Source organism: Ranitomeya variabilis, chromosome 1 (genome assembly GCF_051348905.1).
Source record: "Ranitomeya variabilis isolate aRanVar5 chromosome 1, aRanVar5.hap1, whole genome shotgun sequence".
NCBI classification, from domain to species: domain Eukaryota; kingdom Metazoa; phylum Chordata; class Amphibia; order Anura; family Dendrobatidae; genus Ranitomeya; species Ranitomeya variabilis.
In genome coordinates, this window is record NC_135232.1 from 657,885,916 (window position 1) to 657,958,004 (window position 72,089).

At 43.0% G+C, this 72,089-nt stretch overlaps 1 protein-coding gene across 1 annotated transcript; it reads right to left on the reverse strand.

The window, feature by feature from the left end:
• Window positions 1-1,041: 1,041 nt before the first annotated feature.
• CFL2 (cofilin 2) lies at window positions 1,042-47,987 on the reverse strand. The gene is made up of 4 exons (XM_077262756.1): window positions 47,766-47,987; window positions 23,241-23,548; window positions 6,481-6,557; window positions 1,042-3,046 (listed from the first exon to the last, which is right to left on the reverse strand). The coding sequence occupies exons 1-4, from the start codon at window positions 47,766-47,768 to the stop codon at window positions 2,931-2,933; spliced, it is 504 nt and encodes a 167-aa protein (XP_077118871.1). The 5' UTR covers window positions 47,769-47,987; the 3' UTR covers window positions 1,042-2,930.
• Between the last annotated feature and the right edge of the window lie 24,102 nt (window positions 47,988-72,089).

Here is a 72,089-nt window from a genome sequence, read left to right on the forward strand (position 1 = left end):
TGCAATCACGCAGAAAGTCTATGAAGCACAATTATTCTTGAGGATACTTGACACAAATAAGTCCTTGTTTTAGTCCAAACATAGATAGATATGCTTATAAGGCAGTTCAAGCAATGTCTTATCTCAACCAGGAAGGCCTGGATGATAATCTCAGGTTTAAGCAGAGCAGCAACAGCTTACATGTCCAGCAAATGCAGATGGAAGTAAACACGAGCAGCAGATGAAGGAGGATTACTGGAAACTGGTGTATGCAGCGGGAACTCAGAGCCGAGTAGTAGGATAACCACACAGGTTCACAGGAGCAGGTATATAGCCAGGGAGTCATCAGAGTCAGGAGCTGGATGCAAGGCAGAATACTCTAGCACAGACTGAAGGATGGGGTGGAGTTTTATAGCAGGAAGACACAGTGCACATGAGACCAAAGACGCCATCTTGGAAAAAGGCAGTAATGCACAAAAGGTAATAAAAATCTTCAGAGTCCTGACAGCCTCTCTCTCTGCCAAACCAGATCTCAACTTTGCACTGATGAGGGGCAGTACCTCGAAACACAGTGTCTGCAAATTAAAATCTGGTTTGGCTCTTATCCTAAGTCATGTGATAAGGCTCATTAAAGGGTCGACATTGACTGTTAGGATTGCTACTTCCAATAAGTGGCACTAGAGTTCTAGTCCTCTTCCTCTCTGAAGAGACAATTTGTGAATATATACACACATATTCAGTAGTCATATTGCTTCGTGTATTCTATATACCTTTATGAAAATGGCAAAAAAAAACACACCAAAACTGTTGGATATTCCATCTGCTAATAGATTTGTGTAGCTGCTTAACAAGAGAACCAAATGTCTGGGATATGATGTGTGGTTATCGATTGTTTTGCATCTCTTCCAGTGAAAGACTGATCTTTTGGGCGAGAGTTACTGTCAGTGGCCATCTATTATTTATCCATATCCATAGAGCTGACAACAGGACTGCTCAAACTTCTGCCACCCCTGATATGTCACCAGTACCTACAGGTATTAAAGTATAAACCTGTAACAAGGCTTCTGTGTAATAATCAAACATTTTTTTTATTGTTCTTTGGCACAATATTCCACAAAACATTGCTTTGGTTTAATGACCAATGTCTGCAATTGAAACTTTTATAAACCATTTTTGGCATTGCACCTAATAACACTGAATCCTAGAGGAAAATGCATGTTGTACAGAAGTATAAAGGCACACGTTTGGTCTAATACAGATACCAATAATACACTGTCTGGAAACCATATTTGGGAGTATTCAGTATGAAATCTATCATGTTACCACTGTGCATTGTTTTTACATGTGATACATTTATAGATCTATTGTGTATTGTTCGTTAACTACTGACTTGTTGCCTGGAACTGTATTAATACAAAAGTCAGTTATTTAACTGTTTTTATGGCTTTTTTTATCCCAGAAGTGCATTTGATAAATTCTTAAAGCAATATAGTTAAAATGTACTGTATATTAATGTTCAGTGTCAAACTAGTGAATGTCCCTTTAATCACCATTATAGGTCCAATGTATTTTGCTATACGCTATTTGTATCTTTGTAACAGCTGGAGTTCCATTTTTGTGATTCAGTGCTCTAAACTAGGTAACTGATTTGACTTTAAAGATTTATTCTCAACTTAAATTGGTAAAATTGCAAAGTGCTTGTAAAAAAACAAAATAACTTTGCATTTTATTTCTTATTAAAAATTCTCTCCATTCTCAAAAATGGAGTTTTTAGTTCTATAGCTTACCATTCTCTTCCTACGTTACCATCCACCTCTGCAGTCTCTATTGCAAAGAGTGCAGAGCTTGCAATTGCTGCTTTGAAGTTGTATAATTGCTTGGAGTCTGACCACTAGAACGTTCACTTATCAGGAAAATTGGGGTCCAAAAGTCTCATGTGTGAATGCAGCATTAGTGAGCATGTCCAACCACTGCTCTATGTACCTATGTATATGAGTAGTGGACCCACATGCTCACTACTGCTACTACAGGCCCTCTGTTCTCAAGATTAATGGGAGGTGCCAACAGCCACACCTTTAGCAATCATCCATTTTTCATCAATCCTGTGGATAGGTGATTTAGGGCTCATACTCCCTTGCGCGAAACTCGGATGAGTCTCGCGCGGCAATACCCGGCACTGCACCTGGCACAGAGGAGCGGAGCATGCGGCTGCATGTATTGCTATGCGGCCGCATGCTCCGATCTGAGTGCCTGCAGCAGCACTGGCTATTCACATGCGAGACTCATCCGAGTTTCGCGCAAGTGAGTATGAGCCCTAATATTGTATATAGGACAACCTCTTTGAGCTCTAAAGCTTTTCCTAAAGGTGGCTGGTGGTAGTTGGAATTTAATCTTTTAATCCAGAGACAAAAGTTAGACCTAAACATAATATGGTCTTTAAAAAAAACATAGCATTCATTTTAAGGAAGTGAAACCTATTTTGAAATCATGCATATTAGGGCTCATTCAGAGATCCGCGCAAATTGATCCGAGATCGGACCACAATTCACGGAGTACCCACAGTCAGAAAAGGAAAGCCACGGCCAGTCCAGCCAGGACTGATTAGAAGGACGTCTGAATGAGCCCTTAGGTTTACTTTACACTTGCATCTTACAGCTCACTTTAGGAAATAAAAAAGATGCCAAATTAATGTATAGTATTATCCTTTACCAGGATCAATTCTCAGGCTGTGTGATCAAACCTTTGTTTGTTTTTTGTAATGTAACCCATTGTATTTTTGTTAGTTCTTAACTTCATTTCTCAAGCACCAAAACGGTTTATTCAGTTCATAGAGGTAAAAAGAAATGGAAAAAAAAAATCAATAAATTAAAAAAAAAAAAAAAAAACTTCCTATGGTCATAACAGAAATTGCTACTTAAATACTGTAAGCTTCCAAAATACAGGAATTGCTTTCATTTTAATGGAACACCTTCCAATGAAGTAACCACATTTCCTCCTAGTTTATCTGCCAGGGTAGATCGGTCTTTAATGTCATCCATGCCATTCACTTGCCATTCATGCTTGATACCTAAAATAGAAAACACGTAGGAGATAAAAATGTGCACACTTCAAAAAATGTAGAAAACTTTTAACATTTTCTAGCGAAAACTGTGTTTAAAGAGGATATGTTACATCTCCTGATGTACCTTTTAGCAAATAATTTTACTTATAATGATAAAAATATAGAGCATTGTCTCTGCATTGTGCTGTCCTATGTTATTTCAAAATTGTATCAATAAATTGACCAAAATGTGTTACTGGTTGGGGATGTGGTATCCATGATGGCTCAATGTGTGCTGACTGAGCCTGACTGTGTGGGGACAGCACTTTCCAAGCAAGCGCTCCTTGTAAGTAAACGGACAGTAAACGGACAGACACCTCTGATAAATTTGCACTATTGTCAGTAACCCTGGCAATGAGCAGTAAACTATGGGCTTAAAAATCCCTCCACTCTTGAGACCGGACAGGATTTTTACGGTTAACTGAAATGTTGCTTGTTCTTACAATCACTTTGCAATTTACCAAGATGAGACAACCTTTCAAAAGGGAATCTGTCAGCAGATTTTTTTCTATTTAATCTGAGAGCAGCACAATATAGGGGCAGAGATTCTGATTCCAGGAGATGTGTCACTTGCTTTCAATACAATCAGTGTATTATCAGCAGTAGATTATCACTGCAGGACTACGTTTTGTGTGCCAGGCAGTCCAGCCAATCTTTGTAACCCTACCCCACTACTGATTGGCTACTCACTGACATTGTACACAGGAAGTTGCCAATCAGTGGTGTGGGCGGGGTTATACACTGCTCAGCATTCTGAGCACTGTTACATTTACAGCAAAGAAATAGGGATTGTATCAAAACTGCACCAAGCAGTCCAGCAAGCGATACATCGCTGGAATCAGGCTCTCTGCTCCTACATCATGCTACTCTTAAATTCCATAGCAAAATCCTGGGGAGAAATTCTCTTTACGTATAAGAAAATACAGCAACACTTATTATAAAATTAGGCTAGAATGTAAAGTTTGTCACGAAGAATGTTTCATATAGAGAAACTGTAACAAAAACTAGAGTCAGACCCTTTTTGCAATTTTTTACTTTAAGAAAGTGAAGGAGTTTAATTTTTAAAAAGTCGGCTGTTAGACTATGTACACGCTATGTGTTTTTGGTGCACTTTTACGTTGTTTATCTATGCGGAAATGGGCCAAAAACATTATGGAATCCTTATGCAAGCTAATACAATGTGAATCCTGAAGTGCTGTGCACATGATCAGTAGTTTTCCTAGAGTATTTGCAGTGCGTTTTTTCTGCAGCATGTCAATTATTTGTGCGGATTGTTAGCGTTTTTACTTATTGACTTCAGTTGAGTGAGTCAAATCCGCATCAAAAACGCAGGTATAAATATGTTTGTGGATTTGGTGAGTTCTTGTTTGCGTTTTTACAGGCTTCCTATGCTGTTTCCCACGCTGTCATCTATGTGGTGCTACTGACCGGCGGTAAGGTTACCGCCTGTAAGACCGTCAATCAGAGCGCTGCAGGGTCACGTTGTCAGATGTCAGCGTGACCCTGCAGAGATATTGTGACCCATGGTAAAAAGCTTACCTCATGTCAGCAGGCGTGGGCTGATGAGAGACTACTCCTCCTATCAGGCTACTTCTGCTATCACTGATAACAGTGATAGCAGGAGCCGCTGATGGGAGAAGTAGTCTCTCGGCAGCTGGCAACTATGCTCAAAATTTAAAAAATAAAAAAAGTGAAATAAATATATGTTCAAATAAAAATAAGAAACATGTTATACTCACCTAATACCAAATCCCCGATGCTTTTGTTTCCTATAAAAAAACAAAATTAATAAACCACCATTTACTATCCTGCCGCCTTAGTCCACGTAATCCAGAGTGTCACACTGCTATCACATGCGTAGAACAGTCACATCAGGATACACTGAAAGAGCATCACCACTCCCGCAGTGTATAGCGCTGAGCTGCCGTGAGTGAGGTCACACGAGTTCATCAGCTGATGAGCTCCAGTGATCTCACAGCACCACTGCAACGTGAGAACTTGCTCACGCAGTGGTGGTTCCTTAATGGAGATCACTGGACCTGGTGAACTCTCTCACTGCAGCTCAGTGTTATACACTGCGGGAGCTATTACCGCCTGTATCAGTGTGTAGCTGGCTGTTTTTGGATCATCAGAATCATCGTGGGACTTTATGGATTATCTTCTCTGCGGACAGGTGAGGAATATTGTGGTTTATTATTTTATTTTTGTTACAGGAGACGTTAGCTTCAGTGGATTAGGCATTTGGTGAGCATGGTTTAATTTAGATTCAATAAATGAGTCTGTCATTATTTCAAATAAAGGACTTTATTCTGCTTGTGTATTTTTTATAATATCACTATGAGATTAATGGGGGCATGTTATACGATGCCTCTCTATTACTAATATGTGGGCTTAATAATAATAATAATAATAATAATAATATTTCTATAACACCGACATATTCCTCTGCACTTTACATTTTCGAGGGGACTTGTACAGACAATAAAATACATTACAGCTTAACAATAATCACATTAATCCACAGATTCCAAGAGGAATGAGGTCCCTGCTCGGAAGCTTACAATCTATGAGGAAATTTGGGGAGATACGAAAGGTGGATGGTAACTATTGCTTTCATTGTTCTGACCAGCCATAATGTAAGAAATTGGGTGTTCATGTAATGCTGTATGAACCGGTTATCAGCCAGAATATGTAAAAGTACAGACACAGAGAGATATTAAATGCATAAAGCGTGTGAGAACATGATACAAAGAACCTGTGGAATCTATGGGGTATTGTCAAAAGGAAGATGAGAGACACCAGACCCAACAATGCAAATGAGCTAAAGACTGCTATCAAAAGCAACCTGGGCTTCCATAACACCTCAGCAGTGCTACAGGCTGATCACCTCCATGCCATACCGCATTGATGCAGTAATTGATGCCAAAGGAGCCCCGACCAAGTGTTGAGTGAATTTGCTGAATATACATTTCAGTACGCCAACAATTCGAATTTTAAAATAATTTTTTTAAGCTGGTGTTATAAAGTATTCTAATTTAATGAGATAATGACTTTTGGGTTTTCATTGGCTATATAAGCTATTATCATCAACATTAACAGAAATAAACACTTGAAATAGATCGCTCTGTTTGTAATGACTCTGCATAATATTTGAGTTTCACTTTTTGTATTGAAGAACTGAAATAAATTAACTTTTTTATGATATTCTAATTTTGTGAGATGCATCTGTAATTCACTGCTGTTTAACCACTTAAATGCCAATATCAGTGACATTTAAGTTGTATAATTTTGGTGTGGCATTAATTTGGAGCTCTTTTTCCACTTGCAATGTGATTGCCTACTTTAAGTACTATGTTGTTGCTAAATTAACACCCATATATAGGAAATACTATAATTCATACCTGTGAATTTCTTCTTAATTGCATCTTTTGAACTGGCATATATCATCTTGCTTTTTAGAGGTGCATTGTCAGGTGCCCTAGGAAACAATATAAAAAGATAAATCCTTGACTTTATTACATAGAAACACTAGGTTGGGCAACACATTTATTCAAATACTTGTTTTCTTACATAAAACATATGGCTTTATGCTGGCATTCTAAGAGATACTTTCATGTTAATGGGACTTCTAAGTTAACAGAGCAATACTGAAACCCATAAGGAGCTGGCAGTAAAATATACCACATGCTGCAGGGCTTTATAACTTTTTGGCGTTATTTCATGAGTTACCATTTATTCATGCAGCTGTCGAGTGAGCTCTCAAAATTGGTTCCAGTCCAACACTAGCTCGCAAAATTCTGTATATTGTGTCAAACTAATTATTGGATTTAAAGGGAATCTGTTACACTGAACAGTGTGGAATAGATTGCTATATAGGTTTTAGAGGAAAGATTCAGTAAAAGGCAAAATTCATAAGTCCCTATATCAAATCACAAGAACGTACCATGATGCACGTGCTGCCTGTGGGTCTCCTGTCCATACTTGGATTGTGACATTCCGAAATCTGAATTTGATCTAAAAGATATTTTATTCATTGAAATCCCTGCTCATTCCAGGCTTAAAAGCCAAAGGATGGGGGATTCTTATCAGTGATTGACAGCTATCTATATGCATTCTTATATAAGGGAGGCTGTCAATCACTGAATAGGACCACCTCCTTGACTCCTAAGCCCAGAATGGCCAGTGATCCTGCTGAAAAAAAATGTTATACTGAAACTTTTGACACAAACCTATATATCTGCTCCACATCTCCTGCTTTATAACAAGCAGCTCATAGATTGCCCTACATTTCAACACTAAGTGAGGAAAAGCTGGAAAAACAATTGTGCAATAGGGTCTTATCCGGTGTACAAGTGGGATCAAGGTGCTGGGAACTGCTCACCTGATGGAGTTGTGAGAAACACAGCAACTCAAACAGCTGGAAAATATCGGCTGCTGCAGATGCAAATGCATCACAGGAGAAGAAACAATGGAGAGATGGGGGTCACTGCGCTGCCTAAGATACCAGTGGGTGAAACCAGGAGACCAAGGATATTTATGTGCGGTTTACTGCAAACGCATATTAAAGTTAACAAACTTTTTCATCATGACAAACCTCATCAGGTGGTTTGTTCTTGGTCTCCTGGTTTCATCTACTAGTATCAGTGGCAGCGCAGTGAACCCCATCTCTCCATTTTTTCTTCTTACATTTCCAAGCTGACAGATTCCCTTTAACAACTCTACTTGGGGTGGTGATTACCAGGGCAGCGCTCTACAATCTTGATAATAGAGGAGGTTCCTGAGAATGGAACTTTATACTCTAAACTTTACACATTCTGATAGGACATCTGGTATTTAGTTATCCATTTACTATATGTTTTCCTTGCCCAATTTCAGCCTTTCTAGGACCGGCTGTACTCTAGCTGGCCTGCAAAACTGGGGAACCTCCACTGTGTAAGCCCGTATTATTACTAAATCACATATACTAAAAGTTTACAAATTTTCTTGTAATTACTAACATAAATAAACAATTATCCCACATAGAACAATATGATATCTTACCAAAGTGCATATTTACTATTTTAGCTAAAAGTATTCTCAACCTTTTTTATGTAACTATGGTTCATATTATGCTACATATAATCTAACTTTCACTTGTAAAGCGCCATGGAATAAATAGCTCTAAAATAATAAATAATAATAATTGATGATATACTATATGTTGAAATTCAGTTACCAAGCATAGATCTTGTAGAGTGAAGGACTATGCTCGTCAGCTGTTTCATACTTCCATAACCAGGGCAGTATGCAATAGTGACAACCGGCATCATTGCGGTAAACTATGTTTTACTCTGTAATGCTGTAGCATTTCATTGAAGAAAAGTTTGAGACATAAGGGAAAATGTCTGTAATGTCCACACGGTGCAAGGAATTTAAGAGAGTAAGCTTTAACTGTAGTTTATTCATCTCCTCTTTTCCTCCAGTACACAGCATAACATTAGCATAACATTTTCTCCTCAGGCTAGAACTCAAACTGAAAATAAACTCCCGCCCTCACTTTCTAAGAGACAGATCTAATCATTATACATTACATCATCCCTATATATATATATATATATATATATATATATATATATATATATATTGTGAGGCAGTGACCCCTGGTACAGCTAGGGGGCGCTGTATGTGCTCTGCAGAATGTTCATGGAAGCATAGTGAGGCCATGAGGGCGTACTACAGACACAGGTGTGGCTGTAATTAGAATAGTGAAGCAGTGACTGATTAAAAAGCCCTGTAGTAGTGGGGGAGGTGTGTCAGTGTGTTATTGGAAGCAGACAGGGCAGTTGTCTGCAGAGCTCTCTCTGTGTGGAGCAGCACAGAGGCTAAAGAAACCAGAGAGACTGACACCCTGCGTCTTGGGCTGTCTTACATGTACCCGGCTGCACTCCAGAGGATAAAGAGTGCAGTGCGCTGAGTGAGTACAGAGACTTGTTACCGACGTGCGGTCACCCAGGAAAACTGGACAGAGGGAAGTTCGGCCTGTGTATTGACTGCGTCATATAGCCATGCATTATTAATGGACTGTATGAAGAAGCCGTATACTATATTGACTGTGTGAAGTAACACAATAAAAGAACGTTTTGTTTGGACTTGTTTGGGTCACTGCCGTTTCACTGTGTATGGTCATACCGCTGCATCACATATGGTGGAAAGAATGCGAGGCCAGTGAACTAAGGCATACCCCCAGAGAGTGCTGCAGATTGTTGTGCGAGTCTGCTGGAAAAATGGAGGAACTTTTGGAGCAGGTTGTGCTCAGTCAGCAAAGGCTTCAACAGGAGACACTGCAGATGGAGCTAGCGGAGCTTCAATGATATAAAGTGGAGACCTCTAATGTGAGGGGTGAACAGCAGAGTCCTGAAGAGACCCCAAAGGTAAGGGGCGATCATGGGGTGTACCAGTGGTCCTATGTAGAGACTCGGTCTGCCAGGTCTCAAGCAACTAAACTAAATAGCAAAGCCACTAAATACTCAAGGTCTACAAAAATTCAATTTTCAACAGCAGAAAAAAAAGGCCCAGACTGTTTGTATCACCACTACGGGCACAGCTGGCGGCGAACCAGAATTGTGACAGGTACTTGTGAATGGGTGCCGAACAGAGGCTCTCCTGGACACGGGGAGTAAAGTGACTCTGGTCCATCGTTCCCTTGTTGCTGGGGACAACACCAACGGACAGAAAGTGGAGGTGATGGGTATCCATGGGGAAATCCGGGAGTACCCGACCACGGAGGTCCATGTTTCTACACCATGTGGAGACATTAGACATGTGGTGGGAGTAGCAAAGACCCTTCCCTATGGGACTGTGTTGGGAAGAGATTTTCCCCTGTTTTGGTCCCTGTGGGAGACCAGGGTAAACCCTCCCATGGAAAAAGTTATACCGGGTGCAGAACCCAAAGATATTGAAATACCTGCCATAGGGGTCACCAACCTAGGGACAGAGTGTAATCCCAATAGGCTCCCCCTAGAGGTAGCGGCAGGAGAAGCTAAAGATGTTGTTTCGGGCGTAGAACCCGAAGATCCTAAGATGTATGCCACAGGGGTCGCCAATTTAGGATTAGAGTGTAATCCCGATAGGCTCCCTCTAAAGGTTGTGGCAGTAGAGGTTGCGGGGACCCCATTGAACCCTGAGCTGGAGGTGTTCCCTGGTAAGGTTGGGACAGCTCAGATCCAGGGTCCCTTTCGGAGACGCAGATATAAAAGACGCAGGTATGAGAAGAGCCGAGAGTGTATGATCGCAGAGGCGACTGGGGACGTGCGCACGAGGAACCCTCTGGCACCGGTCAAGTATGGGACCGGGGGTCAGAGTAAATTAGATAGAGCGCTCGCTAGACAGCAGTGTCGGGAGGCTCCGGTTCGGGTGCGGCATAGTACAGATATATGCTCAGAGTTGCCAGCACGGTCCATGGCGTTTCAGCGTGATATAGTCACTGAGGCATGGGTAAGGGTACAGAGGAAGCGGTACGGGGGCCCGAAAGCAGATACTTAGGTGACAGGATGACCCGTGGGGTTAGTGAACCTGAAGTAAACAAAGAAAAGACCACCCAAAACTGGCCCAAATCTGCGGGTAATCAGAAAAGAGGGTTTGGCTTCTTCGATAGAGATCGGGGTGGGTGGTCCCGTAATTAAATATGGAGGAGAAACGCAAAGGGGAGGGATGCGTGCGTTGATCGATGGTTCCAGTCCCTACTTTGGTTTCTTAATGTAGTGACCGGGGATGTCAGGGGGGCATACCGATGCCCTGTCTTTCGCCCTTACGGGGTAACAAATGTTCAACCCCACAGGTATGAACAGAGGGGGAGGTTATGTGAGGCAGTGACCCCTGGTACAGCTAGGGGGCGCTGTATGTGCTCTGCAGAATGTGCATGGAAGCGTAGTGAGGCCATGAGGGCGTACTACAGACACAGGTGTGGCTGTAATTAGAATAGTGAAGCAGTGACTGATTAAAAAGCCCTGTAGTAGTGGGGGAGGTGTGTCAGTGTGTTATTGGAAGCAGACAGGGCAGTTGTCTGCAGAGCTCTCTCTGTGTGGAGCAGCACAGAGGCTAAAGGAACCAAAGAGACTGACACCCTGCATCTTGGGCTGTCTTACGTGTACCCGGCTGCACTCCAGAGGATAAAGAGTGCAGTGCGCTGAGTGAGTACAGAGACTTGTTACTGGCGTGCGGTCACCCAGGGAAACTGGACAGAGGGAAGTTCGGCCTGTGTATTGACTGCGTCATATAGCCATGCGTTATTAATGGACTGTATGAAGAAGCCATATACTATATTGACTGTGTGAAGTAACACAATAAAAGAACCTTTTGTTTGGACTTGTTTGGGTCACTGCCGTTTCACTGTGTATGGTCATACCGCTGCATCACAATATATTGACAACCTAAAACAAATATTAACAATGCAACAACACAAAAATGTCCAAGTGAAACCATATGTCTGTATTGTCTTATTCCTTTTTTTTTTTTTATTTATATCTCTTCAATAAGTCTCGATGGAGCCCTTCTTTCCCGTGTAGGGTAATGTCTGGGTTCATTGGGGGTGTACATTGCTGATGGATCAGCCACCTCCTGTTGGTCCTCTCCACTGTCGGGTATCAAATCTTCCACTGGTGGGATTTCATTACCATTGTTCTGCGGTATGATTTTAAAATGTGAGGAATTTCAAGTGATGGAGTGTCCGTCTCGCTCAGCCGTGACCATATTGCCTTTTCTCTCTGTAATAGTATATTTTTGTAAAACAAGAGGGGATTATAGGGAGAAAAATGGGAAGAGCAGACTTCTGAGTGTAGTAGTTAGTTTCCAAAGGTGTGTACTCAGTGTGAATCCACTCACCTTTTTAGTGTCTTGATATACTGTGTATAGATCCAATCCATGGATCACTCCATTCCTCTTTCCACTCAGTTTGCTGCAAAGATCTGGGAACTGATGAGCGCACTGAACAGTGCTTTCATAGGCGATAACTTTGTGAATGTTTTTCCCAGCAATATGCGCTCCTGAAGGATGATGATGGAACTCGATATTCTGATTCAAAGATGATTTTTATTTCAAACTAAAATACAACCGGTTTCGACTCTAAGAAGTCGAAACCGGTTGTATTTTAGTTTGAAATAAAAATCATCTTTGAATCAGAATATCGAGTTCCATCATCATCCTTCAGGAGCGCATATTGCTGGGAAAAACATTCACAAAGTTATCGCCTATAATATTATATTTTGCAGGACTATGTACAGCTAAGGTTTTGTTGGTTGACTTTTGACGCACAACAATGATATCGCCTCTTTTGATGGCATATGGCTGTGCCCCTCACCTTCTGTCTGCATAATGTTTCATGGCTTGCTTGTTAAAGAAATCCGTTGTTCGCACTGAAGAGTCATTTGGTAAGAGTTGATGATGGAGTAATTAATTGACAAGTGGAGCAATGTCTAATCTTCTCTTCCACCAATTTATCCATATTTGGGAACCACACTTTTTCTCTGAGTAACTTTTTTGTGCCAACAATTCCTAGATGACCTTCCTGTGCTATCTGTATGACTAGGTTGCGCAAGGCCTTAGGTACAGCCAGTTTGGTACCGTGAAGGATGAGTTGGTCTTCAGTGACTGATAATACCTCACGTACATTTGAAAATAGTTTTAACTCCTTCAAATCAATCCCATCATCAGGAAATTTTTTCTTTTGAATTTCATGCCACCTTCTATTTTGAATAATTTGTATTAAGGCACAGAGTGTCTTGTCACTTGTTGTATTCACAAACTGATCAACAGAAAGTGCTTTTGGCACGGCGTGAGCTGTAACAAAGTGGATATATTCTTCAATGGAGGAATGCACAGGTAAATCATCATTCGTAGGATGTCATGAGAGGTAATCAGCCAGATTGCTGTATTTTCCAGGTTTGTGAACAATTTTGTAATTATAGTCCTGTAGACGTAGACCCCATCGTTCAATCCGTGCCGGCATTTTAGCTCTGGGATTTCCAAAAATTGTAAGGAGGGCTTGATGATCTGTGACAATAGTGAAGGGAGCTCCATAGAGAAAGAAGTGAAAGTGTTCACATCCCCAGACTACTGCCAAGCTTTCTTTTTCAGGTTGTGAATACTTTCTTTCAGTGCTTGTTAAGCTTTTACTTGCATATGAAATGATGTGGGGACTTTGATTGTCATCCTTGTATTGTGCTAAAATAGCACCCAGTCCCACGAAACTGGCATCCACAATCAGTTTGGTTCGAAGAGCTGGATCAAAATAGGCCATGGTGGTTGTTGAGCAGAGTTCGTCTTTAATTGTTTCAAAAGAGGCCTGACAGTCTTGGGACCATTGAAAAACACAATTTTGTTTCGTAAGTTCCCTTAATGGAGTGCTGATTGTCGAAAAATTTTGAATGTATCTAGCACAGTAGCTTGCCATTCCAAGAAAAGAGCACACTTCACTGGCATTCTGTGGAATTGAAGCTGCTCTGATGGATTCCACCTTCTTGGGATCAGGTCGTACTCCTTCCACCGAGAAAATGTGAACATAGAACTCCAATGAATTTTTATCAAATTCACATTTTTCTTTGTTTAGAGTGAGTCCAGCAGAGAGCAGACATTCAAAAATAGCATATAGAGCACGATTATGTTCAGCTTGAGTTTTCCCAAAAAACAGTATGTCATCACTGTAAGTAAAGGTATTTGGAATGTGTTGAATGACGCTCCTTATCATATCTTGAAAAATTTCCGCTGCTGAGCAGACGCCAAACGTCAATCTTTTGTATCTTCTGAGACCCACATGGGTGGAAAATGTTGTTAAGTATCTGGATTCTGGGCTTAATTCTAATTGATGCTAGCCCTTATTGAGGTCGAGCTTTGAAAAAACATTTGATCCATTTAATAAATGAATAATGTCATCAATTGTGGGTGAGATATGTCTTTCCCTCTGAATAGCAGTGTTGGGCATGCGCATGTCAACACAGTCTCACCTGCTCTGGATTCTTTGGTTTTGGAACTACCACAAGTGGAGAGACCCACGGAGTGGGACCAGAAACAGTTTCAATGACATCATCATCCATGAGTAATTGGAGTTCCTTTTCTACCTTCTTTCTCAGGTGAAATGGAATACGCCTGTGAGCCTGGGCTACTGGACGAACAGTGTCATCCACATGAAGATGCACTTGAGAGTCCTTTAATTTCCCCAGTCCACTAACTAAGGAGGGAAAACTGTTCACCATGGCTTGTACATCCAGGTCCGCAGGGTCGGTTATGGTATGAACAATCTTAATGAGTCCTAGCTTCAAGGCAGTGTGATAGCTGAGAAGACAGCCTCCTGATCCTTGTAATGTGTGAAAAGTGGTTTTCTGCCTATTTTCTTTATAGCTAAGTTCAGCATCAAATTGTTCCATTGTAACTAGAGGTGTTTTAGATCCGTATGGAAAGATTTTAGCATGCACTTGCTGTAAGACTGGCTGTTTTCAATTGTTCATAAGCATTGCTGTCTATGATATCCACCGAAGCTCCTGTATCTATTGTAAAGGTGATAGTGAGTGTAATACATGGAGACTGCACTGAGCCAGTGACAGAAGTCGTGAATACATAGTTCTCAGCCACAGACATTTCTTCTATATCTTGATTTACCATTTTTATATTTGCAGGCTTTGTCATTGGCAGAGGAGAATTATTGGGCGCTGATTTGCAGACAACTGCAAAATGGTTCCCTTTTCCACATTTACTGCAAGTTTGTCCTATAGCTGGACATTTATTCATGTGAGGGAAATCTTGTCCACATCTATAACGTTTCTTCTGTTTCGGGGCTTGCTTGCCTTGTGCACTTTTATGTTTGAGATTATGCACATGTAAATTATCCCCATTCTCCATTGCAGTTGCCTGATGATCTGCTATGTCTATAGCATGGGCCATCTTGAGTAAATCATGCAGAGAGAGATCCTGCTGCAGAGCTTTACGCCTTATGTTATTAGACGAGCAGGTGACAATTACTTGAGTTAGGATTTCATCATCTACGTCAGTAAATGCACACCCATGTGCTAGTTCTTTTAGCCAGGTGACATAGGTGTCTATGGATTCTTCTGGAAGCTGCTTAGCAATCCTGAACTTGTATCTTTCATATCTGATGTTTTGTTTAGGGTTAAAGTAGTCAGTGAGAGCTTTGGAGCAGTTGCTGTACGTGTCTGTCTCCGCTGCCGGTAATGTGCTGTATATGTCATAGACTCCTGTGCCCGCACAATGCAGGAACACGGCTCTTTTTCTGTTCTCCTCTTTTATATCTATTGCTTCTAGAAAATTCTCAAATCGATTTAACCATTTTCTCCAGTTATAAGAAAGATTAGTAACATCGGTCATATCAAACTGTGGGAACGTATGCAAGTATTCAGCCATGATGGAGTCTCTCAGTGGCGCTGGCGTATGAAAAGCAGGGGTCAGTACTAACAGCAGCAGGTGACTGAATCCCATCCTCGTCCCCAGTTGTAATGTCCACACGGTGCAAGGAATTTAAGAGAGTAAGCTTTAACTGTAGTTTATTGGTCTCCTTTTTCCTCCAGCACACAGCATTGCAGTAGCATAAAATTTTCTTCTCAAGCTAGAACTGAAACTGAAAATAAACTCCTGCCCTCACTTTCTTAAAGAGACAGACCTAATCATTATACATTACAGTGTCCATTTTTCGGATCCCACCCTTCCAAAGTTTTGATCCTCATGAACTGCATCTAAGAACAAATTTTTCACATGCAATATACACTGTGTTCCAAATTATTATGCAAATTGGATTTAAGTGTCATAAAGATTTAATTGTTTTGTTTTTCAAATAAACTCGTGGATTATATTGTGTCTCAGGACTCAATGAATCACTGAAATCAATCTTAACCCCTTCACCCCCAAGGGTGGTTTGCACATTAATGACCGGGCCAATTTTTACAATTCTGACCACTGTCCCTTTATGAGGTTATAACTCTGGAACGCTTCAACGGATCCCGGTGATTCTGACATTGTTTTCTCGTGACATATTGTACTTCATGATAGTGGTAAAATTTCTTTGATATTACCTGCGTTTATTTGCAGAAAAAATGGAAATTTGGCGAAAATTTTGAAAATTTTGCAATTTTCCAACTTTGAATTTTTATGCCCTTAAATCACAGAGATATGTCATGCAAAATACTTAATAAGTAACATTTCCCACATGTCTACTTTACATCAGCACAATTTTGGAACCAAAATTTTTTTTTGTTAGGGAGTTATAAGGGTTAAAAGTTGACCAGCAATTTCTCATTTTTACAACACCATTTTTTTTTAGGGACCACATCTCATTTGAAGTCATTTTGAGGGGTCTATATGATAGAAAATACCCATGTGTGACACCATTCTAAAAACTGCACCCCTCAAGGTGCTCAAAACCATATTCAAGAAGTTTATTAACCCTTCTGGTGCTTCACAGGAATTTTTGGAATGTTTAAATAAAAATGAACATTTAACTTTTTTTCACAAAAAATTTACTTCAGCTCCAATTTGTTTTATTTTACCAAGGGTAACAGGAGAAAATGGACCCCAAAAGTTGTTGTACAATTTGTCCTGAGTACGCCGATACCCCATATGTGGGGGTAAACCACTGTTTGGGCGCATGACAGAGCTCGGAAGCGAAGGAGCGCCATTTGACTTTTCAATGCAAAATTGACTGGAATTGAGATGGGACGCCATGTTGCGTTTGGGGAGCCCCTGATGTGCCTAAACATTGAAACCCCCCACAAGTGATACCATTTTGGAAAGTAGACCCCCTAAGGAACTTATCTAGAGGTGTGGTGAGCACTTTGACCCACCAAGTACTTCACAGAAGTTTATAATGCAGAACCGTAAAAATAAAAAATCATATTTTTCACAAAAATTATTTTTCGCCCCCAATTTTTTATTTTCCCAAGGGTAAGAAGAAATTGGACCCCAAAAGTTGTTGTACAATTTGTCCTGAGTACACTGATACCCCATATGTGGCGATAAACCACTGTTTGGGCGCATGGGAGAGCTCGGAAGGGAAGTAGCACCGTTTGACTTTTCAATGCAAAATTGACAGGAATTGAGATGGGACGCCATGTTGCGTTTGGAGAGCCACTGATGTGCCTAAACATTGAAACCCCCCACAAGTGACACCATTTTGGAAAGTAGACCCCCTAAGGAACTTATCTAGATGTGTTTTGAGCGCTTTGACCCACCAAGGGCTTCACAGAAGTTAATAATGCAGAGCCGTAAAAATAAAACAAAAATTTTTTCCCACAAAAATTATTTTTTTAGCCCCCAGTTTTGTATTTTCCCGAGGGTAGCAGGAGAAATTGGACCCCAAAATCTGTTGTCCAAGTTGTCCTGAGTGCGATGATATACCATATGTGGGGAGAACCACTGTTTGGGAGCATGGGAGGGCTCGGAAAGGAAGGAGCGCCATTTGGAATGCAGACTTAGATGGAATGGTCTGCAGGCGTCACATTGCGTTTGCAGAGCCCCTAATGTACCTAAACAGTAGAAACCCCCCACAAGTGACACCATGTTGGAAAGTAGACCCCCTAAGGAACTTATCTAGATGTGTGGTGAGCGCTTTGACCCACCAAGGGCTTCACAGAAGTTTATAATGCAGAGCCGTAAAAATAAAACAAAAATTTTTTCCCACAAAAATTATTTTTCAGCCCCCAGTTTTGTATTTTCCCGAGGGTAACAGGAGAAATTGGACCCCAAAAGTTGTTGTCCAATTTGTCCTGAGTGCGCTGATACCCCATATGTGGGGGGAAACCACCGTTTGGACGCATGGAAGGGCTCGGAAGTGAAGGAGCGCCATTTGGAATGCAGACTTAGATGGAATGGTCTGCAGGCGTCACATTGCGTTTGCAGAGCCCCTAATGTACCTAAACAGTAGAAGCCCCGCACAAGTGACCCCATTTTGGAAACTAGACCCCCCAAGGAACTTATCTAGATGTGTTGTAAGAACTTTGAACCCCCAAGTGTTTCACTACAGTTTATAACGCAGAGCCGTGAAAATAAAAAATCTTTTTTTTTCCCACAAAAATTATTTTTTAGCCCCCAGTTTTGTATTTTCCTAGGGGTAACAGGAGAAATTGGACCCCAAAGGTTGTTGTTCTATTTGTCCTGAGTACGCTGATACCCCATATGTTGGGGTAAACCCCTGTTTGGGCACACGGGAGAGCTCGGAAGGGAAGGAGCACTGTTTTACTTTTTCAACGCAGAATTGGCTGGAATTGAGATCGGACGCCATGTCGCGTTTGGAGAGCCCCTGATGTGCCGAAACAGTGGAAACCCCCCAATTATAACTGAAACCCTAATCCAAACACACCCCTAACCCTAATCCCAACAGTAACCCTAACCACACCTCTAACCCTGACACACCCCTAACCCTAATCCCAACCCTATTCCCAACCGTAAATGTAATCTAAACCCTAACCGTAACTTTAGCCCCAACCCTAACCCTAACTTTAGCCCCAACCCTAACTGTAGCCTTAACCCTAGCCCCAACCCTAGCCCTAACCCTAGCCCTAATGGGAAAATGGAAATAAATACATTTTTTTTATTTTTCCCTAACTAAGGGGGTGATGAAGGGGGGTTTGATTTACTTTCATAGTGGGTTTTTTAGCGGATTTTTATGATTGGCAGCCGTCACACACTGAAAGACGCTTTTTATTGCAAAAAATATTTTTTGCGTTACCACATTTTGAGAGCTATAAATTTTCCATATTTTGGTCCACAGAGTCATGTGAGGTCTTGTTTTTTGCGGGACGAGTTGACGTTTTTATTGGTAACATTTTTGGGCACGTCACATTTTTTGATCGCTTTTTATTCCGATTTTTGTGAGGCAGAATGACCAAAAACCAGCTATTCATGAATTTCTTTTGGGGGAGGCGTTTATACCGTTCCGCGTTTGGTAAAATTGATAAAGCAGTTTTATTCTTCGGGTCAGTACGATTACAGCGATATCTCATTTATATTATTTTTTTTATGTTTTGGCGCTTTTATACGATAAAAACTATTTTATGGAAAAAATAATTATTTTTGCATCGCTTTATTCTCAGGACTATAACTTTTTTATTTTTCTGCTGATGATGCTGTATGGTGGCTCGTTATTTGCGGGACAAGATGACGCTTTCAGCGGTACCATGGTTATTTATATCTGTCTTTTTGATCGCGTGTTATTCCACTTTTTGTTCGGCGGTATGATAATAAAGCGTTGTTTTTTGCCTCGTTTTTTTTTTTTTCTTACGGTGTTTACTGAAGGGGTTAACTAGTGGGCCAGTTTTATAGGTCGGGTCGTTACGGACGCGGCAATACTAAATATGTGTACTTTTATTGTTTTTTTTTTTATTTAGGTAAAGAAATGTATTTATGGGAATAATATAAATTTTTTTTTTTTCATTATTTTGGAATATTTTTTTTTATTTTTTACACATTTGGAAAAATTTTTTTTTTACTTTTTTACTTTGCCCCAGGGGGGGACAATACAGATCGGTGATCTGCCAGTTTGCATAGCACTCTTGACAGATCACCGATCTGAGAGAAGTGCAGGCTGCTTCACAGTGCCTGCTCTGAGCAGGCTTCTGTGAAGCCACCTCCCTCCCTGCAGGACCCGGATCCGCGGCCATCTTGGATCCAGGTCTGGAGCAGGCAGGGAGGGAGGTAAGACCCTCGCAGCAACGCGATCACATCGCGTTGCTGCGGGGGGCTCAGGGAAGCCCGCAGGGAGCCCTCTCCCTGCGCGATGCTTCCCTGCATCGCCGGCACATCGCGATCATGTTTGATCGCGGTGTGCCGGGGGTTAATGTGCCGGGGGCGGTCCGTGACCGCTCCTGGCACATAGTGCCGGATGTCAGCTGCGATAGTCAGCTGACACTCGGCCGCGCTCCCCCCGTGAGCGCGGCCGATTGGCTATGATGTACTATCCCGTCAAGGGTCAGATAGGCCCAGGTCACCTCGACGGGATAGTACGTCAAAGGTCACAGAGGGGTTAAACACATGTGATAATTAGTTTTCCAGGTGATTCTAATTAAAGGAAAACTACTCAAAAATGATGTTCCACATTATTATGCAGGTCACAGGTTTCAAGCAATATGGGAAATAAAAAGGATCTCTTTGCTGCTGAAAAGTGTTAAATAGTGCAATGCCTTGGACAAGGTATGAAAAAATTAGATATTTCATGAAAACTTAAGAGTGATCATCATACTCTGATGAGATTTGTGACTGAAACAGAGCACAGACAGAGTTCATGCAAATAAAGGCATAATGAGGAAGTTTTCTGCCAGACAAATTCATTGGATTAAGAGAGCAGCTGCCAAAATACCATTACAAAGAAGCAAACAGTTATTTGAAGCTGCTGGTGCGTCTGGAGTCCCTCGAACCTCAAGGTGTAGGATCCTTCAAAGGCTTGCTTTGGTGCATAAACCTACTATTTGGCCACTCCTAAACAGTGTTCACAAGCAGAAACGGTTGCAGTGGGCCCATACATACATGAAGACTAATTTCCAAACAGTCTTGTTTACTGATGAGTGTCGAGCAACCCTGGATGGTCCAGATGGATGGAGTAGTGGATGGTTGGTGGATGGCCACCATGTCCCAACAAGGCTGCGACGTCAGCAAGGAGGTGGAGGAGTCATGTTTTGGGCTTGAATCATGGGGAACCAGCTGGTAGGGCCCTTTAAGGTTCCTGAAGGTGTGAAAATGACCTCAGCAAAGTAAATACAGTTTGACTGACAACTTTCTTCCATGGTCTAAAAAGCAGAAACGTGCCTTCAGGAGCAAAATCATCTTCATGCATGACAATGAATACCTCTGAGTAATTGGCTGCTATGGGCATAAAAGGAGATAAACTCATGGTGTGGCCACCATCTTCCCCTGACCTCAACCCTATAGAGAACCTTTGGAGTATCATCAAACAAAAGCTCTATGAGGGTGGGAGGCAGTTCACATCAAAACAGCAGCTCTGGGAGGCTATTCTGACTTCATGCAAAGAAATACAAGCAGAAACTCTCCATAAACTCACAAGTTCAATGGATGCAAGAATTGTGAAGGTGATATCAATGAAGGGCTCCTATGTTAACATGTAACTTGGCCTGTTAGGATGTTTTGGAGTTAAATAGCTTTTTTGTTCAGTGAATGTGACCCCCTAATGCTGCAAATTCCACAAATGAGCATTTTCAGTTCTTTAAAACATATCAAATGTTTAGAAATTCTACTGTGCGTAATAATTTGGAACAGTGCATCTTGAGTTTTTATTCATTTTGGAGATTATACTGTTATCATTGGGAGGTTTCTTCAATAAAATTCGACGTATACTCTAACGGGTGATGACTTATTAGACTGACTGTCATTTGCACCGACCATTTAGGAAAGTCTGAGAAAAATGTAATTTGCATAATAATTTGGAACATAGTGTATAGAATTTTTAAATGATATTTTAGCCCCTTAATGACCACCAATATGTCTTTTTACTGACCTGATATATAAGCGAATAGCATCCCCATACAGGTGACAATCCAGCAGCTGTTGGCTGTACACTATAGCTGACAACTTGCTGTATCAGTCATGATCAGTGTTGGCACTGTCCATATTTGTTTAGCCCCTTAAATGCTGCTGTCAATAGTGACAACATCAGTGGGGGCTTCGTCTTTATACCTATCGGCACCTCAATATCAGGATTGTGTGGTTCTGATGTTTGTCATGTCAATTCACCACCAAATAGCGGCCTCAGAGTCTCCCGGCTATAGCAGCCTGTTCAGAAGTTAGGGACGGTCATGTTTTAAACATACACTTTTTCATTCCTGTCGTAATTTTGCATTAATTGCTGAAAATTAACTGAAGGGTTAATAAACTACCTGACAGCAGTTTTCAATATGTCAAGGGGTGCTGTTTTTAAAATGTTTTCACTTTTGGGGATTTCCCAATACATGGGACCCCTAAAGTCACTTCAAACATGGATAGGTCCCTAAAAAAATACATTTTGTAAATTTGATTGAAAAAAAATGAAAAATTACTGGTACATTTTTAACCTCCTAAAATGCTAACAAAATAAAAGAACATTTTACAAATGGTGCTGATGTAAAGCAGACATGAGAGAAATGTTGTTAATGTTTTGCTGTGGTATGACTATCTGGATTAAAGGGATAATCATTCAAAGTTTGAAAATGGCTAATTTTTTTAACATTTTTCTCATATTTCTGATATTTTTTGTAAATAAACACAAAATATATCAACCAAAATTTACCATTATCATAAAGTATAATGTGTCACGAAAAGCAATCTCAAAATCACTGGAATTTGTTGAAGCGTTCCAGAGTTATTACCACATAAAGTGACACTGGTCAGATTTCATTTGGCCCTGTCACTAAGGGGTTAGTTATGAGATGTTGCTTTTTGTGAACAAGAAGTATAAAAAAAACCATTGAACTGGTTTGTACTGATTACCATCAGGATCGTTTAGAGAATTTTCCTATTTAGACATCTTTTCTATCGAGGTTCCTTGTTCCTGCCTCCCTATTAGCTAGTCCTCAGAGATTAAATTGACTATTTTGCAGCAGTATAAAATACTCCTTTTGAAATTTTTACTGACTAGTGGTGAAAAATGATGTAATTTACAAAAAACTCTATGGAATAGTAAATGGCTGGAAAAATATTTGATATAAAAAGACATGAGATAAGGTAGACTTTATTCTGATGGCCATAGTGCTGTCAGATATTAGTAGTCTGCTGACCTAACCTAACAGCATCGTATTGATTAGGGCCTCCATCGGTCTGGGACTGCTGTTAGTTGGGGTCATTTGACCTGTGGTCGAGCTGGAACTTGTGAACGTAAATCAGAATGTTCCCCTGACTGGTTCATTGACTTCAATTAGCTAAGCAGAGTTCGAAACATGCAACTTTGCAGTTGGGTCCATCCTTTTAGCCAGACACAATGGTATGCAGTGCAATTTTGTCTAGCTAAAAAGATGGACACCACTGACAATGAGCTCAGTGGATGTCAAAGTTGCATGTTTTGGACTTCGCTTGGGAGAAGGAGACAAAGACGCGTTCTGAACCGTGAGCTAAATCTAAAAGATCTCAAATTAAAATAGGGTTGTTAAAAGGATGTACCCCAGTATCTGCTCTGTTGTTTACCACACCATTTTAAGGAATGTACCAGAAGATGAAGACAAGATCCTCTTTCTTGGACTCCTTGGTCTCATAAGTAGCATCATACAGTCCATATCGACAGTCATCAAGAGGCAGAAGGTTGACAAAGGTCCTGTATGGGTCCTCAACTGTACTTCCAATATCTCCCACCAATATTTGCTTGGCCTCCTCCACAATTATTTCACGTTTATCGGGGCTCAGGCAAAACAGTACAGCCTTCTTCCTTTTCTTTATCTCTTCAGAAGACTGAGCTTTTCTCACTTTCATCTCATTGAAAACTTTGATAACTTCATCATTTACTGTGACACCAGATGCCTGTTTAGAAACAAATACAAAATTAAAGTTCCTCTTTTCCCAAATACAATTTTCAAATACCCAGGTTTTATTGTTTGCATAATGCTCCAGAATTGAAGACAATTAAAAGAATAGACATTTTTGGTTATGTACCTGGTTGCCTATTAGAATACTCATTTTGTACATTTTGCCCTTTGCTGTTCAGGTTTGTGAATCCTTTGTCATGTCCCTGCCTATTATGAGCCGTATTGGCTACAAAGGGAAGTCATTTTTACACTTAGAGATATTGTTATGGGAAGTAAGGCCCTGGACAACATTTTTTGGGCCATGAAAATCTAGAACACAGATACATATGGCCTTACTGCCAAAGAATTCCTAACAAAATATAACATTACAGTGCCCTGATTGTTAGGGTATGTGCACACGTTGCGGATTCCATTGCGGATTTTTCTGCGTGGATTCTACCCTGCGTTTTACCTGCGGATTTACTGTGGATTTTGTGCAGATTTTGTGCGGAATTCGCCTGCGTTTTTACACCTGCGAATTCCTATAATGGAATCAGGGTCTCAGCCCCTACATTATACTGCTCTCTGATTACATAGCAAAAACCTGCTGAACGATTCCCTTTAAAAAGAATAACATTTATTTGCTATGATACTTTAGCGAAATAGAACATCTTTTTTATAAGCCTGTTTGTCCTACACGTTTCCTAGTTGTGCATTTGTGGGGCCTTTTTCTGTCGCCCACTTGTTTTATACTTTGACAGTTTAGTTCTAGTTTTATGTTAGTTTCTATACACATCTCCTTAATCTCCTGAACCTCCTGTCAATCAGCTGACAACAAGTGTTATAATATTTCATGTTTGTCTTTGGCTGACATACTGGCGTACAATCCATGCGCTCTGCCTTGACAATCATTGCCAAATGAAAAGCCAAACATGCTTCTAGCACATGGACAAGGTTAGAGCAGCTCATATGACATGTCCATTTGTTACTTTACAGTAGGTGAAGTAAAATGCTAAAACATCAATCCTATACAGCATGTAAGATGGATGTATGCTTCATACAGAAATGAATGGTCACATTCATATTATGTTAGCTTGTTACATGAGCCCCATCATGGAATGATGATTATAGAGAAGTAGCCACATGTGAGAAGCTACAAGTAAAACTAGTGTAGCCGGATCCAACCTTAGTTTGCTGCATTATTTTCTCAGACTTTTGTTACCTCTGTTGCAGAAAGTTGTGTCATAGTCCAATTTATCTAAATGGAACTTGCAGAAATCAATGTGCTTGACAGAAAACAACCCAAATCAGAAATTCTTGCTGGGAAATTTTCTGCATTAGAATCTACCCTATCAGAAATCAAAGCTGATGTCTTTCTGCCACCCAGATTGTCTCCTGATCGCTGTGAAACCTTTCCTGGTTCATCCCTTTCACTATGCAGCAATTTGCTTCAGTAAACTATACAGGGTAGCCAGCAATCCCTTAATTTCAGGACAGTCTGTATTTTTTTTTGCGGTGTCCATGTAAAGCGTTGCCTTTTTTTTTCAGTTAGAAGAGCTTTTACAGATTACGCCACATTCACAGTTGTATTCAGACATTCCATTTTGTTGTGTTTTGAGAAACTAATGACCAAAACGGATCCATTGATCATTACTCCGGCGTTTGTCTGGGTTCTGTTATTTGTTTGTTTTTAGAACAGGAGTAAAAGTGCAGATTGCAAAACTTCTTTTCCCATTCTAAATAAATGGGCATATAATGGAACCCAGATGGACCATCATGTAACGTATTTATGACATCTAGCAATAGAATTGCTCTGCTCTTATAATGGAACAACGGAATTAGAGACACTGAAGTGAACAGAGCTGATGTGAAATTATTTGTCATTGTCTGCACATACTAGAATTACTGGGCTCTGGAAAAGCTAGCTCACAACCCCTGTGAGATTAGTCATGTTGGTACATAATGGTTATCAATCAAATACTGTAAGTATTAAAAACTAGATGACATGAGGAACACCTTATAGTGTCTGATATTTTAATTTTAGAGAAGATGATTCTTTGACTTTTTTGAGAACACAATTTGTGCCGCAATTTTAGTTGCCTTTACATCAGTTAACCGTTATCTACTATATAATTGTCTAAGGGTCACTTCCGTCTTTCTGTCTGTCTTTCTGTCTGTCACGGAAATCCCAAGTCGCTGATTGGTCGCGGCAAAACGGCCACGACCAATCAGCGACGAGCACAGTCCGGCGGCGAAATGGCCGCTCCCTACTCCCCTGCAGTCAGTGCCCGCTCCATACTCCACTCAAGTCAGCGCTCACACAGGGTTAATGTCAGCGTTAACGGACCACGCTATGCCGCGGTGTAACGCACTCCGTTAACTCTGCTATTAACCCTGTGTGACCAACTTTTTACTATTGTTGCTGCCTATGCAGCATTAATAGTAAAAAGATCTAATGTTAAAAATAAAAAATACAAAATAAATCATTATATTCTCACCTTCCGGCGCCTTTCCCGCTCCTCGCGACGCTCTGGTAACCGGTCCATGCATTGCGGTCTTGCGACATGATGACATAGCGGTCTCACGAGACTGCTACGTCATCATCTCGCGAGACCGCAATGCACTCTTGGCAACGGAGCGTCGCGAGGAGCATCGGTAAGCGCCTGGACTGGATCCGGGGGGCCGATGGAGGGTGAGTATATAACTATTTTTTATTTTAATTCTTTTTTTAACAGGGATATGGTGCCCACATTGCTATATACTACGTGGGCTGTGTAAAAAACGACGTGGGCTGTGTTATATACTACATCTCTGTGCTATATACTATGTGGGCTGTGCTATATACTACATGGCTGTGGTATATATTACGTGGCTGGGCAATATACTACATCGCTGTGCTCTATACTATGTGGCCTGTGATATATACTGCATGGACAGTGTTATATACTACGTCTCTGTGATATATACTACGTGGCTGTGTAATATACTATGTCTCTGTGCTATAAACTACGTGCCTGTGCTATATACTACGTGGCTGTGCAATATATTATGTGGCTTAGCAATATACTACGTGGCTGTGCAATATATTACGTTGCTGGGCAATATACTACGTGGCTGTGCAATATATTATGTGGCTGGGCAATATACTACGTGTCTGTGCTATATACTACGTGTCTGTGCTATATACTACGTGGCTGGGCAATATACTACGTGGCTGGGCAATATACTACGTGTCTGTGCTATTTACTATGTTGGCTGTGCTATATACTACGTGGCTGGGCAATATACTACGTGACTGTGTTATATACTACGTGGCTGTGCTATATACTACCTGGCTGTGCTATATACTACGTGGGCTGTGTCATATACTACATGGGCTGTGTTATACACTACTTGGCTGTGCTATATTTCTCTGCTGTATCTGTGCATCATGAATCGTGGTATGTGCTAAAGAGGGGGGCCCACTGAGACTCTTCCACCCGGGGTCCTGAAAAACCTGGAGCCGGCCCTGGCTTCACTGATTGTTCGCGGCCGGGCGTGACCAATCAGCGACAGGCGAGGTCCGGCCGCGAATTGGCACGGAATTTGATCCACGATTCGCTAATTGGTCGCGGCCGGCTGAATCCTGTGTATAAATTGCATTATTCTGAAAACTTCATAAATAAACTACATACATATTCTAGAATACCCGATGCGTTAGAATCGGGCTATCATCCAGTCTATCAATAATTGTCTGGAAAACCATATTATAATTCATTTTACTTTATCAGATTTTCTCAGATTTATAGATGATATATCTGGAGCGATATTCTCGGACGTGTGAATTATTTCATTTTCTATATCTGGAGGAATTAATCCTATTAGTCATAGGACAGTTATACTGGGATTAATATTAGAGATGTTTTCCAAGGTTTGAAGAGATTGTCCAGTTTAAAAAAATAAAGCAAAACAAAACTGAACAACCTCTTTTAAAAACTCCAGAGAAAAAAAAAAAGTACACCATTATCGAAAGCTAAGATTTAATAGTATTTGTTTTAATGTTCAGAATTCCCTTCTATTATTCAGAGTAGAGAACAATTGTCTCATGTACAGTATTACACAGTGTACTACTTCCTCTTCCCTGCAAAACCAAAGAAATGACCCGGAGCACAAGTTTGTAAATGTGTAATGTGTAAGAGCACGCTCACATAGTGGCCATTTCACAGACAAAATCCAAGAAGAAAACAAAGGAGCATATACCTTGAAATAAATAAATAGTATTAATACATGTAAATAGATCGCTATCTTGATAAAAAAAAATGTAAAAGCCATCTCACCACAACAAGGTGCACCCAACCGGGACGCTCCTATCCTGTCACTAGTATTAAAAATTAGAACGATTGTCTCTTACTTTGGAGGACCAATCATGTCTAACATTACACAGTGTGCTACTTCATTTCCCCTGTGGTGACAATGGAAGGCAATAAAACACTTGATTCCTGGTTTCCCCACTGATTACAACAGATTGCTGGAGGCCCAAAAGAGAGACCCTTCTAACTAGCAAGGATTGTCTAAAGGAGAGATCCCTGTAATGTTGCAAGACAAATTTTATTTTTAATATCACTATTTAGGGTGTATTTGGTAAATTGAAAAACATTTACATTTCTACATTTCTTTGGGGAGATAGGGAAGAAACAAATAGGGAACATCTCAATATATACTGTATATGTGATACATACAACTTTCTATAACTTTATATTCTATTTTTGGGAGACAGTGACCAAAACTGCATGTCTGGAATTGTAAGTTGTTCATCATGCATGATAAATTAAGTGTAAATTTACAGTTAGGCTGGTTTCTGGTGCAGCTATACCAATAATTTATACTTTTGAATTTTTAGAGTAAGTTCACACTGGGCGATTTTGCTGCGGTTTTTTTTTTTTTTTTGCAGCAAAACCTGATTTCTTGTCAGGAAAGAAGCTGCGGCAAAAATGCATGTTTTGGTGCATTTTTGTTGCTGTTTTTGTGCGTTTTTTTTAATGCATTTCTAGAACTAACTTGTGCATTTTTGTGCATGCTAATAAAGTTAAATGCCCCCAAAGAAAAAAAAATTACTTCTTGTGGAACCATACCTCTAGATCCTTTGAAAAAACGGCAATAAATATGAAGTGTACAGTAAAATCACAGCAGGAGCCGACAGCATAGAAGAGATGGATTACATACAGTATATGCATATGCAGCGCCCCAGAGTCCTGGTCATTGCAGTACTGTTGCTCCGCCACTAAGGGGAGTGATGGTACGTCTGATGGCACTTAAAGGGAACCTACCACCCCGTTTTTTAAAAATTAGATAAAAATAGTGTGAAATAGGGGCAGAGCTGGGCTTTACATTAGGGCCTTTTCGGTGCCTTTACACCCCCGTTAGGCTGCCCAAATACCTTTGTGAAGTGGCCGTTTTCTGCTGTCACTCAAGTGGGTCAGGTCGGATGGGCGTGGTCACAGCGCTGTTTCTCCCCCAGGATCCTGCTCATCATTACGTTGGTGGCGTAGTGGTGTGCGCATGTTCAAAGAAGATCCACTGCCCAGGAGATGAATAACGGCGCGGTCTTCGCTATTCAGCCGTTTACCGGTGGGCGCGGCCATCTTTCCTGTGGCCGCGCCTGCGCAGATGGAGCGCTCTGCTGCCCGGGACTTCAGGAAAATGGCCGCGGGATTCCGCACGTGCGCAGATGGAGATCGCGGCGGCCATTTTCCTGAAGTCCCGGGCAGCAGAGCGCTCCATCTGCGCAGGCGCGGCCACAGGAAAGATGGCCGCGCCCACCGGTAAACGGCTGAATAGCGAAGACCGCGCCGTTATTCATCTCCTGGGCAGTGGATCTTCTTTGGACATGCGCACACCACTACGCCACCAACGTAATGATGAGCAGGATCCTGGGGGACAAACAGCGCTGTGACCACGCCCATCCGACCTGACCCACTTGAGTGACAGCAGAAAACGGCCACTTCACAAAGGTATTTGGACAGCCTAACGGGGGTGTAAAGGCACCGAAAAGGCACTAATGTAAAGCCCAGCTCTGCCCCTATTTCACACTATTTTTATCTAATTTTTAAAAAACGGGGTGATAGGTTCCCTTTAAGGAGTTCACCTGACCAGGTATCACAGTCACACTTTACACTTCACATTCCGGCCACCAGGGGGAGCAAAGGGTTCTATGCATTAGGCCACTCCTCACAATCTGGTAAAACTGGGGGCTGGATAGGAAGTTAGTCAGAAGCTGACTGGGTTGGAACCAGGCAACATCCTGTGGCAGAGGGTGTTGCGGGGGAAGATTCAGGGGGGTCTCTGTCAGGGGTGGGATCCTGACAGTGGCCTAGCGAACAGAACAGAACGTTACGAAGCCGCGCCTGCACTCGAATGCGGTGCCATCCTAAGAAAGGAAAAGAAGCGAGGTTTATCGTGGAGAAGTGAGAAACGAGATCGCAGCAAAAAGGAGATAAAGCCAGTAGGAGTCGTGCCATAAGATCGAGGCAACATCCTACTGAGGCGCGTAGCCGGTGGCCGGAACGCCGAGGAAGTATTAGGCTCCAAGCTATACTTCAAACAGCGGCAGGACAGTTAATTTTAGGTTGGCTGTCTCACCTAAATCACCTAAGCAGACATAGGGGGCAATTATGGGAGAGGGGCGACGCTAGGGTCCCGGAAGAACTCCAGGCCTACCCGTCATACGGGTGCATCCTATCCATATCATCTGGGGGACGGAGAAAGAACATCAGAATAGATACGAGTTGTGAGAAAGAAGAACATCAGAAACAGACACAACAGTTGTGAGGACTATCCCGTGGTGCTCAGCAGGGAGGTACTACAACACACAGGCGCTAGAAGGTAGGCACTGATTTCCACCTGCAAAGGGAACTCTGGATGTGCCTTCGGACCGGCCGGTCTCAGCCAGCCCTGTTAGCAGTACTCTGGATTGAGGATCCTGGAGCCTTCAGTAAAGAGGTAAAGAGACTGCAACCCTGTGTCCTCGTTATTCATCGTGACCTGCACCACGCACCATCATCACATCTTTCATTGGACACCCCTTAGCAGGGTCACGGACCGGGTCTAGCCACCGTGACAACCCCAGGACCGAGACAGAGAGGACCGGTACTGAGTACCCCGCGGCCCTGCGTCTGGGGGCGCTCCAACTATAGAATAGATAGTTACAGTATATAGTTGTCAAGGACATATACAATTAGTACAGCATGTGTGCAGCTAACTGTACATGTATTTAGTTATTAAAGATTAATTTTTCTGAAAAAAATGGTGTGGTCTCCCGCGTAATTTTCGTAAGCAGCAGAGGGAAAGCCGATGGCTGGGGGCAGATGTGTATATCCTGGGAAGGGGGTAATACCCATGGAGCTTCCCAGACTATTAATATCAGCTTACAGCTGTAGACTTAGCCCTTACTAGACATTAAAATGGGGGACCCTAAAAATAAATTACGTAGGTTCTCCTTATAATTAATAACTAGCCAAAGCTATGCAGACAACTGTGAGCTGATATTAATAGCCTAGGAAGGGGCAATGGATAGTGGCACCCCCCAGGCTAAAAACATCAGCTCTCAGCAGCCCCAGAAAAGGCACATCTCTAAGATGTGCCAATTCTGGAACTTAGCCTCGCTCTTCCCACTTACGGTGGTGGCAAGTGGGGTGCTAGTTGGGGGGGGGGGGTTGATGTCACCTTTGTATTGTCAAGAGACATCAAGCCCCGAGGTTAGTAATGGAGAGGCATCAATAAGACGCCCCCATTACTAACCCCTTAGTCACATTATAAGAAAACACAGACACCCAGAAAAAAGGCCTTTAATTGAAAGAATGACACAGATTTCTTTAATAATCTGAATTAAACCATACTTTCGACCTTGCCTAATTCCACCAAGCCCTCGTTCTCCTGTAATAAACCAAAAATTAAAAACAGCAATATCCCTCGCCTATCGGTCGTTCTGTCCCACGCCATAATCCATGTCTGGGGGTGAAATCGTTTTCAACCTGGACAGTGCCAAGGTGTGACCATCCAGGCTGAGAACCACTGGGGAATGAGCTGCTGGGAGCGCAGCGTCAGTGACCGGCGGTGACATCATCGAGGTTACATCCAGTCACTGACTCTCCATTCCCAGATGCGGTGACCTCGGTGAAATCCCCGCTAGCACCGTGAGAAAGACACATGGTGCAGAGACGAGTTCACTGGAGAATTTCACTGCAATGAATTTGAACTGTGGATGAACTCACCTGTACACTGTTCTAGCAGTGATCTCACTGAGGTCACTGCAGTTCATCCCGTCTGGCCATGTTTTGTGAGATTGTGAGTGCAAACCTCCTTCCATCAGCAAGAGCATTGCAGATGAAATGTGGATGGGTCTTTCAGCATGATAATGATCCCAAGCACACCGCCAGGGCAACGAAGGAGTGGCTTCGTAAGAAGCATATGAAGGTCCTGGAGTGGCCTAGCCAGTCTCCAGATCTCAACCCCATAGAAAACCTTTGGAGGGAGTTGAAAGTCCATGTTGCCCAGCGACAGGCCCAAAACATTACTGCTCTAGAGGAGATCTGCATGGAGGAATGGGCCAACATACCACCAACAGTGTGTGCCAACCTTGTGAAGACTTACAGAAAACGTTTGACCTCTGTCATTGTCAACAAAAGATATATAACACAATATTGAGATGAACTTTTGTTATTGACCAAATACTTATTTTCCACCATAATTTGCAAAATAAATCTTGCCAAATCAGACAAGGTGATTTTCTGGATTTGTTTTCTCATTTTGACTCTCATAGTTGTGGTCTACCTATGATGTTAATTACAGGCCTCTCTCATCTTTTTAAGTAGGAGAAGTTGTACTTGGTGGCTGACTAAATACTTTTTTTTCCCACTGTATATGTCTTCCACCTTTGTATATATGACTCCCACCCTGGTATATATGTCTTCCACCCTGGTATATTTGTCCTCCATTCTTCCACTGTTCTATCACACATCAAAAAATAAACGATTATACCCTCCTTGCCCCCGATCCAACGGCACTCAGTGTTCTCTTCCTTAGCTGGCAGCCGACTTCAGTGTGCAAACGACATCACTGCCATGCGGCCTTAGTCATGGGCTAGCCGACATCAGCTGCTGGCCTCTGATTGGTCGGAAGCTTGTATCGCAGAGCAGGGAGCCGAAGGGTTTCTGTGTCGCAATGCATCTCAGCTAAATGTGCATCATTGAACACACATTCAGCTGAAATAGGCACCGGCGGGCCCACCTCCTGCGCTGGACAAGTCGCACCCTCTGAGACCACGACCGTTACACCCCTGGCTCCTGCATAAGATTATGCTGTGGAATACAGTAACCTAGGGAAGCTGCACAGACAACAATCATGACCAATGGAGTGTGTGTGGGTGGAGAGACAGGGGTGTTCATCGAAGTTCCCATCATATGTTTGCAGATATGTGCACGTGTTAGTTTGAGCTGCTAAAGAGCAAGTACTATACATTGGTCCCTTAATATTCTGATTTACAGATTAAGATGTGAGACACTGCATCCGGAAAGTTTTTCATATGCATTTTTTGCAGCCTTCTCTTATTTTTTTTTATGTATTTTTTTCTTCTCTAGAAATGAAATCTTGTAATGTCTCACAGCGGCCTAAAGATTCTGAGAAGTTAAAGCCTTAAGAAGTTATTTATGGAGAGTCTTTCAGACTCCCTAAAGCCTCAGATTATTTGTTTTGTAAATCCAATTGCAATTATGATTTAATCATGCACAAACCATACAAACAAGGCCTAAGAAAAAGATGTAAGATCACAACATGGTGTAGCTAGATACTAAGGTTGCATTCACATGCAGCATCATGCTGTGACTTCTATCCACAGTAGCCTTGCAGTCTTTCCACTCGTTCTTTGCACAATCTCTTAAAGGGAACGTGTCACCAGGTTTTCCCAATATAAAATACAAGTTACCACCTTTAAGGTCTCATACACTACACACAACTTATTAGAATGCTGTATAAGTCCTCAGTCCTCTCTGCACAGTGCAAAAATATTGCTTCTAATATCCCCTGCATGGCGCGGTTCAGTGAGATTGGAGTTACTGGTCTTGCTCTTCACACTCCTGCCTTGCTTCATGTGGAGGACACGTCCTATTTCATCTACAAAGTGCACTCCCCCACAGGCATAGTTCGCTCTGCCCTTAGCTAAGGATGGCGCAAAGTAGCGCGTGCAGCAGGAATGATGAGAGTGCCGATGACCAGGAGGTAAAGCCTGCACATGTACGTCGGCGCTGTTTGACCTTTCCTGACACATGCGTATTACAGTAATTTGTTCTGTCCTCAGTTGATGGTAGAGCAAACTACGCCTGTGCAGGAGCGTTAGAACAATGTGTGGATGACTTGGGACACATCAACCTCATGGAACGGGGCAGGAGGATGGTGCTTTTGACAAAAGAGGAAGCGCCGAAGCAAGACCAGTAATGCCCATCTGACCGCACCACATGTGGGTATAATAAAAGTTATATTTTGTACTATGCAGACGGGTTGGGGACTTACTAAATGCTGTAAAAGAGGACTTAAAGGATCCCGTCATGTACAATTATGGTATTGACCTGCAAATATGGGGTTAATCTGCAGGTTAACAGCACCGTGTGGCCACTGCACTGAGAGCCCCGTTGCCGAGAGGAAATTAACTTTATTCCCACCGGCAGGCTCGCTCTTTCAGTCACAAGGGTGGTGCTGGTATGGTTTCAGTCACAGCTCTGTGCATAGAGAGCGGCAGCTGTAACCATGACACCGAGATTGACTGACAGTCAGACCTAATGATGAGCAAGCTTACAGCCAGTCAGTGCTGGGGGCGCAGTTACAGCCGCTGCTTTCTATGCACAGAGCAGTGGTGTCAGAATGCTATTAACCTGCAGATTAACCCCATATCATTCCTTTATCGGTGCTGGTCGTTAGTGTTGAGCGATACCGTCCGATACTTGAAAGTATCGGTATCGGAAAGTATCGGCCGATACCGGCAAAGTATCGGATCCAATCCGATACCGATACCCGATACCAATACAAGTCAATGGGACTCAAGTATCGGATGGTATCCCTGATGGTTCCCAGGGTCTGAAGGAGAGGAAACTCTCCTTCAGGCCCTGGGATCCATATTAATGTGTAAAAGAAAGAATTAAAATAAGCTGTCACCAGGTTTTCCAAATATAAAGTACGACCAGTAGTATTGAGCATTCCGATACCGCAAGTATCGGGTATCGGCCGATACTTGCGGGTATCGGAATTCCGATACCGAGATCCGATACTTTTGTGGTATCGGGTATCTGTATCGAAACAACATTAATGTAAAAATGTGTAAAAGAGAGAATTAAAATAAAAAATATTGCTATACTCACCTCTCCGACGCAGCCTGGACCTCACCGAGGGAACCGGCAGCGTTCTTTGCTTAAAATTCGCGCGTTTACTTCCTTACGTGAAGTCCCGGCTTGTGATTGGTCGCGTGCCGCCCATGTGGCCGCGACGCGACCAATCACAGCAAGCCGTGACGTAATTTCAGGTCCTTCAGGATTTTAAAATTACGTTCTGGCTTGTGATTGGTCGCGTCGCGGTCACATGGGCGGGACTTCACGTAAGGAAGTAAACGCGCGAATTTTAAGCAAACAACGCTGCCAGTTCCCTCGGTGAGGTCCAGGCTGCGTCGGAGAGGTGAGTATAGCAATATTTTTTATTTTAATTCTCTCTTTTACACATTTTTACATTAATGTTGTTTCGATACAGATACCCGATACCACAAAAGTATCGGATCTCGGTATCGGAATTCCGATACCCGCAAGTATCGGCCGATACCCGATACTTGCGGTATCGGAATGCTCAACACTACTGGTCGTACTTTATATTTGGAAAACCTGGTGACAGCTTATGGTTAATCTTGCAGGGAATCATCTGTTCCACCTTCAAAACTGGGAGGCCATGACGATCAGTCGGTCAGTCATGTAGCAACACAGCAAACAAAGAACTTGGCACTCGTAGAAAATAATCTATTATGATGGTTTATCCATTACCACAACAGAACGGTGTACGAGTCCCGATGGTAGAAAAAAAGACAACTTTATTGGAATTATAACAAATGAGACAGGACAAACAATCACAGTAAAGGGTTAAAACCGGCTCATGGGCCGTGACTGCATATAGGGGGAACAGAGCGGCACCTGCAATACCAATGGCAGAAGTAAAACCCACATGTAGTCCATCAACCAACTTATTCACATGCGCATAGTATAGTCCAGTAGTGGAGATATAAGAAGGAAGTATAGATGGATCGACATGGGAGATGTGACATACCAATATGATGTGAGTATCACGCCGGCACCTCGATGTCCCCCTCCTCCCAGGGGGATGTGATACTCACATCATATTGGTATGTCACATCTCCCATGTCGATCCATCTATACTTCCTTCTTATATCTCCACTACTGGACTATACTATGCGCATATGAATAAGTTGGTTGATGGACTACATGTGGGTTTTACTTCTGCCATTGGTATTGCAGGTGCCGCTCTGTTCCCCCTATATGCAGTCACGGCCCATGAGCCGGTTTTAACCCTTTACTGTGATTGTTTGACCTGTCTCATTTGTTATAATTCAATAAAGTTGTCTTTTTTTCTACCATTGGGACTCGTACACCGTTCTGTTGTGGTAATGTATTAACTTGGTGTGTCCTGCACACTTCTTTCCATTTTTGGCTTCTGCATACGTTATTATGCTTTTTCATCTTTTTAGAAGCCATTTATGCTTTCTATATTTCCTTATGATGGTTTATCGTAAAGTGGAATCTCCCAGAATATGCATAATGTTTCAGTCACACTGACCTTCATCAGATGTACATAATACTGTTGGGGAAATTAGATGCCAATAAGAAATAAAACGCAGCAAGTAAAGAGGTACACTGCTTCATGTGCTGCGTCAGAATACTCGGCAGTATGTGGCACTGTTATTTGTCCCTGGATTTATTTCCTGTTGGTATTAGCATTTAGACAGTGCATAGAACAAGTATGTGACCACAGGCTCTACTTGCACATAGTTTTCACTTCTACTGTATCGATGCCTTACCACTGGTAACATGACAGTATTTCTAATTGATCTAAGCTCTGCAGCTGACAATTTTATCCGGTGCAAGTACTGTCCCTGTTAGTTACTGTGTGCAGTATGGCTGGTGCGCACAGATTTTGTCTAAGGGTATGTGCAGACGTTCAGTATTAGACAGCGCTTTGGACGCAGCACATGTCCTCTCTGTCCAAAGCGCTGCCGGCTTTTGAACGCGGGTGATTCCACATGTGTTCACTTAACCGTGCGGAATCACAGCGCCCAATACATTGTACAGCTGATATTTATCTTGCGGAGACTCGCATCTCCCCAAGATAAATAGACATGTTGCAGTCTGGAAAGACGCGCCGCATGTCCATCTCCGCGGATGAGCAGCTGGCTTTTGTGCACGCATAGTGGGCATAGGATTTCTTGAAATTCCATCCACTATACTGTAACATCTGGACGCTACGGGTTGGACGCTGCGGATGTACGCAGCATCCAACCCGCAGAGTTTACTGACAGTAGTGGGAAAAGGGAGAAAAAAATATGGGACTAGGCAGCTTAACATCTACAAGGCGTGTTTTCATCAATATTTATGCACACTGTGTAGCAATTGCACTTTGGCCATCTCATGCTAGAAAATGATATAATTTATACTTGAAGGAAGCATAGCAACACAGAATAAACCTGCAAAGATGTAGCAATTTTATTTCATATGTGCAACACAGTAAACGTAATATTAACTTGCGTTGCAAAAGTCAGCGCATTTCAGACATATAGTTATTTTTTTTCACATTTCATTGGTTTTGGAATGCTAGTTAATATCTTTTACTGTGTTGCATATGAAATAAGGTCACAACTTCTTTCTAGGCTTATCCACTGCTGCTGGACTTCTTTAGACTTCAGTATCTGGACTTCCCCGAGTTTAGGTGCACCCAGGAATAGTTACGTGTACATCACAGAAGTTTCCATTTTCATTATGAAATAGGGGGCCATTAATATTATTCTGTAGTATATGAAACAAATATGTTGTGTCCTGGAATCTAGAAGTATGAACTATAAATAAGGGAAAGTATTTCAATAATCCTAACAACATACTAGGTGCATACCTCTTGGTAAATGTGTTGCATCTTTTACGCTGTCCACTAGTGTAGATATCAGTAACAGGTATGCTAGTTATCTGGTGTACAGTATACATTTTTTGTGCGCTGACCGACCCCGATCTTTTGCTTAGTTCCCCACACTTTTATAAAAATACAGGGACCTGCACAAAAAGGCAAAAAGTGGCAAACCTTTACTTACGTACCAGTTGTATCAAATGATGTGACTTTTTTACTACCAGAAAACTGGCAGAGAGAGGGTGATAAAGTTTCCTGCATGGGTAAAAACTAGTGTCACTGTTACCCTTTGATTTAAAGGGGCATTCCCATCTCAGAATTTTAACCTAATATGTAGTAGGTTTAACTCCTTTACCCCCAAGGGTGGTTTCCATGTTCTGACCACTGTCCCTTTATGAGGTAATAGCTCTGGAACGCTTGCATGGATCCCAGTGATTCTGAGAATGTTTTCTCGTGACATATTGTACTTCATGTTAGTGGTAAAATTACCTTGACATTACTTGCGTTTATTTGTGAAAAAAAAACAAAACAGAAATTTGGCAAAAATTTTGAAAATGTTGCAATTTTCCAAATTTGAATTTTCATGCCCTTAAATCACAGAGATATGTCACACAAAATACTTAATAAGTAACATTTCCCACATGTCTACTTTACATCAGCACAATTTTGGAACCAAAATTTTTTGTTAGGGAGTTATGAGTTGACCATTTTTACAACACCATTTTTTTAGAGACCACATCACATTTGAAGTCACTTTGAGGGGTCTATATGATAGAAAATACCCAAGTGTGACACCATTCTACAAACTGCACCCCTCAAGGAGCTCAAAATCACATTCAAGAAGGTTATTAACCCTTCAGGTGTTTCACAATAATTTTTGGAATGTTTAAAAAAAATGAACATTTAACTTTTTTTCACAAAAAATTTACTTCAGATCCAATTTGTTTTATTTTATGAATGGTAACAGGAGAAATTGGACCCAAAAAGTTGTACAATTTGTCCTGAGTACGCAGATACCCCATATGTGTGGGTAAACCACTGTTTGGGCGCATTGCAGAGCTCGGAAGGGAAGGAGCGCCGTTTGACTTTTCAATGCAAAATTGACTTGAATTGAGATAGGACACCATGTCGCGTTTAGAGAGCCCGTGATGTGCCTAAACAGTGAAACCCCCCACAAGTGACACCATTTTGGAAAGTAGACTCCCTAAGGAACTTATTTAGATGTGTGGTGAGCACTTTGAACCCCCAAGTGCTTCACAGAAGTTTATAATATAGAGCCGAAAAAATAAAAAAAATCGTATTTTTTCACAAAAATGATCTTTTCGCCCCCAATTTTTTATTTTCCCAAGAGTAACAAGAGAAATTGGACCCCAAAAGTTGTTGTGCAATTTGTCCTGAGTACGCTGATATCCTATATGTTGGGGAACACCCCTGTTTGGGTGTACGGGAGAGCTCGGAAGGGAAGGAGCACTGTTTTGCTTTTTCAACGCAGAATTGGCTGGAATTGAGATCGGATGCCATGTCGCATTTGGAGAGCCCCTGATGTGCCTAAACAGTGGAAACCCCCCAATTCTAACTGAAACCCTAACCCCAACACACCCCTAACCCTAATCCCAACCCTAACCATAACCCTAACTACACCCCTAACCCCAACACACCCCTAAACCCAACACACCCCTAACCCTAATCCCAACCCTAACCACACCCTTAACTACAACACCCCCTAACCCTAATTCCAACCATAACACTAACCTCACTCCTAACCCTGACACACCCCTAACCCTAATCCCAACCCTAATCCCAACTGTAAATGTAATCCAAACCCCAACCCTAACTTTAGCCCCAACCCTAACTTTAGCCCTAACCATAACTATAGCCCTAACCATAATGGGAAAATAGAAATAAATTTTTTTAATTTTAATATTTTTCCCTAACTAAGGCGGTGATAAAGGGGGGTTTGATTTACTATTCATAGCAGGTTTTTATAGTGAGTTTTTATGTTTGGCAGCTGTCACACACTAAAAGACACTTTTTATTGCAAAAAATAGTTTTTGCATTACCACATTTTGAGAGCTATAATTTTTCCATATTTTGGACCACCAAGTCATGCGAGGTCTTGTTTTTTGCGGGACGAGTTGATGTTTTTATTGGTACAATTTTTGCGCACATGACTTTTTTTTATCGTCTTTTATTCCGATTTTTGTTAGGCAGAATGAATAAAAAGCAGCAATTCATGAATTTCTTTTTGGGGGGGTGTTTATACTGTTCCATGTTTGGTAATATTGATAAAGCAGTTTTATTCTTTGAGTCAGTACAATTACAGCGATACCTCATTTATATTATTTTTTTATGTTTTGGTGCTTTTATGCAATAAAAACTATTTTATAGAAAAAATAATTATTTTTCCATGGCTTTATTCTGAGGGCTATAACTTTTTTATTTTTTCACTAATGATGCTGTATGGTGGCTCGATTTTTGCAGGACAAGATGACGTTTGCAGCGGTTCCATAGTTATTTATATCTATCTTTTTCATTCGTGTTATTCCACTTTTTGTTCGACGGTATGATGATAAAGCATTGTTTTTTTGCCTTTTTTTTTGTTTACGGTGTTCACTGAAGGGGTTAACTAGTGGGATTATTTTATAGATCGGGTCGTTAAGGACGCGGCGATACTAAATATGTGTACTTTTATTGTGGTTTTTTTTTTACATAAAGAAATGTATTCATTGGAACAATATATATATTTTTTTCTTTATTCAGGATATTTTTTTTTTACACACTTTAATATTTTATTTTTTACTTTATAACATTGCCCCAGGGGGGGACATGACCATATAGTGTCAAATCGCTGATCTGACACTTTGTAAAGCACTGTGTCAGATCAGCGATCTGACAGGCAGTGCAGGAGGCTTGCTGGCCCCTGCTCTTAGCAAGCCACCTCCCTGCAGGACCTGGAAAGCTCCCCCAGCCATATTGGAACAGCGCGATCACATTGTGTTGTACCGAGGGTCTCAGGGAAGCACGCAGGGAGCCCCTATGCCGCCGCAACGCTGCGATCATGTTTGATCGCAGTGTTCCGGTGGTTAATGTTCCGTGAGCAGTCCGTGACCGCTCCTGGCACATAGTGCCGGATATCCCCATTGACACCCATCAGTCAGCAGCCTCCAAACTCCTGTCCCTTACTTCATCCTTTGGACTTACTCAGTGGTCCTCCTCAGCCACCCACACAGACGGACACACATTAGACCTGGTCTTCACCCGTTTATGCTCCCTATCTAACTTCACAACCTCCCCTCTCCCTCTATCTGACCACCATCTACTCACTTTCTCATCCCTGTCCTCCTCACCTGTCACCCATGTCAAGCACCATGCGCACCCACGCAGGAACCTCGCACACCTAAACACCCACACACTCTCTGACTCTATCCTACCACTGTCCTCTATATCCTCACTCCACGACACAGACACTGCCACTGCTTTCTACAATGCCACTCTTGCATCAGCTATTGACACGGTCGCCCCCGTCATGCATACCAGAGTGCGACGAACCAATAGACAACCCTGGCACAATAACATCACTAAAAAGCTTCGGCAAGTGTCCAGAATTGCAGATTGGCTTTGGAAGAAAACGCATTCACAAGATGATTTCACTGCACTCAAACAAGCAACACTGGCATTCAAATCAGCTCTCACCTCTGCTAAACAGGCCTACTTCACAACCCTCGTATCTTCCTTATCCCACAACCCCAAACAGTTGTTCAACACTTTTAACTCCCTCCTCCGCCCACCACTGTCCCCTCCGATTTCCCTAATCGTTGCCGAGGACTTTGCCACGCACTTCAAAAATAAGATAGACCAAACAAGGCAAGTCTTTGTTGTCCAACCACCACAACCCCTCTGTATGAGAGACCAATGCCCAAACCCCATAACTTCACTCTCCAAAATCTCTGAAAGGGAGCTTGCTCATCTCGCCAAATCACACCTCACCACTTGTGCACTTGACCCCATCCCATCCCACCTCCTCCCCAACCTTACCACCACACTAATCCCATCCCTAACCCATCTCTTCAACCTTTCACTAACTTCTGGTACCTTCCCCTCTGCCTTCAAACATGCCACAATCACACCTATCCTCAAAAAGCCTTCCCTTGACCCGAGCGCTATGTCCAGCTATCGCCCCATATCTTTGCTCCCATTTGCCTCCAAACTCCTTGAGCAGCACGTCCATGCTGAATTTTCCTCTCACTTTGCATCTAACTCTCTCTTCAACTACCTACAATCTGGCTTCCGTCCCCACCACTCCACTGAGACTGCCCTGACCAAAATTACTAACCACTTACTTACAGCTAAAGCTAAACGACAATTCTATATACTCCTCCTCCTAGACCTGTCCTCTGCCTTCGACACAGTTGACCACTGCCTCCTACTACAGATCCTCTCTTCCTTCGGGGTCAAAGACCTTGCCCTATCCTGGATCTCCTCATACCTTGCCAACCGCACATTTAGCGTTTCCTACTCCCATACTACCTCTTCATATCGCCCCCTCTCTGTTGGTGTCCCCCAAGGCTCTGTCCTAGGACCCTTACGCTTCTCAATCTATACACTCGGCCTGGGACAACTCATAAGGTCCTATGGCTTCCAGTACCATCTATATACCGATGACACTCAGATCTACCTCTCTGGCCCAGATGTCACCGCTCTGCTGTCCAGAATCCCAGAGTGTCTATCAGCCATATAGTCCTTCTTCTCCTCTCGCTTCCTCAAGCTCAATGGGGACAAATCTGAACTCATTATCTTTCCTCCATCACGCATATCTTCCCTACCTGATCTATCTATTAAAATAAATTAAATCACCCTTTCCCCTGTCCCCAAAATCCGCTGCCTCGGAGTAACCCTTGACTCTGCCCTGTCCTTCAAACCGCATATTCAAGCTCTCGCCACCTCTTGTCGCCTCCAGCTCAAAAATATTTCCAGAATCCATCCTTTCCTCAACCCACACTCTACCAAAGTGCTTGTGCATGCCCTAATCATCTCCCGCCTCGACTACTGCAACATACTCCTCTGTGGCCTACCTTATAACACTCTCGCACCCCTCCAGTCCATCCTTAATTCTGCTGCCCGACTAATCTCTCTCCTCGCTACACTCCTGCTTCACCTCTTTGCAAATCCCTTCACTGGCTCCCAATTTCCCAGCGTATCCAGTTTAAATTACTAACACTGACCTACAAAGCCATCCGTAACCTTTCTCCTCCGTATATTTCCACACTAATCTCTCAATATCTTCCCTCACGTAATCTCCGGTCCTCCCAAGACCTCCTCCTCTCCTCCACACTTATTCGCTCATCACCCAATCGCCTCCAAGACTTCTCCCGAATATCACCCATCCTCTGGAATTCAGTGCCCCAACACATCCGGTTATTCACTTCTTTTGGATCCTTCAAAAGAAACCTGAAAACCCACCTCTTCAAAGAAGCTTACAGCCTGTAAAGACCACACGGCCACCTCAACACCAATGGAGATTCTGCAACCCTTAACCTATTGTCTCCTTCCCCATAATTCTGTAGAATGTAAGCCCGCAAGGGCAGGGTCCTCTTCCCTCTGTACCAGTCTGTCATTGTTAGTTTTGTTTACTGTAAGTGATATTTGTATTTTGATGTAACCCCTTCTCATGTACAGCACCATGGAATTAATGGTGCTATATAAATAAATAATAATAATAATATCAGCTGTGATAATCAGCTGATACCCGGCCGCGATCCGGCGCTCTCCCCTGTGAGCGCGGCTGATCTCCTATGATGTACTATCCCGTCCCTGGGAATTAAGTCCCAGGTCACCTCGACGGGATAGTATGTCAGATGGCAGAAAGGGGACGGGTGTCTATACCGTTCCGTGTGGTAAAATTGATGAAGCAGTTTATTCTTCAGGTCAGTATGATTACAGCAATTCCTCATTTATATAGTTTTTTTTTTAAGTTTTGGCGCTTGGTATTTTATAGAAAAAAATAATTATTTTTGCATCGCTATATTCTGAGAGCTATAACTTTTTTATTTTTTCGCTGATGACGCTGTATGGTGGCTTGTTTTTTGCACGACAATATGCTGTTTTCAACTGTACCATGTTTATTTATATCCGTCTTTTTGATTGTGTGTTATTCCACTTTTTGCTCGGTGGTATGATGATGAAGCGTGTTTTTTGCCTTGTTTTTTATTTTTTTATGGTATTCACTAAAGGGGTTAACTAGTTTGACAGTTTTATAGGATGGGTCGTTGCGGACACAGCGATGCCAAATATGTGTACTTTTATTGTTTAGATTTTTTTCATTCAAATATTTATTTAGTGATAGAATATACTGTATATTGATTTTTTTTATAATTTTTTATTTTTAAAATATTTTGCAATTATTTCAAACTTGTTTTACTTTTTTCTAACTTTTTTACTTTGCGACAATCATTTTTTGCAGGCTGATTGCTTTTATAGCATGCAGATGAAGCAGCATCGCTGCACTGACAGAGAGACTTGCTGATCATGCACTGCGCACTGGCCAGCAAGTTTCCTCTCTCTGCTGACCCGGATATCATCATGACAACATCAGGTCACCATGGCAACGATTGGGACCCCTCGTCATTCCGCGGGGTCTCCGATCCAAAGGCAGAGGGGCTGTCACCCCTCTGCCGGCTTCCGGAATGATGCGATCGTGTTCAGTCGCAGCATTTAGGGGGTTAAAGTGCCGGGAGCAGTCGCCGCTGCTGGTACCTAGTGCCGGGTGTCAGCTGTCAGAATCAGCTGACTCCCGGTGGTGATCGCCCGCACACCACCAGTGTGTGCGGGTGATTGTGATGACTTAATGATCCGTCCGCGGTCAAATTGGCCCAGGTCACGTGGACGGATCATTACGTCTGATGTCAGAAAGGGGTTAATAATAAAGTAAATGCACTCAATACTTGGTCAGGGCTCCTTTTGCATCAGTTACTGCATCAGTGTGGCGTGACATGGAGGCGATCAGCCTGTGGCACTGCTGAGGTGTTATGGAAGCCCAGGTTGCTTAGATAGCAGCCTTCAGCTCGAGCATTGTTGGGTCTGGTGTCTCTCATCTTGCTCTTGACAATACCCCATAGATTCTCTAGGGGGTTAAGGTCAAGCGAGTTTGCTGGCCAATCAAGCTCATATACTGTTGGTTTTAAATCTGGTATTGGTACTTTTGGCAGTGGGGACAGGTGCCAAGTCCTGCTGGAGAATGAAGTTTCCATCTCCAAAAAGCTTGTTGGCAGAGGGGAACATGAAGTGGTCTAAAATTTTCTGGTAGACAGCTGTGCTGACTTTGGTCTAGATAAAACACAGTGGACCTACACCAGCAGATGACATGGCTCCCCAAACCATCACTGATTGTGAAAACTTCACACTGGACCTCAAGCAGCTTGGATTGTGGCCTCTCCACTCTTCCTTCAGACTCCAGAACTCGATTTCCAAATGAAATGCAAAATTTACTTTCATCTGAAAACAACACCTTGGACCACTGAGCAACAGTCCAGTTCTTTTTCTCCATGGCCCAGGTAAGACGCTTCTGGCATTGTCTATTGGTCATGAGTGGCTTGACCCAAGGAATGTGACACTTGTAGCCCATGTCCTAGATACGTCTGTGTGTGGTGACTCTTGAACCAATGACTCCAGCAGCAGTCTACTCCTTGTGAATCTCTCCCAAATTTTTGAATGCCTTTTCTTAACAATCTTTTCAAGGCTGCGATTATCCCGGTTGCTTGTGCACCTTTTTCTACCATACTTTTTCCTTCCACTCAATGTTCCATTAATATGCTTGGATACAGCACTCTGTGAACAGCCAGCTTCTTTAGGAATAACATTTTGTGGCTTACCGTCCTTGTGGAATGTGTCAATGACTGCCTTCTGGACATACTGTATGTCAAGTCAGCAGTCTTCCCCATGATTGTGGAGCCTACTGAAACAGACTAAGGAACCTTTTTAAATGCTTAGGAAGCCTTTGCAGTTAATTATTCTAATTTACTGAGATAATGACTTTTGGGTTTTCATTGGCTGTAATCCATTGTGCACAGTAAGCTACAGACATTGTCAGGTCGGCACTGATACTCTCCATTAGCTGCTACTGTGCAGGCGCGGGCAGCACCATCTTGGAGGATGATTTTTTTTCTTCTCCAGCAAGATAGTGCTGCATGCACAATAGCAGCTATCGGACCAACTATATACACAGATAGCTGCTACTGTGCAGGTGCCATTTTAAAATTGTATTTTTTTTCTATCTGCAAGTAATAAATGTGCATTCATTGCATATTTGTCACAACATTCACATAGCATAAGAAAGCGCAAGTCAAGAAGAAAGGCTAAAGCTGATAAAAGGGTATTTGCCCATCTTTTGTAAATCTCTGTGGATGGTTTACACTTGGGAACTCTCAATCCCTCAGCTATAGATAGAATCCTATATTTACTCATAGGTTACATTCACACAGGATAACTTTGTGACAGTTTTTCTACGTCTGTATTTTGCTGCATCGGCCATATGTGCAGTGCCAGTCACCAGTCACCCATTGCATTGGTCAACTAACCTGAATCATGAAACGCTTACATCCTTTACTTGAATACTGTTATTACTCTCTGAGCCTTCACTGTGGAAAACCAAGGATCCTGAAAACTGTATCACCCATGCAGTTTCAATAGAAATCATTCAAGGGGGCGATCATTATCATAGTCCTTACAAAGCCTACACAAAAATAGCCTGTTATAAACTTTTTTTTTACGACTGTTTCATAGTTTGGCTTCTCGATAGGACATGACAAATGTCAATGGGTAGAGTGACTAAGAAAACAAACCAAACCCCCTACTTAATATTCCATAAACCGGAAGCATTTATAAATGGTGAAAACAAAAAAATATCGATATGTGAAGTTTTTTTTTTTATAATTACTTGGTGGTGACGGGCCCAACCTGCAAAATCGCACTTCATTGAATGGGAGATACAGAAGTAGTCAAATGGCTGTCAAGACTGGTGAAAGTCCCAGGAGTCAGACCCTACTAATAACACGTTATTGTCACGTGTTTTAATGGAAAAAAAAGTCTTTAAGAAGTAAACCGTAAGACTTACTGGTACTTTTTTCAATTCTGTTAGACCAGAAAGTGAGTTTTACCATCGCTAACATTTTTACCATCATTAGCTGATTGCAATGGAACGAGAGTCCATTTATGTATTTGTAAATCGGGGGTATGTCCTGCACAGAAAAGTTCCACTGTGGATAGACATCCACTATCCTCTCCACATACATGAATATCTGTGCAGAGATGCATACAATGTAAGAATATAGCACCATGTTGGTATAATACACACATCTATATAATATACCGTAATTATAATCTTTAACATCAATCCATAAATCTAATAACATAAATTTTACACACAGGAGAAAGAAGTTGAACACTCTCCCTCTCTCTTTCTGTCTCTCTCTGTCTCTCCCTCTGTCTACACCACCTGTCAAACAATAACTATGGTAAGGATTATTCTCCATTACTTGACCTTTTAAGGCGTTCTCACATATGCCGTAGTCATTGTGAGAGTTAGATTCCTACAACGATCCAGTTTTTACATTCCCTACTACTTAGTAACTCAGGAAAGTTTTCTCACGCATTTCGGGTCATTGTAATTACAAAGTGAACGTCCTAAACTTCTATTTGTGTAATACAAACTAAGTTACAATGTCTAACCAACAGCTATTCGTATTTGTATCAAGTGAGACTAGTAGTAAAGGTATATATTCTTGGTGACACGATGTGGGGGAGGGAGGACCCGGAAAATGTCACAAAGCCATGAGGGAATGTGTACATTTCACGTCATCTCTGCATGTAGGATGTTTCTATAAAAGGAGGTAAAATCATTTTGGTTTGTTGCACAAATTGTTAAAAGCAAAACTGTTCTAAAATAATAGAGATGAATGAAGAATCATTCTGACAAAAGATTTTGTTTTCTGATTCTCAAAAAAAAAAAGAAAAAGAAAAAACTCATTGTTTGTTAGGTTGCTTACCATACTGGGCTTTGTTAAAGGAGAGCTCTGTGTATCCGGGTATTATGATTTTTTTTCCCTCAAACTTGCCAAGAACTCCAGTAAATGATGTGGAGGGCAGAGTGTCAGAGAACTGTGCTGAAGAAGAGACGACCAGGGAAGGAGAGAAGAAGTGAAAGGTGGAGAGTCACAATAGAAGGACAGCCTTGGAGAAGAGTAAGAAAGGCAAAGAGAGGCTAGCCTGATGAGCACAAGTGTAATATAGTTCAGAGGAGGGTGGGTCATTGGAGAATGCAGGCAGCCAGTCACTCAATGCCCTGCTCATGCTCATAGCACACATGCTGTACTGACAGCTGCACTGTGCCTAGGTCATCTACACCAAGACACGCTTAACTCTTTATGGCTAGGTTGTAGTTGAAAAAGTATGTCCCTCTAGTAGCTAACAACTGTAGCATTCATCATCCCGCACATTCCCGAATGCAAATCCGTGTGGTTCAGTGGTTGTAGGAGAACTGACTATTTCGTATTTTGCAAAACAACTAATATGACTTGTTTAATTGCACCCACCCGGAAGTATGGTACTGCTAGATTGGATTTGTAAAAACTTGTCACCTCTTTTTTTCAATGTGCTGTTTATGATACATATCCTTACATAACGGAAATCTGTCAGCACTGTTCTACATAAAGAAGTAGTATGGCTGTGTTGGTACTTGTCCTCCAATAAAAGTTATACCTTTTTCAGTGATCGGATGTGCAAGTCAGGAGAAAACATATGCAAATAAGACCGGAAGTGCACTGGGGGTTAATGTATTGGAATGCTTCTTCCAGGTGCATTGGCCCACCCACAGTGCACTTCCAATCTCATTTGTGTATATTTTTTTTATGACTGGCACATCAGATCTCTGCGAAAAAAGTCTCATTTCTAATGGAGGGCAAGTGCCTTCACAGCCATAGCAGTACTTGCATGTTAAAAACGGCTCCATAGGTTCTCTTTAATTAGATGGAACTGAGCTGCAATACCAGACACAGCACATAGACAAGAGTGGTGCTGTTGCTGGAGCTAAAATAGAGTATGTCTCTTTAAATTTTAAGGTGTTTTTGCCTTAGTGATGGAACCTTAGTGTCTCACCATAATTGCTTAGTGGTGGATTGCTGCAACTATGACACATGATGGGTCACAGCTGACAATTGCCTAATGGCCTCAGGTTTGCTCATGATCCTATAAATATGAAGCCAAACACACGATGAATGATCAGAATGCATATCCAGGAACATGAGTATATGATCCCAGCAGTATGGTCAGGCCACGTGACTTAGGCTCCTATCAGTAACACCTCCTGGAGCATTCTCAGTTTGGTAAAAATGCCGCTAACAACAAAAATGGTAATCCCACCCCCACTCCAAACACTAAAAAAGTTCTATGTATTTAGACTTTACAATATGCTGCTATAAATGATAATCAATTACCAATTGGAGGCAGTATTCTAAAAAATGTCGTACTTGTATGTCATCTCAAACTGGTATGTCAAGGGCTTACCAGTAATATTGGGTCCGGGGGCCCACTGCTCAGTTACAGCTGTAATGGTCAGGATTGTAAAAAAAAACGCAGATCATTTCAATGCAACCCCTTAGATGCCACAGTCAATGCTGACCGTGACATCTGAATGATTGTGAAATGGAAGGCCTTCATCCGTCACTCTATCGGTCCCTCTGGCAAGGCAGGAGGGTGGACTCTAGACCCTGCACACTGTAACATATAAGAGCTTGTATAATGCTAAGCAGCCACCAGCCTCTAGAATGTTAAATGTGTGAGTAGTTGTTCATCAATATTTTGCACCTCCCTCGAAAAGCAGTACAACCTCTGTATGCTTCTGGGAATTTGTCAGTCTGCACTTGTATCAGTATTTCCTCTTTCTGTGATTTTTATTTCTATTCAATCCACATTGCAGTTTGGCCTTTTATTGTGGAGGAGCATGGCCTGTCACTACTTTTTGTGCGACATTTTTAAATTGCGAGCATACCTACCTGACAGGGCCGTATTTGCCACTAGGCACTTGAGGGCACGTGCCTAGGGCGCCAGGATGCAGGGAGCGGCACCTGATCAAGGTTTTTTTTTTTTTTTTTAAATCCAGGCTCACCGCCAGCCTGATTTAATAGTGTAGACTTTGCTAATATATTGTAAACCTGCCTGGTGCCTTGTACATAGCCGAGGAACTTGCATCTGATAGAAGTCTTAAAAAAGGGGTTGTTCAGCCTTAGGCTACAAGTCTGCAGTTACTCTATGAGACTGCAGCTTTGTAAATTCTCACACCGCGCTATGAAGATTCTCCGGCATCAGGAGTGGGGGGGGGGGGGGGCGTATGACTGCAAGTATGTAATTTGCATGCAAGTGTACACATGTCAGCTAGATGGGCACAGTCTTGTTCATTTCTAGTCTAGTCGGAATGTGTCCAGAAGTATGTAAATCACATACTTGCTGTCACTTGACCACCCGCTCCCGGCATCGGACAATCCTCACAGCACATATAGAGTGAATGCAGATTTGTACCCCAAGGTCGGACAACCCCTTAATGTGAAAGTATAGTACTTATCCGCCACTCCCATCATGAATGATAGGTGTGTGCATTGCTGTTTGACCAGTATATTGCATCTGTGCAACCAACTCATATAGCATTATGGTCTCTGCGGGCGGCTGGGAATTGGTTTGTCTACCTGCCCCAGTAAGGGCTTTTCATGTAATTTTGTATTTATCTGATCATAATTTTTCTAATCTGTGCCCATTTAGGCTAGCTACAACTCGACTGAGATGAGGATATTGACAAATATAATCCATTAAACATTTTAAACTTTTTTTTTTATGAGATTGTTAATGTCATGCAAGGTTTAAACTTAGTTGGATGTGGAAGACGCAGAAGACAAATATCCAGTCAACTGGAAAAGGTTTGGTTAAAAAACATAAAAATTAATTAAAACACATAAATACAGGAGAGGTCACTAATTACATTGGCTAGTTATGTGGTGCTGCCCTACAGAATAGCGAATTAGAAAATATGTATTTTCTTGGTTTTAATAACATACGCCATTTCTCTGTAGAGGTGATAAAGATCCAGAGCCACAAAATACAGGCCTTCTCACATGTTTCGCCCACAGAAGTGCCGAGCAGTACAGCGGAGAGAGGGAGTGCAGAGTGTGCCGTGGTTTGTAATAATCCTTGCTGCTCATGCAGCTGTCCCCATCAATCCTCCCTACATGTCATAGGTTCTCCACTGCCCCAAGAGTCAGCTGATAGTTCATTACCGCTCTCATACTCTTCAGTGACAGAGCCAGGGATGACTGTGTGATGACAAAAGCATTGGAAGAGTCTTGGTTACTTTTTGCACAACCCATAGGTACATTTAGGGATGATATTCTGATGACATTGATATACAAGGTGCTTACTCATCTAATGTGTCACGTGCTTGTGGCAATGGGCTTAATCTATTTAATTTGCTTTTGTAGTGGAGCAGTGGGCTCCAAATAATATCTATAACATATACAGAGGATATAAAAAGTCTACACACCCTTGTTAAAATGCCAGGTTTGTGTATTGTAAAAAAAAAAATCATACCAAGAAGAATCATTTCAGAACTTTTTCCACCTTTTATTTTTCAGATTATAGGTGACATTAAATTTAAATATTTTGGGGTCGAAAATAACTAAAATGATGTGGTTGTATAATATGCACACCCCTAAACTCATAATTTGTTGAAGTACCCTTTGAATTTGACAGCATTCAGTCTTTTTCTATCAGCATGGCACTTATAAAATTGGCAATCTTGGTCCACTCTTCCTTGCAGTAGTTCCAAATCTCTGAGATGGCGAGAGCATCTCCTGTGTACAGCGCCCCCTTGAGGCCACCCACAGATTTTCAATTACATTCTGGCCTGGGGTCTGGCTGGGTCAGTCCAAAACTTTTATCTTCTTTTGGTAAAGCCATTCTTCTGTTTATTTGAATGTATTCTTAGGCTCATTGTCATGCTGAAAGGTGAAATTCAGATTCATCTTCAGCTTTTTAGCAGAGGCCTGGAGGTTTTATTTGCTAAATTTATATTTAGAATTGTTCATAATTTCCTCCAACTTAAGAAAGGCCAGTTTCAGATGCCAAAAAACAGCCCCTTAGCAGAATGCTGCCTCCACTTTGTGTCATTGTGGGGATGGTGTTCTTTTGATGGTGCGCAGTGTTGGCTTTGCTCTAAATACACTTTTTGAATTATGAAGAAAAGTTGAACCTTGGTCTCCTGAAAGACTTGATGTAGGTTTTGGCAAAACAAAGCCAGGCATAGATGTTTTTCATTTTGCCAAAAGGTGTCCATCTTGTTACCCTATCCCACAGATCAGACATATGAAGACTATGAGAGATTGTTGTCACATGCAGTATTTAACTAAATCAGTAATTCCCAGAAAGTCTTGCAGCTCCATTAATCTTGCTGTGGGCCTCTTGGCATCCTCAGACCAATTTTCTTATTGTCTTGTCATCAATTATTTAGAGATGCCCAGTTCTAGGTAATGTTACTGCTGGGTCAAATTTAACACATTTCTTGATGACCATCATTACAGTGTCCATGGTTTATCAAATGCCTTGGAAACATTTTTGAACCATTCTCCTGACTGACAACTTTCTACAATGAGATCCCATTGCTATTTTGTAACCTGTTTATGGACCATGGCTTTTGCTGTAAATTGATACTTAGAAAATAGGAGGAAAATCATATTAGAACAGCTACACTTTATATAGGGTTAATCAAAATCCATGTAAATGATAGCAGCTGTGTACTGATTACTATTTACCATAAGTGTAAAGGTGATTGGCCAATTCTGAACACAACCACATCCCCATTTATAAGACAGTATTAGTATTTATAAATGTCATAGAAAGTATTACAAATCTTTGAGGTCCCTCATATCCCTCCTTGCTTCTTTTTTCTTTCCTGTACCATTTGTCATAAGGAGACAGGAGCTAGCACTCGAACCTGCCTTTATGTAAAATGGCAGTGCACAAAGAGATGTGAAGCAACTTAACATGCAAGGAACCTTCTTTATGCCCAGGTGACTGAAGAGGATGTGTATTGTCGGTACACCAAGAGACAAGAAAAGCTTTGAGTGGATCAAAGGAAGATCTGACACTCTTTAGAAATAGCCATGGTCACTGCAGTTACAATAAATCAGCAGACAGTATGTCTCCGGGATAAAATATAGAATATTGGAATTTCTATCCATCTGATATTAATGAGATGTACATTTTCAGCACAGGGGTAACTAGGTTTGGTCTCTAAGCATAGATAAAATCCCGATACAAAAGATAACATCAGTCTCAAACTTCTGCAATTACACTATGAAGAGTTATTGCATAAGTTGGGATTGCATAAGTTGGGATTTCCTAAAACCATGAAGGACTGAGACCAGCCCACAACTCGGCCCATGTGAGGTCATCACATGGGGTGTGTGTGGGGTGAGACTCAGGGTCTGATAAAAGATCAATCCCAATTATGATCTGTGTCCGTGCAGAGAGTAACATATTGTGTATGCAGGGACCCCGTTTACTGAGGGCCTAAAGAGAAGTGCTCTCCTTCGGCTAAACTGAATCGTCTCTGTGATCGGTGTAGTAAGTTCTCCTGTTACATAAAATAAAATGCATTAACTGTATATGCTGTTTTGTCTCCCTTGTAAAATCTTTTGTATATTTTTCATAAACACTATCACCCTTTGGATAAAATATAAAATTTAATAGTTCTGCTCCTTCTGTTCTGTAAACTACGCCTTGAAGGGATAAGCTACCGAACGGCGGCGAGTAGTCTAAGGTTATTTTGGAGTTGGCGGTGACCATAATGGGGTGTACACATGAAGCGCCTGCTAAGACCATGGGGTACTCGGTACCGGGCCGGTTCTGTTCTCAAAGAGGTGTTCACAGTGGCAGTGATCCGCTCCGTGGCCCTGGGCGTCCAAATTAAAGGGGAAGTTTTTAACCCCTTAAGCCCCGAGGGTGGTTTGCACGTTAATGACCGGGCCAATTTTTACAATTCTGACCACTGTCCCTTTATGAGGTTATAACTCTGGAACACTTCAACGGATCTTGGCGATTCTGACATTGTTTTCTCGTGAGATATTGTACTTCATGTTAGTGGTAAAATTTATTCGATATAACTTGTGTTTATTTGTGAAAAAAAATGGAAATTTGGCAAAAAATTTGAAAATTTCACAATTTTCCAACTTTGAATTTTTATGCCCTTAAATCACAGAGATATGTCACGCAAAATACTTAATAAGTAACATTTCCCACATGTCTACTTTACATCAGCACAATTTTGGAACCAAAATTTTTTTTTTGTTAGGGAGTTATAAGGGTTAAAAGTTGACCAGCAATTTCTCATTTTTACAACACCATTTTTTTTTTAGGGACCACATCTCATTTGAAGTCATTTTGAGGGGTCTATATGATAGAAAAGAACCAAGTGTGACACCATTCTAAAAACTGCACCCCTCAAGGTGCTCAAAACCATATTCAAGAAGTTTATTAACCCTTCAGGTGTTTCACAGGAATTTTTGGAATGTTTAAATAAAAATGAACATTTAACTTTTTTTTCACACAAAATTTACTTCAGCTCTAATTTGTTTTATTTTACCAAGGGTAACAGGAGAAAATGGACACCAAAAGATGTTGTACAATTTGTCCTGAGTACACCGATACCCCATATGTGGGGGTAAACCACTGTTTGTGCACATGACAGAGCTCGGAAGCGAAGGAGCGCCATTTGACTTTTCAATGCAAAATTGACTGGAATTGAGATGGGATGCCATGTTGAGTTTGGAGAGCCCCTGATGTGCCTAAACATTGAAACCCCCCACAAGTGACACCATTTTGGAAAGTAGACCCCCTAAGGAACTTATCTAGAGGTGTGGTGAGCACTTTGACCCAACAAGTGCTTCACAGAAGTTTATAATGCAGAGCCGTAAAAATAAAAAATCATATTTTTTCACAAAAATGATTTTTTCGCCCCCAATTTTTTATTTTCCCAAGGGTAAGAGAAGAAATTAGACCACAAAAGTTGTTGTTCAATTTGTCCTGAGTACAACGATACCCCATATGTGGGGGTAAACCACTGTTTGGGCGCATAGCAGAGCTCGGAAGGGAAGGAGCGCCATTTGACTTTTCAATGCAAAATTGACTGGAATTGAGATGGGACACCATGTCGTGTTTGGAGAGCCCCTGATGTGCCTAAACATTAAAAACCCCCACAAGTGACACAATTTTGGAAAGTAGACCCCCTAAGGAACTTATCTTGATGTGTTTTGAGAGCTTTGAACCCCCAAGTGTTTCACTACAGTTTATAACGCAGAGCCGTGAAAATAAAATTATATTTTTTTTCAGAAAAATGATTTTTTAGCCCCCAGTTTTATATTTTCACAAGGGTAACAGGATAAATTTGACCACAAAAGTTGTTGTCCAATTTGTCCTGAGTACGCTGATACCCCATATGTGGGGGGGAACCCCTGTTTGGGCGCATGGCAGAGCTCGAAAGGGAAGGAGCGCCATTTGGAATGCAGACTTAGATGGATTGGTCTGCAGGCATCACGTTGCATTTGCAGAGCCCCGATGTACCCAAACAGTACAACCCCCCCACAAGTGACCCCATATTGGAAACTAGACCTCCTGAGGAACATATCTAGATGTGTTTTGAGAACTTTGAACCCCCAAGTGTTTCACTACAGTTTATAACGCAGAGCCGTGAAACTAAAAATGCTTTTTTTTTTTCAGAAAAATGATTTTTTAGCCCCCAGTTTTATATTTTCACAAGGGTAACAGGATAAATTTGACCCCAAAAGTTGTTGTCCAATTTGTCCTGAGTACGCTGATACCCCATATGTGGGGGGGAACCCCTGTTTGGGCGCATGGCAGAGCTCGGAAGGGAAGGAGCGCCATTTGGAATGCAGACTTAGATGGATTGGTCTGCAGGCGTCATGTTGCATTTGCAGAGCCCCTGATGTACCCAAACAGTATAAACCCCCCATAAGTGACCCCATATTGGAAACTAGACCTCCCAAGGAACTTATCTAGATGTGTTGTGAGAACTTTGAACCCCCAAGTGTTTCACTACAGTTTACAACGCAGTGCTGTGAAAATAAAAAATCCTTTTTTTTCCACAAAAATGATTTTTAGCCCCCCAAATTTTTATTTTCCCAGAGATAACAAGAGAACTTGGACCCCAAAAGTTGTTTTCCAATTTGTCCCGAGTACGCTGATGCCCCATATGTTGGGGTAAACCCCTGTTTGGGCGCACGGGAGAGCTCGGAAGGGAAGGAGCACTGTTTTACTTTTTCAACGCAGAATTGTCTGGAATTGAGATCGGACGCCATGTCGCATTTGGAGAGCCCCTGATGTGCCTAAACAGTGGAAACTCCCCAATTCTACCTGAAACTAATCCAAACACACCCCTAGCCCTAATCCCAACTGTAACCCTAACCACACCCCTAACCCTGACACACCCCTAATTCTAATCTCAACCCTAATCCCAACCGTAAATGTAATCCAAACCCTAACTTTAGACCCAACCCTAACTTTATCCCCAACCCTAACTTTAGCCCCAACCCTATCCCTAACTTTAGCCCCACCCTAACTTTAGCTCCAACCCTAGCCCCAACCCTAACCCTAACCCTAGCCCTAACCCTAGCCCTAACCCTAGCCCTAACCCTAGCCCTAATGGGAAAATGGAAATAAATACATTTTTTTTATTTTATTATTTTTCCCTAACTAAGGGGGTGATGAAGGGGGGTTTGATTTACTTTTATAGCGTTTTTTATATCGGATTTTTATGATTGGCAGCTGTCACACACTAAAATACGCTTTTTATAGCAAAAAAGTTTTTGCGTCTCCATATTTTGAGACCTATAATTTTTCCGTATTTTGGTCCACAAAGTCATGTGAGGTCTTGTTTTTTGCGGGACGAGTTTACGTTTTTAATGGTAACATTTTCGGACATGTGACAGTTTTTGATCCCTTTTTATTCCGATTTTTGTGAGGCAGAATGACCAAAAACCAGCTATTCATGAATTTCTTTTGGGGGAGGCGTTTATACCGTTCCACGTTTGGTAAACTTGATAAAGCAGTTTTATTCGTTGGGTCAGTACGATTACAGCGATACCTCATTTATATCATTTTTTTATGTTTTGGCGCTTTTATACGATAAAAACTATTTTATAGAAAAAATAATTATTTTGGCATCGCTTTATTCTGAGGACTATAACTTTTTTATTTTTTTGGTTATGATGCTATATTGCGGCTCGTTTTTTGCGGGACAAGATGACGTTTTCAGCGGTACCATGGTTATTTATATCCATCTTTTTGATCGCGTGTTATTTCACTTTTTGTTCGGCGGTATGATAATAAAGCGTTGTTTTTTGGCTCGTTTTTTCTTACGGTGTTCACTGAAGGGGTGGGACAGTTTTATAGGTTGGGTCGTTACGGACGTGGCAATACTAAATATGTGTACTTTTATTGTTTTTTTTGTTTTTTTTAGATAAAGAAATGTATTTATGGGAATAATATATATATTTTTTCTTCTTTATTTAGGAATTTTTTTTTTTTTTTTTACACATGTGGAAATTTTTTTAAAAACTTTTTTACTTTGTCCCAGGGGGGACATCACAGATCGCCGATCTGATAGTGTGCACAGCACTCTATCAGATCGGCGCTCTCACTCACATCGTTGCAGGCTGCAGCTTTCATCTGCAGCCTGCTCCGGACCCGGAAGTACTCCCTGCAGGACCCGGATGCAGCCCCGTGGCCATTTTGGATCCGGGGCCTGCAGGGATAGGAGGTAGGAGACCCTCGCAGCAACGCGATCACATCGCGTTGCTCCGGGGGTCTCAGGGAAGCAAGCAGGGAGCCCCCTCCCTGCGCGATGCTTCCCTGTACCTCCGGTATGCCGCGATCATGTTTGATCGCAGTGTGCCGGGGGTTAATGTGCCGGGGCGGTCCGTGACCGCTCCTGGCACATAGTGCCGGATGTTAGCTGCTGCCGGATAGGCAGCTGACACCCGGCCGCGATCGGCCGCGCTCCCCCCGTGAGCGCGGCCGATCGCTATGACGTACTATCCCGTCGGTGGGAATTAAGGCCCACCCCACCTCGACGGGATAGTACGTCATATGGGATTAAGGGGTTAAAGGGAATAAAGTCTAATGTAGTAATGTTTGTGACGCCACCTGTGGTACCTGGCAATGGAGATGTTAGCCGACGCTGCTGTGCAATCCTCTGGAGCAGATGATAAAGCATCTGAGTTGTTAAAGCTCTCCACAGGTAGAGCTTGGTCCCCAGGGCAGTTAGTGGTGTGGGTGGCAATGTTGGTAGTGGAAGGTAGTGGTGCATAGTAGGTGATGTCGGAAAGAAAAGAAAGGACACATGTTGCAGCTTTCACAGTTTTACTCACAGTTCAGATTCCCCAGCCGGGGTGCTGTGTCCTCCGGGTGTGAAGTCCAGGAAACCCTCCGGCAAGTTGGGCACCTGCCCAGAACTAGTCTTATTGTATGCCTCTCCTGGCCATCTTTCTGCGCTGGCTACCTCCTCTCCTGCCCTTGCCACCCAGGGTCCCAAGCAAGTGAACGCAGGTCTTGTCGGGGGACGTACTCTCTGTCCTCTGGACCCTCTGTGTTCACCTTTTCGGCGAATAGGTGCAAGTTTGGCTGCTGCACCTACAGTCACAGCAGCCTCCGGATTGCTAGCTTGAGACTGAAGCTGTCCCACAAGTTCAGGGGCCGGTCCCCTACTGCGGCCTGGTCCCTCCACTGACGCTGGTCAGCATGGTAACGCGTCCCACGGGTGGCCTCCGCACTTCCCTTGTCCCTGGAACCCCTTCCTTCTGGGAGCTTCTTCTCCTACCTTTTATTTCTCTTGCTCTTTCTGTGTCTGTCAGGAGCTGCAGACCTGCATGTCTGTCCATCTACACTTCCTTTGTCCTACCCCACAAACTCCCTTCTCCTTTGGTCTCTCAGGACCAACTGCTCTCACACACTCCTTCCCGCCTGATTAGCTCCTCCTCTTTTTCCTACCCTCTCCACGCACTACCCACACGCACTACCCAACACCCTTTCCTATCTATACTGGTGTAGGATGGTGGGGCTGTTATGGACAGTAGGAACACACTGCCACTTTAAGAGACAGCACCCCCTTGTCTGGTGTGATGGAATGTTCTGCTTCCCCCTGCAATAGACTGTGTAAAATGAACTGCCCTGTGCTAAGGGGAAGAGTTGAGCCTTGGGAGTGTGTGAGCAGATCAGAAGCAGCTGCAGAGAACGTCGATGCTAAGCTTGTACCTTTAAAAGAGGTCCCCTAGCCTGGGACGGAGTGGACTTGTGAAATTGGACAGATTCTTTGGGTGTAGCAAAGGTGGCTGTCCTGTGCTTGTTTGAGAAGCCACCAAGATACCGAGAAAGGGATTTGCAGTTTCCAGGAGCACCTCCAGGACCCAGAAGCAAGGAGAAGACCACGTTTCACGGAGCTGGCAGAGAGCCGTGCGCACCACCGTACTAGACTGTTGGGGCCCCCCCGGGACTGGATCTGAGTCCCCAACATCACCGTGATTTTTTCCTGTTTTGTGCACATGTCAGGGCCTTGTGTAGGCTTCAATAGACAGAACACGGCAGCCGTGTGGCCTGCTTAGTAGAGGCCAGGGAGGCTATATGTAGAGTAGCATCATTCTTTGTTTATTGTTTGTAAATTATCTTTTGCCATTGCATACCCCTGTTTGCACCTTCCTCATCCACTTCATTCCTTGCCTTCCAATAAATTTACCCTTTATTGTTTGCACCTCATCTTGTGTATGGTAGTCTCCCTTCACCATGGTGGTCCCCCGGCCATCGCTTCAAGTAGCGCTGCGAGCAGGGTACTGACAACCAAGATAGAGGCAGCAGACAGCAATGGCGGGAATGCTAATGTTAATGGGGATGCTGTGGGCATTGGTGGAACCCCTGCAAGGACACTCCCTATGGGCACCATATTTAGTGTGCTACCAAAGTTTGACGGCAATAATATGCCACTGTCCAACTGGATGTCCCAGCTGAAAAGCACCCTGAAGATTTATAACATCAGTCCAGATCTTGAAGTGGATATATCGCTTTAACTGCACTAGAGGGAGAAGCCCATAGAAACATCTGGCTACAATCAGAACTCACTCATAGTACCCTGAAGGAGCTAGTGAAGTTCCTGGAAAAGATCTATGGCGAGACTGCTAGCGCGGGACACCTTCGCGCCAAATTTTTCTCTAGGCTGCAGCGGGAATAAGAAGGAATTTGTCAGTATTCAACAGCACTGCAAGAACGGATAGCGGAGGTGCAGAGAAAGGAGTCGGATGGACTTGGCGGCATGGGCTCTAAAGAACGGATACTCCGGGAGCAATTAATTCTGGGACTGCACAGCATATCCTTGAGGCGAGCACTGTCAGAACAGGTCCAGGCAGATCTGGCTCTTACGTTTCATCAAATCCTGGTGGAAACAGTGGCCCGAAGTAAAGAAGAAAGCTACACATCCGGGGTAATGAGTGTCCAGGGCACCAATACAAGAGGGGACCCAAACCATCAGGAGGTGCTGGTCCAGGTGGTGCAAGACTTGCAGCGGTCCCTTGTCAATGTACAAGAGAAACTGACCCAGATGGAGCGAAGAGTGGGAGAACTACAACAGTCTGACCCATCGTACTCATGCAACTATTCTTCGGCCCATCTGATAAGGGATCAGTAGGAGCAAGCCCCCTCCCGACAGGCATCGGAGGCACGAGGACAGGCTCAAGGTGCCCCCTGGTGAGGAGGAGGTATCCAATGCTGTGAATGTGGAGGATGGGGATACCTTGCCAGAGACTGTCAGAATTACGCTGAAGGCCAGTGGAAGCTGCCGTTAAACTACCAACCCTCCGCAGTAATGCGGCACTCTGTGGGTGAGGCGATGAGAGAGGCCGCTCCATATCATAACGAACACTTGATTGCTGGGTGTCCCATACTGTGTGCTGAATTCGAGGGTGTTCTAGTAGATTGCTTGATAGATACCGGGTCACAAGTGACGACGATGCTAGAAACGTATTTCAAGCAGCATTTCCAGGCCCTGGCCAAGCCAGAAAAAGAGACATTGATCCGGTTCTTTGCTGCCAATCAACAACCGATCCCGGTCACAGGGGTCGTGTGGATGAATATCCGAATCTGTGGGCATGAAGTGGGGAGAAAAGGGATCCTGCTAGTCCCTGAGCCTATCAAAGAAGATGTGCCAGTAGTACTGGGAATGAATATCCTACGTGAACTCGATCAGATTTTGTTTACCAAACGGGACCTGGATATTGGAAGAAGGCTACTACACATACGCCTACTCAAGAAGCCCTTCAATGACTGATCCGTGTCTGTGGGACGCAGAAGAGTGTGCCATCTTATCAGATGGTAGGGGTTATTAGGGCTCCTGGTAAAGAGCATGTAGTCCTGCCTCCCGAACGAGAAACTATATTACACCTTCCAGTAGGGACTCATCGCAACCTCAACAGGTTGGAAGTGATTGTTCAGCCTGTGGTAGGTGGAGGAGTGGACCAAGAAGTCATGATAGCTCGTACGATAGCTGTCATCCAGCGAGGACACATCCCCATAAGAGCTTTGAATGTGGGCTCCGGAGAGGTCACCTTGCCACGAGGGACAGATCTGGCCCTGGTGTACCTACATAAGGGTGAAGTGGTGAGTCAGAAGGAGATGTCTTTATCGCTGATGGAAGGTGCGAGGTGGACCCTAGCAGTTGCTGAGGGAGCCGAAGACACGCCATCCCCAGAGTGGAGTGGACGGGTCATCCTTGATCAAATGGAAGTGAATGTGAAGGCTCTGGGTCCTGAACGTGTGCAAGCGATAGAAGCTATGCTGTGGGAAAATCAGGCTGCATTCGCCCGTCACACTGAGGATTTTGGCTGTACTGAAGCCATCACACATGAGATACCGACTGGGGAAGCTCGTCCAATTCGAGAATGATACCGGCAGATCCCACCCAAGATGTACCAAGAGGTGAAGACCTTGGGCAGCCCCGGTGGTGCTCCTCAAGAAAAAGAACCAATGAGGAATGGATGTGTGAAGGATGGATGACATGTTCAGGATGAAGACAAAGGGCTGAGACAGATGAAATGGTGGGTATCTCAGAAGCGGAAGCCTGGCAAACAAGAGAGAGATTATCTGGACTCTGAAATGAAGAGTGTGTTACACCAGTGGGATAGACTGGAAGTGCGAGAGTCAGTGCTATATCGTAAGACAACAGCCAAAAGATAAGGAAGTAAGGTGGCAGGTGGTCATCCCAGGAAGAATGGCTCAAGAAGTAGCTAAAGAACCCACGAATTTGGAGCTCACTTCGGCCCCACAAAGACCTACCAATGGTTACAGCGGTATTGTCAGGACTCTGAACATTTTTTACCTTTTGTACATTACTGCCCTTTTCCAACATGGCGTCTTTGGTCTCATGTGCACTTGTCTTCCTGCTATAAAACTCCACCCCAGCCTTCAGTCTGTGCTAGATTATTCTGCTTTGCATCCAGCTCCTGATTACTCCCTGGCCTTGTAGGCAGCTCCACAATAACTATGGGAAAAGAAAGCACAAGGATGTAGCAGACCCTTCTCTCCAGTTCTTTGGGAGAGAATAGCCCCCAAAGCATTATCAGAAGCGTCCACCTCCACAATGAAAGGATGTGTTGGATCTGGGTGTATCAACAGCAGTGCTGATGTGAAACAGATCTTCAGCCGATCAAAAGCATCTTGAGCCTGTGATGACCACTTAAAGGGCTTTTCCTTCTTTGTCAAGAAAGTAATGGGACGGACAATATCAGAAAAATTTTGAATGAAGCGTCTGTAGAAATTTGCAAAACCAATAAAACATTGGACCTCCTTAACGTTCTTGGGTGCTGGCCAGTCAAGGATAGCCTGAATCTTACCAGATTCCATTTTCAGCCCCTGGGGAGAGATGATATAACCCAAGAACTGTATCTCAGAACGATGGAACTCGCATTTCTCCGGCTTTATATACAGTTGGCTCTCTTTCAGACGTCTTAAAACAGTTTTGACAAGTTCTTCATGTTCCTGTAGAGAGTCAGAAAAGATTAGTATATCGTCCAAATAGATCACCACAAACTGGTCCAACAAATCTCTGAAGATGTCAAACAGACAGTCTATGAAGCAGTTATTCTTGAGGAAACTTGACACGCATAGATCCTTGACTTAGTCCAGACACAGATAGATATGCTATAGGCAGTTCAAATCATATCTTAGCTCAACCAGGGAGGCCTGGTTAATAGTCTCAGGTTTTGCAGAGCAGAAACAGCTTACATGGCCACTCTGCTTTGAGTTCCTGCTGCATACACCAGTGTTCAGTAATCTTCCTTCATCTGCTGCTCGTGTTACTTCCATCTGCATTTGCTGGACATGTAAGCATGTAAGCCCACGATGACTCCTGAAGCAAGTGTTCCTCTGGAAGATAGTCAAGCCTTGCCTGACAGGACAAGAGCTTCGGAGATCCCAGAGGGATAATGCAGGGGTTCAACCAGTCCAATATGTAGAACAGTGTGCTCTGTCTGTTTTTACAACTTTGTTGCCTCCTCTATAGGTGCTGTTTCCACATTGCACGTTCCTTCATTACACTTTGACCTTGATGCTGTGATGGCCGAGAACGACCATCATTAAGAAAGGAGGCATGTAGGAGGGTGGTGCTGTTATGGACAGTAAGGAACACGCTGTTACTTTAAGAGACTGCACCCCCTTGTCTGGCAGGATGGAGTGTTCTGCTTCTCCCCTGCAATAGAATGCACTGGACCGTGCAGATGGCAAGGGTGGAGCCTGAACAGTGTGTGTGAGCTGAGGCTGCTGCAGAGAGAACTTTGTGCTGATAGCTGCAAGAGAGAACTGTGTCCTGATATAGCTGCAATAGAGGACCCCCAGCCTGTAAGGGAGCGGACTTGTGAGATTTGACAGACTTTTCCGGGTGCAGCAAGGGTGGCTGTCCTGTGTTAGTTCAACGAGCCACGAAGATACCGAGAAAGGGATTTACAGTTTCCAGGAGCACCTCCAGGACCCAGAAGCAAGGAGAAGATCACGTTTCACGGAGCTGACAGAAAGCCATGTGCACCACCGTACTAGACTGTTGGGGGCCCCCGGGACTGGATCTGAGTTCCCAACATCACCGTGAGATTGTTCCTGTTTTGTGCACATGTCAGGGCCTAGTGTAGGCTTCAATAGTCAGAACACGGCAGCCGTGAGGCCTACTTAGTAAAGGCCAGGGAGGTTATACGTAGAGTAGCATCATTCTTTGTTTATTGTTTGCATTTACTTGTGTGACGTATATTGAGTCTCTAACAGATTGGAGCACCGTGCTATTTTACGGACAAGCTAAAGAATATAACTCTTGTAAATTATCTTTTGCCATTACATACCCCTGTTTGCATCTTCCTCATCCACTTCATTCCTTGCCTTCCAATAAATCTACCCTTTGCTGTTTGCACCTCATCTTGTGTACGGTAGTCTTCTTGCACCGTGGTGGTCCCCCGGCCATCGCTTCACTAACATAAATACAAACATGAGAATTAGCATCACAAATAACATTTACATCCAGGTACCTTATAGATGACGTCATCTCTGGAGTCATTCTCTTTACACTGACCCCTCCTTTCCATACTGGCCCCCCTCTTCACAATGTCCTCTCATACTGTGTCCCCCTATAAGGCCCAGTATTTATACTGTACTCTCATCACACTCCTCCTCCTTGGTATACTGTCCCCTCCTGGCTGTGTCCTTACATTGTCCCTCCATGCTATACCCCCACTACTCAGTTTCTATTCTGTGCCCACTCACTTTTCTCCCCCCATACTGTCTCCTCACACTATTCCCCTCCCTCCTCATACTGTCTCCTCTCATGTCCCCCTGTTCACCAAACTGTCTCCTCATATATTTACCCCCTCACTTTCTATACTGCCTCCTCACTTGACTCCACATACTGTCTGCACACTTCCCATTACCCTCACTCCCCATACTCTGTCCACATACATTTTTCACATTGCTACTCATACTGTGTCTGCATACATTCCCCCAATTCGCTCCCCATACTGTATGCACCCATCCCCCATACTGTTTCCTCATACATGCCCCCCATTCCCCTGTACTGTTTCCTCATACATGCCCCCCATTCCCCTGTACTGTTTCCTCATATATGCCCCCCATCTCCCCCTTTGCTCTTCATTTTGTGTCCTCAAATCTCCCCCACACATTAAATCCCCCATCCCCACTCCAAATCACCCCACACACAATAAATAACCCCTATCCCCACTCCAAATCTCCACACACAATATATCCCCCCATCTCCACTCCAATTTTCCACTCACACATTAAACACCCCCATCCCCACTCCAATTCTCCTTACATATAATAAATCCCCCCTTCCCCACTCAAGTTCTCCCCACACACAATAAATCCCCATTCCCACTCAAATTCTCCCCACACACAATAAATCCCCCCATCCCTACTCCAATTCTCCCCACACATCTTAAACACCCCCATCCCTACTGAAATTCTCCCCACAAACAATAAATCCCCCCATCCTCACACCAATTCTCCCCACACTCAATAAATCCCCCCCATACCCGCTGAAATTCTCCCCACACATAATAAATCCCCCTATCCCCACTCAAATTCTCCCCACACATAATAAATCCCCCTATCCCCACTCAGATTCTCCCCACACATAATAAATCCCCCCATTCCCACTCAAATTCTCCCGACACACAATAAATCCCCCCATCCTCACTCAAATTCTCCCCACACATAAGTGAATTGTCTCTTCAGAGAGGAAGAGGACTAGAACTCTAGTGCCACCTATTGGAAGTAGCAATACTAACAGTCAATGTCGACCCTTTAACGAGCCTTGTCACATGACTTAGGATAAAAGCCAAACCAGAATCTCAATTTGCAGACACTGTGTTTCGGGGTACTGCCCCTCGTCAGTGCAAAGTGGAGATCTGGTTTGGCTGATTGAGAGGCGTCTGACCCGGATCTGAGCACTTACCACCAGTGTTCGCCTCTGCAGCACGAGTGAGTGACGTCAGCAGCGTGATCACATGATCTGATCACACTGCTCGCGTCGCTATGACCTGGAAGTCGGAGCCTCAATTGTACTCGCTTCTGTAAGATACGAGTACAATCGTACTGGGCAGGGGCGGACACTGACAGCTTGCGTCCCCTGTGCAAGAAATGTGTCTGGGCCCCCCTCCTTTTGTGGCGAAAAAGCTATATATATAGCCATACACACATACATGTGTATATATTTATTATGTATATTGCTGTCCTTTATTATACAGCGCCCCCTCTTGTTATGTACAGTACCATCCCTTACATATTGGATTATATAGAGTTTTAATTACATACCGTCCATTCTAGATGTATAATGAAATGACGGCTGATGGAGCATGGGAAAGCTTCTTTTCTAATGGAGGAGCTGATGGACTGGTCGTCTGGTCACCGGCTTCTCCATCAGCAGTCATTTTATATCTAAAAAGAGAGGGGACTATGTAATAAAGGAGGGCGCTGTGAATAACAAAATTAACAAGAATAAAATATGTAAGGGACAGCACTGTACATAACAGCAGAGGAAGCTATGTAACTAAGGGCTCATTTCCACATGCGAGGCACACGTCCGTATCTCGCATGTGGAAACCAAGCTCTGGCGCCGGCACTTTGGAGCGGAGCATGCAGCTCCATGTGTTGCTGTGCGGCCGCACGCTCCGCTCTGGAGTGCCGGCGCCAGAGCTTGGTTTCCACATGCGAGACACGGACGTGTTTCTCGCAAGTGCAAACAAGCCCTAAGGATGGTGTTATACAGAATTAGTGAGTACACTATATACTAAGGGATTGTGCTATATATAAGTGAATTACTCTGTATACTAAGGGACTGTGTTATACATAAGTACATACACTCTATACTAAGGGACTGTGTTAGACATAATAAGATTTTCTTCCTCCACCTCCACCTGTTCCTAAGTCCGTTATAAGTCCCCCTTCCTCGCATCCCAATCCCCCACACACCTCATTGTCCTCCTCCCCAGCATCCCATTATTGTCCTCTACCTCACCCCATCATTGCTCTCTTCACCACCTCCATCATTGCCTTCTCCACCACCACTATCATTGCTTTCTCCCCCACCACCCCATATCATTGCCCATTCCACCACCTCCATCAGTTCCTCCTCCCCCACCACCCCCATCATTGTCTTTTCCCTCACCACTCCTATTACATAGTTACATAGTTATTAAGGTTGAAGGAAAACTGTAAGTCCATCTAGTTCAACCCATAGCCTAACCTAACATTCCCTAACATGTTGATCCAGAGGAAGGCAAAAAAAAACCATGTGGCAAAGAGTAACTCCACCATGGGGAAAAAAATTCCTTCCCGACTCCACATACGGCAATCAGACTAGTTCCCTGGATCAACGACTTATCAAGGAATCTAGTGTATATACCCTGTAACATTATACTTTTCCAGAAAGGCATCCAGTCCCCTCTTAAATTTAATTAATGAATCACTCATTACAACATCATACGGCAGAGAGTTCCATAGTCTCACTGCTCTTACAGTAAAGAATCCGCGTCTGTTATTATGCTTAAACCTTCTTTCCTCCAGACGTAGAGGATGCCCCCTTGTCCCTGTCTCAGGTCTATGATTAAAAAGATCATCAGAAAGGTCTTTGCACTGTCCCCTCATATATTTATACATTAAAATAAGATCACCCCTTAGTCTTCATTTTTCCAAACTAAATAGCCCCAAGTGTAATAACCTATCTTGGTATTGCAGACCCCCCAGTCCTCTAATAACCTTGGTCGCTCTTCTCTGCACCCGCTCCAGTTCAGCTATGTCTTTCCTATACACCGGAGACCAGAACTGTGCACAGTATTCTAAGTGTGGTCGAACTAGTGACTTGTATAGAGGTAAAATTATGTTCTCCTCATGAGCATCTATGCCTCTTTTAATACATCCCATTATTTTATTTGCCTTTGTAGCAGCTGCCTGACACTGGCCACTGAATATGAGTTTGTCATCCACCCATATACCCAGGTCTTTTTCATTGACGGTTTTGCCCAGAGTTTTAGAATTAAGCACATAGTTATACATCTTATTACTTCTACCCAAGTGCATGACCTTACATTTATCCCCATTAAAGCTCATTTGCCATTTATCAGCCCAAGCTTCTAGTTTACATAAATCATCCTGTAATATAAAATTGTCCTCCCCTGTATTGATTACCCTGCAGAGTTTAGTGTCATCTGCAAATATTGAAATTCTACTCTGAATGCCCCCTACAAGGTCATTAATAAATATGTTAAAAAGAAGAGGGCCCAATACTGACCCCTGTGGTACCCCACTGCTAACCGCAACCCAGTCCGAGTGTGCTCCATTAATAACCACCCTTTGTTTCCTATCCCTGAGCCAGCTCTCAACCCACTTACACATATTTTCCCCTATCCCCATTACTCTCATTTTATGTAACAACCTTTTGTGTGGTACCGTATCAAAAGCTTTGGAAAAGTCCATATACACTACGTCCACTGGGTTCCCTTGGTCCAGTCCGGAACTTACCTCTTCATAGAAGCTGATCAAATTAGTCTGACATGAACGGTCCCTAGTAAACCCGTGCTGATACTGGGTCATAAGGTTATTCCTCTTCAGATACTCCAGTATAGTATCCCTTAGAATGCCCTCCAGGATTTTACCCACAGTAGAGGTTAAGCTTACTGGCCTATAATTACCAAGTTCAGTTTTTGCCCCTTTTTTGAATATTGGCACCACATTTGCTATACGCCAGTCCTGTGGTACAGACCCTGTTATTATGGATTCTTTAAAGATTAAAAATAATGGTCTATCAATGACTGTACTTAGTTCCTGCAGTACTTGGGGGTGTATCCCATCCGGGCCCGGAGATTTGTCAATTTTAGTTATTTTTAGACGCCGCTGTACTTCCTGCTGGGTTAAGCAGGTGACATTTAATGGGGAATTTTTATCACTAGTCATTTTGTCTGCCATGGGATTGTCTTTTGTAAATACTGATGAAAAAAAGTCATTTAGCATATTGGCTTTTTCCTCATCCTCATCCACCATTTCACCCAGACTATTTTTAAGGGGGCCAACACTGTCATTTTTTAGTTTCTTACTATTTATATAGTTAAAGAATATTTTGGGATTATTTTTACTCTCTCTGGCAATGAGTCTCTCTGTCTCAATCTTTGCTGCCTTGATTTGCTTTTTACAGAATTTATTTAATTTTCTGTATTTATTTAATGCCTCCTCACTACCTACTTCCTTTAATTCTCTAAATGCTTTCTTTTTGTCCCTTATTGCGCCCCTTACAGCTCTATTTAGCCATATTGGTTTCCTCCTATTTCTAGTATGTTGATTCCCATACGGTATATACTGTGCACAGGTCCTATCCAGGATGCTAATAAACGTCTCCCATTTTCTTTGTGTATTTTTGTGTCTCAGGATATCGTCCCAGTTAATTGCACCAAGATCCTCTCTCATCCGTTGGAAATTTGCCCTCCTGAAGTTTAGTGTCCTTGTCACCCCCCTACTACCCATCTTATTAAAGGTTACATGAAAACTTATTCTTTTGTGATCACTATTCCCCAAGTGACCCCCAACCCTTATATTTGATATGCGGTCTGGCCTGTTGGTTAATATTAGGTCTAGCAGTGCCCCCCTCCTTGTTGGGTCCTGAACCAGTTGTGAAAGGTAATTGTCTCTCATAGTTGTCAAAAACCGATTACCTTTGCTGGAACTGCAGGTTTCTGTTCCCCAATCTATTTCAGGGTAGTTGAAGTCCCCCATAATAATGACTTCTCCTTGAGTCGCAGCTTCATCTATTTGCTTTACGAGGCTATTCTCCATTGCTTCCATTATTTTTGGAGATTTATAACAAATCCCTATCAGTAATTTATTATTTTTTCCCCCTCCCCTTATCTCCACCCACAGGGACTCTACATTTTCATTAAATTCACCTATATTATCACGCAGGATGGGTTTTAAGGAAGATTTTACATATAGACACACCCCTCCCCCTCGCTTATCTGTACGGTCATTTCTGAACAGGCTATAGCCCTGCAAGTTAACAGCCCAGTCATGGCTCTCATCCAGCCACGTCTCAGATATCCCCACCATGTCATAATTATGCTCCAACAACATTAGTTCTAATTCATCCATTTTGTTGGCGAGGCTTCTGGCATTAGTATACATGCACTTGATGTTACTCTCTGTACCTCTATTCTTTCTTAAATTACTAACTGTTCTAACCCCACCCCCCATGCCACCGCCACCCCCAACTTCCTTATTTGTGTCCAGGTCTCTATCTGCACTATCTTCCCCTTCTATAAAATGAATACCCTCCCCCACAATCCCTAGTTTAAACACTCCTCCAACCTTCTAACCATTTTCTCCCCCAGCACAGCTGCCCCTTCCCCATTGAGGTGCAGCCCGTCCCTAGCGTAGAGCCTGTAGCCAACTGAGAAGTCGGCCCAGTTCTGCAGGAACCCAAACCCCTCCTTCCTACACCAATTCTTGAGCCACTTATTAACCTCCCTAATCTCCCGTTGCCTCTCTGGCGTGGCACGTGGTACAGGCAGTATTTCGGAAAATACCACGTTGGAGGTCCTTGCTTTCAGCTTGCAGCCTAATTCCCTGAAATCATCTTTAAGGACCTTCCACCTACCTCTAACTTTGTCATTTGTGCCAATGTGCACCATGACCGCTGGGTCCTCACCAGCCCCTCCCAGTAATCTGTCCACCCGATCAGCAATGTGTCGGACTCGAGCGCCAGGTAGGCAGCACACCGTCCGACAATCCCTGTCTTTGTGACAGATTGCCCTATCTGTTCCCCTAATAATTGAGTCCCCCACTACCAGCACCTGTCTGGCCTGCCCTGCTCTCCTATTTCCCTCCTTACTGGAGCAGTCACTCCTCCGGCTTTCAGAGGACATGCCTGGCTGCAGCAGTGCTACCCCTGTACTGGCACCCCCCTCATCTGCCAACTTAGCAAACTTATTGGGGTGTGCCAGATCAGGACTAGCCTCCCTGGCACTCTTCCCTCTACCCCGCCTTCTATCTGTCACCCAGCTAACTGCCACACTGTCCTGCAGCTCCATCCTACCATCCCCCTTCTCATCTATCCCATTGAGCGTCTGCTCTGTGAGCAGAAGACTCCTCTCCATATTGTCTATGGATCTCAGTGTTGCCAGCTGCACATTTAGATCCAGTATCTGGGTTTCCAAATGCACAATGTGCTCACATCTCGCACAGCAGTATGCACCCTCGACCAGCTGGTCAAGGACTGCATACATGTGGCGATTATTGCCCATTCCACCACTTCCATCATTTCCTCCTCCCCCACCACCCCCATTATTGCCCTTTCCACCATCACCATCATTGTCCTTCCCATCACCACCATTATTGTTCCATTTTAGCTCTGGCAGTATGTTGAGATTCGTTGTTATTCTGAAAGGTGAACCTATGCCAGTGATGGCGAACCTTTTAGAGACCGAGTGCAGAAACAGCAACCCCAAACCCACATATTTATCAGAAAGTGCCAATGCCGCAATTTAACATCACATCACAGAAGACCTGCAAATTACTCACACACATACACACCTTCTCTTCAAAGTGTATACTCACACACACTTCCCCACTTCAAAATATTTACACACACACTGCCCCTCTGTGAAATATATACAAACACACACACATATACATACACACAGACTCCCTCTGAATAAAGCAGCCCCCCATCTCTCTCAAAACTAAACTTAATACATTTAATGTCCAGCTTCTGCTGGAGCTCTTACCAGTGCATGCCTGCACTGTCTTTACTCCTCTTCAGCCCCGGCAGCAATGTTGCACATTGGACCTGGGGATAACAGCATCACCTGGGGGACACAGGGATCACTGGGTGGGGTGGTACGAAGATCACAGGGGCACATGGCTGGGGGGCACATAGCTGGAGAGGACAGAGATCACAGGGGGCACAGAGATCACATGGGAGCACAAACATCACAGAAGGGTACATATCAGGCGGCACCGGGATCACAGGGGGGCACATAGATCACAGGGAGGCACAAAGCTAGGAGTCACAGATCACAGGGGTGCACATAGCTGGGGGGCAGAGAGATCACAGGGGGAACAGAGTTCACAGGAAGGCATATAGCTGGGGGCACATACCGTAAATCACAGGGGGCACATAGCTGGGGGGCACAGGGATCACAGGGGGATATATAGCTATGGGGCATGGAGATCAC

Coding starts and splice junctions, on each gene's coding strand:
- CFL2 (XM_077262756.1), bottom strand. Junction 6,558..23,240: donor GATCTTGTCTTCATCTTCTG/GTACATTCCTTA, acceptor ATTGTTTCCTAG/GGCACCTGACAATGCACCTC. Junction 3,047..6,480: donor AATTAAGAAGAAATTCACAG/GTATGAATTATA, acceptor TTTCTATTTTAG/GTATCAAGCATGAATGGCAA.